Source organism: Lampetra planeri, chromosome 64, assembly GCF_965212315.1.
Source record: "Lampetra planeri chromosome 64, kcLamPlan1.2.h2, whole genome shotgun sequence".
NCBI lineage: Eukaryota > Metazoa > Chordata > Hyperoartia > Petromyzontiformes > Petromyzontidae > Lampetra > Lampetra planeri.
Window position 1 is genome coordinate 3,446,339 of NC_136170.1, and position 69,332 is coordinate 3,515,670.

The following is a 69,332-nucleotide window of genomic DNA, read 5'->3' on the forward strand; positions in this document are numbered from 1 at the left end:
ACAGGAGTAGGGGCTGTAAGGGGTTCACACACAGGGGTAGGGGCTGTAGGGGTACACAGACGAGGGTAGGGGTACACAGGAGTAGGGGCTGTAAGGGGTTCACACACAGGGGTAGGGGCTGTAGGGGTACACAGACGGGGGTAGGGGTACACAGGGGTAGGGGCTGTAAGGGGTTCACACACAGGGGTAGGGGCTGTAGGGGTACACAGACGGGGGTAGGGGTACACAGGGGTAGGGGCTGTAAGGGGTTCACACACAGGGGTAGGGGCTGTAAGGGGTACACAGACGGGGGTAGGGGTACACAGGGGTAGGGGCTGGTAGGGGTTCACAGACAGGGGTAGGGGCTGTAGGGGTTCACAGACGGGGGTAGGGGTACACAGGGTAGGGGCTGTAAGGGGTTCACACACAGGGGTAGGGGCTGTAAGGGGTACACAGACGGGGGTAGGGGTACACAGGAGTAGGGGCTGGTAGGGGTTCACAGACAGGGGTAGGGGCTGTAGGGGTTCACAGACGGGGGTAGGGGCTGTAGGGGTACACACACAGGGGTAGGGGTTGTAGGGGTTCACACACAGGGGTAGGGGTTCACACACACACAGGGGTTCACACAGACAGGGGTAGGGGTGTAGGGGTACACAGACAGGGGTAGGGGCTGTAGGGGTACACGGACGGGGGTAGGGGCTGGTGGGGGTTCACACACATAGGGGTAGGGGGGTAGGGGTTCACACACAGGGGTAGGGGCTGGTAGGGGTACACGGAAGGCATCGCCTGGGAACCGGTGACGCGCCGCTGCAAAGCGGCTCCCACCGCCGCTGCGCCTCAAAGCGGCGTGAATGTCACGCGGGCGCACCTCGCGCGCCATTGTTCACGATGTTGCTTCTCTTGTTGTGGATGCCGTTCACCGCTGAAATCCAAGCCGTGTTGTGTAAGCTCACGCGCAGTGGTTGACCTTTCGGCGGTGGGGGGTGGTGGTAGGGGTGGTGGGGGGGGGAGAGGTCAGCGCAAAAGGTCACCCGGATATTTTTTTCTTCCTCCAGTTTTATTGAAAACAAATTTTTGAAACGCAGAAAAATACAAAGACACAAATACAACGCCGGTACCAGTCATCGGCAAGTCCACTCAGCTCCACGTCCTCCTGTACCACGTCACTCCATCTCTTTTCTAGCACGTGCCGCGCCCATTAAGCCCCCTCGATCCGGCTGAACAAAAGCTGTTTAGGCATGCGGTGGCTGGGCATGCGGGCTACATGGCCCAGCCAACGCAGCCTTGCCTGCCGGAGGAGCTCACCGATGCGACTTTGTCCAGATCTTTCGAGGATTTGTGAGCTCCTCACACAATCCAGCCTGATTAAACCCAGGATGGATCATAGGCAGGCCAGCCTAAATGTTTCTAACCGACGAAGATGTTCCATTAGGGGCTCCACGTTTCGCAAGCGTAGAGAAGGGAGGGAATGACTATGGCCGAGAAGACCTGAAGCTTCGTGCGGAGCGACAGACCAGATAGCTTCCACACAGCGTTACGCAACCGATGAAAAGATAATGCCGCTCGACTGATTCGGAGTCCGACCTCTGCTGTTAAGCCGGAGCTGGTTATGAGCACATTGCCCAGGTATGGGAAACTCTCCACTCTCTCCACAACTGCCCCGTCACCAATTGGGAGTTGTGGTGATGGAGTGTCCGATGGTACAAAATACCCAGGCAGGTGCTTAGTTTTGGTGGGGCTGATAGTAAGGCCCCACCTCTTAGTGGCACGCTCCAGGCTCAGCAGCAGCGCCTCCAACGCTTCCTCTGAGTGAGCAGCAATTACCAGATCATCGGCATACAAACGTGGTTGACCAATAGGGAGCCATCCCTTGATCGCACCCGAGCATCCATCAGCCTCCCATTGTATCTGTACCAGATGGAAATTCCTCCGGTACAGATATTGAAGGCTTCACGAACTACGTGGTCAAAATAGATCTTAAATGATGTGGGAGCCAGAGAACATCCCTGTCGCACCCCAAGGTGTATAGGGAATGGCTCTGACTCCCGGTCACGTAGTCTTTCCCGGGCCCGCTCACCATCATGAAGGTCCTTAATGATCGTGAGCAGAGGGTCAGAGACTCCGAAAGCACGAAGAACAACCCAGAGCCCAGGCGTACTGATGGTATAATAGGCCTTGACCAGGTCAATAAAGCAGCGATGTAGGTCTTGTTGGAATTCCCTACACCTCTGCTGTAGCAGACAGACGGAAAATGTGGCATCTGTGCAGGACCGCCCTTTCCTGAAACCGCATTGGGGCTCCGCAAGCCTCTCCTCAGCGTGCCTGGCAAGGCGATGTTGAATAATCCTTGCCAGGACCTTTCCCGGCACACTGAGGAGTGAGTTGCCCATGGAGTTGTTACAGTCTGTGCGATCCCCCTTCTTAAAGAAGGGGACCATCAGGGCATCCTTCCAATCCTGCGGAACCCATCCAGTGGTCCAGACTGTTATTATGATGTCATGTAGGGCAGTCTGTGCACAAACGCCACCGTCCCTCAGCATTTCGCTTGGGAGATCATCTCTGCCCGGTGCCTTTCCTCGTCTCAGACTCTGGATCGCCTTCAGTACTTCCTCAACAGATGGCACCTCAGCCAGCCACTCACAGGGGGTGACTTCTTCCAATATTTGAGGCACCGCAGCCTCAGCAGGGTCATCCCCACTTTGTGCCATGATGTTTTCCATGCCAAGAGATTTCCCCTCCCCCAGGACCTCACAAAAATGCTCAGCAAATCTGCAAACCTGTTCCTGGGGGTCGGAGATTGGATTTCCGTTTTTCTCCCTAATGATGGTAATAGGTCTGGCGCTGCAGGTTACTTTTTTGATGGATTTAAATAGGGATTTGTGATCGCGGACCATTGAGGCAGACGCCATCTCCCCAGGAACCCGCGACCACCACCCATCCTTGCAGCGCCTCACGGCTCTCCGAAGGAAGGCTGCGGTAAGCCTCCTCATTCACTGACACACACACACAGATACACACACAAAGACAAAGATCCCCCATATAGCCTTAACAGACTGTAGGGGCAAGTGCTGTTAGCGAGCACCTATGAAGGCCGGAACGGCACACGAGGGGGTGGGTGGGCCAGCACCACGCCCGACCGCCTTTGTCTCTCTGCTTTGTGTGTCTGTCTGTGTGTCTCCGTGTCTGTTTGTCTCTCTCTCTCAAATGTAGCAATCTTTAGAAGAACGTAATCAACCAGGTAAAGTGTTAACTGTTGTGTTAGCCGACTCTGTGTGTTGCATTACATCACATTTTTAAGTGTACTAGCTTTGTTTTCTCATTCATTCACACCTGATGACGGTTGCTTGTGTTGCAATCGAAACGTCGTACTCTAGTGTTTATTTATTTATTTATTTTCTTTCTACGTCACTTTACCGAAAGAACCAAAGAGTAATTCCTGCAGTCGCGAAAGCTTCGAATGAAGTTTAAATACAATTACTTTACTATACAAGTTAAAAAAAATGTTTTCATATTTTAGTTTGTTTTCAGGGCCCCTTTATAACAACACGAGCTTTACTACCCGGCTTCGCCCGGGACTTGGATTCACCACGCCCGGCCGCCTTTGTCTCCCCAGTGTGCGATGTTCACACACCACCACCAGTTACTCGTTTAAGGCCGAGTCGACCTAGGGGAGACCCAGGACCGGTTCAAATTATCGTCACCGGTGGTGGCCGTGAGCGGGAATCGAACTCGGGTCGCCGGGTTCGTAGCGCGGCGTAGCGCTAACCACTACACCACAATGCGTGACGCTTCCACGTGCGCGGGTCACGTGACAGATGTGACGTCACAGCTCACTTGTGCAAACAATAAATGCATTATTGAGCTCCCCCCCCCCCCCAAAAAAACCACAAAAGTGTATTTTTATAATTTGTGCATGGTGTACAGTCTGGAAAGTACCCACATGGCAAATTTCAAGTTTGTTGCATGTCGGGAAGTACGCTAAACATTTTTAACAGACACACATAATACTCAATTGGTACCTCATTTGCAAGTAAAAAATATGATCATTGTTTTTTTACCCTTTTATCTGGCAACAAAACTGACACCTTTTTTACGAGGAGTCATGTTTGCATATACCACAATACCTGCAGTCATAATACAAACAAAAACATAACTCTGATGATGGATATGCACTGTCCTTGAAGTTGATTGGTCCACACCCGAGACAGTTTTCCTTAGAGCCTAGTCTCACGTGGCGTTGGACCAGATGACGCCAAAAGGCTGCATCTGTGACATTAAGTCACTCACCACCACCACCCCCACCACCACCACCACCACCCCCACCACCACCACCCCCACCACCACCACCCCCACCACCACCCCCACCACCACCACCCCCACCACCACCACCCCCACCACCACCCCCACCACCACCACCCCCACCACCACCACCACCACAGTGCACTGCGACTATTTAAGTGACTGCTCCATTGATTTTAGTCACTCACCACCACCACCATCATCATCATGGTCTATCGTAGTCACCACCACAGTGCACTGCGGATTTTTAAAGTTTTTATTTATTTACCAAATTCGAAACAAATTGCATCTTCTTGTTATTTTGGTGTGCAGACCCCTGCTGTAGATGACGCCTGCTGCTGTTTATTTGGAGTCGGCGTGTCTCTCTCCTCTGGCCATGATAAAATAAGTAATATTTGTAAAAAACTTTTTTTAAACACGCTTTTATGAAATGTACTGGCAATGGCAGAACTCCACGACTCCAGGAAGTGGCCCCGAAGCTTGCCATAACGAAAGGGACCGTGGCCAATTACAGCCAACGTCAGTTTACCGTGGACAATTAGACCCAAGCCGAAACGTAAGATTTAAAAAAATAATGTTTAAAAAACTATATATTTTTTTATGATAGAATATAGTATTGTCATCAGTATGACATAAGTATACCAAGTTTGCAGTCGATACCACATTGGGAAGTGGGTTAAAATTGAGTTACAAGATTTGAGGATACAACAACAGAGTGAGTTAAAAAACATTCCTGCGGAGGGAGCTGGTAGGAACGTCGGGTTGCTCGGTCAATGGCCTGCAGGGTCAACGGCGGCGTGGTGTATTCCGCAAATATGCCCGACTGTGAGGGTGGGCACAAGCCGGCGTGAGTAGGTCAAACGTTGAGTTTTATAAGGGCACCACGGGGTGACCAGCCCCTCCCCACCCAGCCCCCCCCCTCCCCACCCAGCCCTTCCCCACCCTCCCCACCCAGCCCCTCCCCACCCAGCCCCTCTCCACCCTCCCCACCCAGCCCCTCCCCACCCAGCCCCACCCAGCCCCTCTCCACCCTCCCCACCCAGCCCCTCCCCACCCAGCCCCACCCTCCCCACCCAGCCCCTCCCCACCCAGCCCCTCCCCACCCTCCCCTCCCCACCAAGCCCCTCCCTCCCCACCTAGCCCCTCCTTGCAGGACGGACGGACGGACACAATAATCCCCTGTGGGCTGGTGGAACCAGTGGGTTCCTACCAGTATGAGAGCGTGTAGTAGTAGTAGTACACAGTGGGAGGCGTGGACCGTCCTGCTCAACACGCTGGCGACGCGACCCCCGCCACGACAAGCGACTGAGAGAGCGAAGGAATCGACGCGCTTCAAGAGTTTATGGTTGCTGCTATGAATGTCCACGTGATGATGACGATGATGACGACGATGACGACGATGATGACGATGATCATGATGATGACGATGATCATGATGATGATGACGATGATGACGATGATCATGATGACGATGATCATGATGACGATGACGACGATGATCATGATGACGATGATCATGATGATGATGACGATGATGACGATGATCATGATGACGATGATCATGATGATGATGACGATGACGACGATGATCATGATGACGATGATCATGATGATGAAGACGACGACGATGACGACGATGATGATGACGAGGATGAGCCACTTCGTTGAGCTGCTGTCGTTCGTGATTGCCACGGTCGCTTCTGCAAGAGAGAGTTGAGTAGAAACTCAACGGGGCCCTTCCCTGGTCAAATAAAAAATTAACCCGTAAAAACAAAGTTTTTCACTATAAATCCTTTATATGCGTGGCGGCTAGAGTCCTCTCGTCCTCTGGCTTGAGATGGCTGCCACCTATGGGTCAGATGATTGCCTGCCACCATTAAGCAATTGGTAATTAAATATATATATATTTTCCTAAAAAGTGTAACATTTTGGAAAAAAAATTTCACGAAAATAAATTGTCACGCACAACGAGTCTGTGTGCAAAATGTCAGCTCGATTGGATCACGGGAAGTGGGTTAAAAAACGACCGAAAGATTTGCACGGTCGTAAGCGCGCAAGCAAGCAAGCAAGTGAACTTAATATAAAGGATTTAAAAATTTGATTCGTTACGACGGCTCAGATTTGAAACGCATTCACACACATCGGCACAATCAAGAATACCATAAACATTTTTATTCAACCACAAAGTCCTTTAAAAACTTGAACAACAAACCATAACACTGGGTGGGTTTATCACAGTCGTGCTGCATGACGCCGCAGCAACGCGTTTTAGAATGTGCACCGCTGTGCATTGCTCGACGCCTCAACGTGCACCTAGCCTGGCACAAGCGCTGCGGTGACGTCACCGCCACCACTTAATTCATTTCCCGGACGTCATCGCGCTGAACAGGCACGCAGCAGGTAGCAACCCGGACACACCACATTGGGAGACATTTAAAAAAAATACACGTGGCAATATTTTCGCATGTAAATACGACTCGATTTGATTGCAAGTCCCATGATGAGTCGACGTGCGTGTGTGTGGGAAGCGGCAGTTTGTGGCTAAAGCACAGCAAGTTGGCACAGTAGGGGGCACAGGTGGTGCATCAGCCACTCGTCTCAGTCATCGCAGTCAGTCGACCCGTGGCACCTGCTGGGTCTGCCCCGTGACCTCCTGCCTGCGGGCGTTCGACACTTCACGTGTCCTCAAGGTGCACATGGCCTGGCACAAGCGTCGTGGTGACGTCACCGCCACTTAGTGGCGAATGGCGGCTGTTTAGCGGTTAACTCGCTGAACCACGAGCCCAGAGGCCCGAGTTCGACTCCCGTTCACGTCTAACGCCAGCGACGCTTACATCTGAACCAGGTGCTGGGCCTCTCCTAGGTCGACTCGGCCGCAAATGAGTACCTGGTGCGGTGTGTAGTAAACATCGCCACTGGGGGGAGACAAAGGCGGCCGGGCGTGGTTGCTGGCCCACCCACCCCCTCGCGTGCCGCAGTGCCGGCAGCCTTCATAGGCGCTGCTGCTGCTGCTGCTACGAACAGCGGCCCTTGCCCCGGTGTTTTGTGCATGTGAGCGCGTGAGCGTTTTCCCTCGAACAAACAAAGAAGATGTCTACAATGTTAAAACGACTTTCAGCGGTCAGCACAAAGACACTTCACTCAATTTTCTTTCGCAAACTGCCAACGGAACCGCAGGTCTGCAACAGTCGGGAGAATAAGAGCGTGCGTGTGTGCGTGCTTGTGTGTGCGTGCGTGCGTGTGTGCGTGCGCATTCGATACAACTGTGGGGGGGGGGGGTCCACCCCCCTAAAGAAAAAAACTAAACGTTGTTTCAGAAATCAGTAATCTACGGGAACCCACATTGCCGCGATCGAGATGACGGAGAGGCTTTACCCTTTTAGGCAATACTACAGCAGCGCTGTTAAAACTGTCGTGACTGCAGGGATTCATCTTCTTGGTTCTTTTGGTAAAGTCATCCCATAGAAGAGAAATAATAAAAATAAAACATAATAAAATACAATTCTCAAATTCCTTTGTCAAGGCGCCCTTCCTCCCCTAACCCAGCTTAAATATACGCTGCCAAGCCTGGGGTGTTCATTCAGACGCTGTCTTTCCGACAGACCTGTTCTTCACCTGAGGACGGCTGCTTGCGTTGTGGCCGAAACGTCGTGAGAATTGTATTTTAAGTTTTATTTTTATTATTTTATTATTTCCCTTCTACGTGACTTTACCGAAAGAACCAAGAAGATACAGCAGCGCTGTTAAGATGTTTAAACACCAAGAGGCAGGAGAAGTCGGGATTTTCTCGGATGAACCAGAAATATAACAAATTTTTCAACGGATCTCCGTGCAAAAAAATAATGTTTAAGTGAAGCAAATTGAGTTTGTTAACTGAACAAGACACAAATGTGTCGTAAAGAATGCGCCGATCTTGTTTCATTACAAAAGTCCACACAAACGCACTCGCTCACAAAATATGCAGTTTCCGCTTCAAAGTTAAGCCCAACGACGACCGCGCGTGTGTTGCGATCGAAACATCGTCGTTTTTTGGTGATTTTCTCTCAACCTACCTCCGTGACTTTGCCGAAAGAGCCAATGAATATTAATTCCAGCAGTCGAGAAAGCTTTAAGTCAAGATTTGGCGTCATCTGGTCCAACACCATGTGAGAATGTGCTCTAAGAAAAGCTGTCTCGGGTGTGGGCCAATCAATTTCAAGGACAGTGCATACATTATCAGAGTTATGTTTTTTATTGCGTTCCGACCGCAGGTATTGTGGTCAATGCAAACATGACTCCTTGTAAAAAAGGTGTCAGTTTTGTTGCCAGATAAAAGGGTCAAAAAACAATTATGATATTTTGCTACTGGCAAATGAGGTTCCAATGGTGTAAATGCTTCACCCCGAGCTCTCATACTCTGATGGTGCATTGTCTTTAAGTTGTGCGCCTTTTGTCATCATCTGGTCCAACACCATGTGAGACTAGGCTCTAAGGAAAGCTGTCTCGGGTGTGGGCCAATCAACTTCAAGGACAGTGCACATTATCAGAGTTATGTTTTTTGTTTGCGTTCCGACCGCAGGTATTGTGGCCAATGCAAACATGACTCATTGTAACAAAGGTGTCAGTTTTGTTGCCAGATAAAAGGGTCAAAAAACAATTATCATATTTTGCTACTGGCAAAGGAGGTTCCAATGGGGTCAAGATTTGAAGCGTCAGCATTGTCCTTGAAACCGATTGGCCCTCCAACACCAACCCCAGGCTGAAGCCTTCTTCTTCACAGACTCGTTTCACCGCCGCTTGCCGCTGCTACGAGCGGAGAAGAACGGCAGGAGGGGAACAGCCGTTGACAGGCAGCCCTTGGGGGAGGCTGCAGGCCAACAAGTTTCAAGGACCACGCGTGTACACACCGTTACCAAAGCGCGTCTGGATCGCATGTTTTACCACAACGCACGATGTGCGCCGTGAACAGAGGTCGCAACCGGGTACCCAATACCCGTACCCTACCCGATACCTGGCTACCCGTACCCGGCCGGTTACGGGTAGCCGGGTAGCCGTTTGCGACCCTGGTGCGGCCGGGTACGGGTACGGGTAGGCCGTGAGTCACTGGTGAGTAACTGTTTGTCACTCATTTCCCAACGTCTTGTCTCTTCTCACAATTCAAGTTCCTAGAATCAACCCACCCGCGCCTGCAACATGGCTTCATCCCAGAGGTCGCAATCGGGTACCCGATACCCGTACCCTACCCGTACCCGGCCGGGTACGATAGGGTACGGGTACGGCCGGGTACGGGTACGAGTACCCGTTTGCGACCCTGGTGCGGCCGGGTACGGGTAAGGAATCAAAACCCGTTTGCGACCTCTGGCGGTGAATGCAGACCCGACGGTGCCTTGTGATAACAGGCGGGCATCGATTTGGTGTTTGCACATCTTTGATGTCGTACCCCCGCACCGCAGATTATCACGGCTTGATTTAACGTGTAGCAGGCTTGCGCGACCAATATTATTCACAATAAAAGGTTTTTGGGTCAGATCGCGTTATTTATAAATGTGTCGTAACCCTCCACCACCCGACACGGCGAAACAGTAAACAAATGTCACGTTTTTCAAAGGACAAAACAATTCACTTCTTTAGCCCACCGGTGTGTGTTGAAGAGAGAATCAACAGCATTGGAAAGTTTGAGTCGCGCGACGTTTCGCTGGTAATCACAATCAGCCTCATCGGGCAAGGCTGCTGAAGCCCTCCTGTTGCTTCCGGTCTTAAATATAGCAGCGGCAGCAGCAGCGGCAGCAGCGGCAGCGGCAGCAGCGGCAGCAGCGGCAGCAGCGGCAGCAGCAGCAGCAGCAGCAGCAGTAGCAGCAGCAGCGGCGGCAGCAGCAGCAGTAGCAGCAGCAGCGGCAGCAGCGGCAGCAGCAGCAGTAGCAGCAGCAGCGGCAGCAGCAGCAGCAGTAGCAGCAGCAGTAGCAGCAGCAGCAGCAGTAGCAGCAGCATCAGTAGCAGCAGCAGCGGCAGCAGCGGCAGCAGCAGCAGTAGCAGCAGCAGCGGCAGCAGCAGCAGCAGTAGCAGCAGCAGTAGCAGCAGCAGCAGCAGTAGCAGCAGCAGTAGCAGCAGCAGTGGCAGCAGCAGCAGCAGTGGCAGCAGCAGCAGCAGTGGCAGCAGCAGTAGCAGCAGCAGTGGCAGCAGCAGTGGCAGCAGCAGGGTTTACTACGTACGGTGCGGCGCGAACGAAGTTCAACCTACATGCATAAAGGCTAATATTCCACTGGTCAGCAAAAAAAATAATAATTCTGGCCTGGACTTTTGCAGCTGTTCTAGACTAATTTCAGGGTGCTGATTGTTATGCTATCGGCATACCACATTTTCATTGATTTTACCCGAAATTAACTCTGTCACTTATGATTGCAAGTTGTTGCGAGTCAGTGACTGCTTTAGTGTTAAAATACGGTGCTGTATTTATAGGATAGTGTGTTTATAATATCATTTTATGTAGATATCCACATTTATTAACATTTTTCTTCTGCGGTTTTTATTGAAAATGCAACATTTGATATCTCAAAAACCTGTGATAGACAAAAACTGATGCCAGATTTGGAATCAGCAGCCCAAAATTACCTTACAACCGTTGGAATACCTTATGCCAGAAAAAGCGTGTTGACCAGTGTTCTTTTCTTCACGAAATCGATGAATTGTCTCTCGTCCGCGGCTCAAACAACGGAACGGAGCGCGGAGCGTCGCTGACTTTTAACCTTCGCAGCAGCGTCACCACGCCCCGTGCAGGTGACAACGAAGAGCTTCACGGCTCATCGGATTCCTTCAAGTCTAAAAAAACGATTCTGATAAAAAAAACTACACGAACATTTATATCCCGTGACCATTGCATAGCGACGCTGCGGTTTCTCTCGCCCTCAAGGGTCACGAGTTCAAATCCTGCCCGGGGTGGATTGAGGCCCATCATCATCATCATGCCTCCCTCCGGGGTGTCAATAAAATTGAGTACCGTTTTGTACGGAAGTCAAAAGTGGTTGTCCAATGGGCCGGGATGTCCCCCCCGCTCCGCTCCCGCCACAGGAATGTGGAACTTCCCCCGCTGCCTCTGCAGGGCTACGGGGGTCAACCAGGAAGTGAATGCCGCTCCAATTCCCGTTCAAAAAAGGGAAATCGATTGCTCGGCAGGTCCAAGCCGGTGAGTCGCAAGCAACATAACCGGACACACGTCGGCCAATCGGAACGCGGCGTGTTTGGATTGGACGCGACTCCAACGGCCAATCAAGGAGTGCAGCACGGCGCATTCTAATTCGACGCGATCGGCCAATGGCAACGCGGCACGGCGCGTTGCCATTGGCTGCGTCGAGTCGACGCGAACGGCCAATCGCAACGCGGGGTTTCCTGTTGCAGCTCAGAGCTCCTCGTGCCGGCGGTTGAGATCGTCGCCGTAGTTGGTGGCCTGGCTGCCCAGGAAGACGCTCCACTTGGCCAGCACCTCCTCCTTGGACAACTTGCCGTCCTTGCGACCCGGCAAACCACAGACAGGAATCGACAGCGACGACATTCAATCTTGACGTGAGGCTTTCGTGACTGCAGGAAGCCACGCCCTGTGGTTCTTTCGGTAAAGTCCACGTGGGTAGAAGATCTACAGATCACGACGGTTGCTTGCGTTGTGATCGAAACGTCGTCGTCTTTCGATTTATAGCTTTCGTGACTGCAGGGATTCATCTTCTCAGTTCTTTCGGGTAAAGTCACGTAGAAGGAAAATAATAAAAATAAAACATTATAAAATACAATTCTCACGACGAACAGGTCTGTCTGAAGACACTGTCTTTCCGACAGACCTGTTCTTCACCTGAGGACGGCTGCTTGCGTTGTGGCCGTAACGTCGTGAGAATTGTATTTTAATATGTTAAATTTTTATTATTTTATTATTTCCCTTCTACGTGACTTTACCGAAAGAACCAAGAAGAAGTCGTCATCTATGAAGTTTTCTACCTCCGTGGACTTTACCGAAATAACCTAAAAGGGTAACGACATTCGAGGCAAAGATCCCCCGTGTAGCCTTCGCAGACTGTTGTGGCAAGTGCTCTTGTGGCACACGAGGGGGGGTGGGTGACCAGCAACACCGCTGCTGCCTTTGTCTCCCCAGCGACGATGTTGGCTACACACCGCACCAGGTACTCATTTGAGGCCAAGTCGACCTAGGGGAGGAGGCCCATGACCGCTTCAGATGATCACCGCTGGTGGTGGCCGTGAGCGGGAAAGATAAAAAAAGACAAAGATCCCCCGTGTAGCCTTAACAGACTGTAGGGGCAAGTGCTGTTAGCGAGCACCTATGGTGGCACACGAGGGGGTGGGTGGGTGGCCAGCACCACGCCCGGCCGCCTTTGTCTCCCCCCCAGTGCCGATGTTGACTACACACCGCACCGAGGTGCTAGTTCGAGGCCGAGTCGACCTAGGGGAGGCTCACAAACTGCTAAACCCGAGCTTTTAATTCGGTGGCGTTTGCGTTGTCCTTGTGCTCTCTCCCCGCGGGGGTCGCGAGGATTTTTCTCCGAGTACCTTCGGTTAATTCCCCCCCTCTACGATTAGCATCAACGTGGCGCGTTTTAGAGTACAGTAAAACCTTGGAATGCGAGTAACGTGGTCGGCGAGTGTTTTGCAAGACGAGCAATTTTTTAAAATAAATATTAATTTGATAAACGAGCGAGGTCTTGCAATACGAGTAGTGCGTGTATACGCTGTGTCTGCCGGGCGTCACGTGATCACAACTGATATACGAGTGCTTTGATATACGAGTGCTTTGGATTACAAACACGTTTCCGGAACGAATTATGCTCGCAATCCAAGGTTTTACTGTATTTGGCTGCTGTGAAACTTCCCACGATGATGAGGACGACGACGACGACGACGAAGATGATGACGACGACGACGATGATGACGATGATGACGACGATGATAACGACGACGACGAAGACGATGATGACGATGACGACGATGACGACGATGACGACGATGACGACGATGACGACGATGATGACGATGATGACGATGACGACGATGATGACGACGATGATGACGATGACGACGATGATGACGATGACGACGATGATGACGATGACGACGATGACGACGATGATGACGATGACGACGATGATGACGATGACGACGATGACGACGACGATGATGACGATAACGACGATGACGACGAGCCACTTCGTTGAGCTATAATAGCCAGGGTCGCTCCTGAAAAAAAAGCGCTACACGGCTCGGGGGGGGGGCCTGACCTGGTAAAATAAAAAGTTTAACAGTTGAACTTCACGCACAAGTTTGCGGGCACCTCCCATGACGTACATGTACGTACACGTGTACGTACGTACATGCGTGCGTGCATGTACACGTACGTACATGTGTACGTCACCTGTTTTTTCTCACGTCATGATGTGCACACGCGTGTGTACATCATCAATTTTTTTTTTCCCCAATTCTTATCTTTTTTTTCTCCACCATTTTGATACTGGCATCAAACAAAGAAAGGTCCCGTAGTTAAGAGCTTTATAGCTCATCGGATTAAGGTGGGGGGCATGGGGGTGGGGGGGTGGGGGCAAGGGGGGGTGCGTGGGGGAGTGGGGGCGTGGGGGGGTGGGGTGCGTGGGGGGGTGGTGTGCGTGGGGGGGTGGGGGGGTGCATGGGGGGGTGGGGGCAAGGGGGGGTGCGTGGGGGAGTGGGGGCGTGGGGGGGTGGGGTGCGTGGGGTGCATGGGGGGATGGGGGTGCATGGGGGGGTGGGGGTGCGTGGGGGGGTGGGGACTTGGGGGCGTGGGGGGTGCGTGGGGGGTGCGTGGGGGTCGCGTGGGGGGTGCGTGGGGGGTGCGTGGGGGGTGCGTGGGGGGTGCGTGGGGGTCGCGTGGGGGGTGCGTGGGGGGTGCGTGGGGGGTGCGTGGGGGGTGCGTGGGGGTCGCGTGGGTCCCCACCTCGTCGCCCCCGTCGGCCTCCCCCACGAGGTGGCGTGCCTCTGCATGTGCGTGCTCGTAGCCGACGGGCAGCAGCCAGGAGCGCACCTCCTCGCGCCCCATCCGCCCGTCGCCGTCAGAGTCGCGGAACCGCCGGAACTGCTGCCGCTCCGTCTCCACCCAGTCCGGCTCCGTCTCCGCGGGCCCCGCCGGGTGGTACATGTCGGCTGGGCGGCGGTCGGGGTCACATTTCGACTTTACGAACTCTCGGAGAGACGGGGTCAAAAGCTGTCCGTTTCACACCGTGGGCTGCTTTCGCGACCAAATATTATCCATTCTAGATGTGAAGCTTTCGTGACTGCAAGGATTCGTATTCTTGGGTTTTTTCGGTAAAGTCACGTAGGTAAAAAATTTAAATTAATAAAAGTAAAATAAAAATCACGACGTTTCGGAGGCAACACAAGCTTCCGTCTTCAGGTGGAACCGTCACAGCTCACGATAGCTGTATCAAGTGAGAGAAATTCCAAGAACACAGTATTTGTATATATACTGGTTGAGGGTGGGAGGAGCCAAGGTAGGCCCTGAATACGAGGTGTGGATGATGTAATATTATATTACATCACCCGCACCTCGTTTACACAACAAAGGCTCATTCCTAACAGCGTGCTTCAGCCGCACCGAACCTCACAAAAATAATATCCAGGGCCTACCTTGGCTCCTCCCACCCTCAACCAGTATATATATACAAATACTGTGTTCTTGGAATTTCTGTCACTTGATACAGCAGTCGTGCTGTGAGGGTTCCACCTGAAGACGGAAGCTTGTGTTGACTCCGAAACGTCGTGATTTTTATTTTATTTTAATTTTACTTTTATTAATTTTAAATATTATCCACCGGAGGGCTTCACGTTAATGTGCAGGCTGCTTCAAAAGAATGTGAACACTTCTAGATTTTAAGTTGTCGTGACTGCAAGGATCCATACTTTTTGGGGGTTTTCGGTAAAGTCACGTCGGTGAAAAGTAAAATAAATGAAAATTAAAACAACTGAATTCAATCACGACGTTTCGGAAGCAACACAAGCCTCCGTCATCAGGTGGAACTGCTACATTCTGTAGTGAAATGAAATCATTCACCACCTGAAGAGGGAGGCTTGAGTTGCTTGCAAAACGTCGTCATTTAATTTAGTTGGTTTCATTTTTAAATAATTTACTTTTTACCTACGTGACTTTACCGAAAAAAAAAAAAGAATGTGAACGCTGACATGGGACTAACGTTTTTAATGGACAAAGAACGGAAAATGTTAATAGCTTCAAAAAGTCAGAGATTCTCCGCTTGTTCGCCATCGTTGTCAACGCGTGCCTGGAATCTTCTCCAGGTGGTCTCCAGAGCATGGAAGCACATTTCTCGTGGTGTTGTTGCAAATTCTCAGAAGGGTTCACATTTGTTTTTTTAAGTACCCTGTATTTACGCGACATGAACCAAAAAAACCTCGATTAGAAACCAGCCTCACCACCTACACCACCTACACCACCAGCACCTACACCACCAGCACCACCTACACCACCAGCACCACCTACACCACCAGCACCTACACCACCAGCACCTACACCACCAGCACCACCTACACCACCACCACCTACACCACCAGCACCACCTACACCACCAGCACCACCTACACCACCACCACCTACACCACCAGCACCACCTACACCACCACCACCTACACCACCAGCACCACCTACACCAGCACCACCTACACCACCAGCACCTACACCACCAGCACCTACACCACCAGCCCCACCTACACCACCAGCACCTACACCAGCCCCACCTACACCACCAGCACCACCTACACCACCAGCACCTACACCACCATCACCTACACCACCAGCACCTACACCACCAGCACCACCTACACCACCAGCACCTACACCAGCCCCACCTACACCACCAGCACCTACACCACCAGCACCTACACCACCACCACCACTTACACCACCAGCACCTACACCACCAGCACCTACACCACCAGCACCTACACCACCAGCACCTACACCACCAGCACCACCTACACCACCAGCACCTACACCACCAGCACCTACACCACCAGCACCACCTACGCCACCAGCACCTACACCACCACCACCTACACCACCACCACCTACACCACCAGCACCTACACCACCACCACCTACACCACCAGCACCTACACCACCTACACCACCAGCACCTACACCACCAGCACCACCTACACCACCACCACCTACACCACCACCACCTACACCACCAGCACCACCTACACCACCAGCACCACCTACACCACCACCACCTACACCACCACCACCTACACCACCAGCACCACCTACACCACCAGCACCTACACCACCAGCACCTACACCACCAGCACCACCTACACCACCAGCACCACCTACACCACCAGCACCTACACCACCAGCACCACCACCACCTACACCACCACCACCTACACCACCAGCCCCACCTACACCACCACCACCACCTACACCACCAGCACCTACACCACCACCAGCACCTACACCACCACCACCTACACCACCAGCACCTACACCACCACCAGCACCTACACCACCACCACCTACACCACCAGCACCTACACCACCACCACCTACACCACCACCACCTACACCACCAGCACCACCTACACCAGCCCCACCTACACCACCACCACCACCTACACCACCAGCACCTACACCACCAGCACCTACACCACCACCACCTACACCACCACCACCACCTACACCACCACCACCTACACCACCACCACCTACACCACCACCACCTACACCACCAGCACCACCTACACCACCAGCACCTACAACACCACCACCTACACCACCAGCACCTACACCACCAGCACCACCTACACCACCACCACCTAAACCACCACCAGCACCTACACCACCACCACCTACACCACCAGCACCTACACCACCAGCACCTACACCACCAGCCCCACCTACACCACCACCACCTACACCACCACCACCTACACCACCAGCACCACCTACACCAGCACCACCTACACCACCAGCACCTACACCACCACCACCTACACCACCAGCACCTACACCACCAGCACCTACACCACCACCACCTACACCAGCACCACCTACACCACCACCACCTACACCACCAGCACCACCTACACCAGCACCACCTACACCACCAGCACCTACACCACCACCACCTACACCACCACCACCTACACCACCAGCACCACCTACACCAGCACCACCTACACCACCACCACCTACACCACCAGCACCTACACCACCACCACCTACACCACCAGCACCTACACCACCACCACCACCTACACCACCACCACCTACACCACCACCACCTACACCACCAGCACCACCTACACCAACAGCACCTACACCACCACCACCTACACCACCACCACCTACACCACCACCACCACCTACACCACCACCACCACCTACACCACCACCACCTACACCACCATCTTCAAGTGCAAGTCTGGCCGAAGGCCGTGAGGGAGCTCACCGATGTATTCCTCCAGATCGATGAATCCGTCTCCGTCCTTATCCACGTCCTCGATTGTCTCCTGCAATCACATTCACCGCCATCGTCATCATCGTCGTCATCGTCGTCATCGTCGTCATCGTCGTCATCGTCGTCATCGTCGTCGTCATCATCGTCATCGTCGTCATCGTCATCGTCATCGTCGAGGATCAATCCGCTGCAGGATGAACGACAAAACCGCAACGGGGCAACGGGCAGGAATCTAAAACTGGATCTAAAAGCAACTCACGATGGTCGCTGAGCGTTCCACTCGGTTTGCTGCATTGCCGTCGCCTCCAGATAATATGAAGACGCGCTTTGTGCGTTACCCTCCCCGGACGCGCGCCAACGGACGTGCAGTCGGACACGCGGTCGGGATGCACGAGCAATGGGACGCGCAATCGGACACGCGATGGACCGAGAGAGCGATCGGACGAACGATGGAACTAACGCGAACGGACGAGCGACGGATCGACGGAGGGAGCGAGGGCGATGGAGGGCGACTCACGGTGACGACGATGTCGCTCATGTGCCCGAAGGAGGAGGGGTGCAGGAAGGCGGCAAACTCCCCGCGGCTCAGCTCGCCGCCCCCCGCGGCGGCGCCGCCGCTCACCCCGCCGGCAGCGGCCGCGTCAAAGCGCCGCTTGTCCCTTGCCAGCAGCCGGGAGTAGGAGTCGGCCGTCTCGACTGGGTCGAGGCACGCGGCACGCACGGCACACGGCACGCACGCACAGCACGCAGGACGCACACACACGGCACAAGTGCAGCATGCACACGTTAACATCTCCTAACCACCGTGATGATGAGAGAGTGAAACACGCAAACTACAAATATACAGCAGCAGCAGCAGCAGGCGCCGTCAGGGTCGTGATCGAACCCACGACCTCCCGCATACCAGGCGAGGTAGTCAACATATTCCTAGCCACCGTGATGATGAAGATGAGAGAGTGAAACACGCAAACTCCAAATATACAGCAGCAGCAGGCGCCGTCAGGGTCGGGATTGAACCCACGACCTCCCGCACACCAGGCAAGGCAGTCAACATCCCCTAGCCACCACCGCGAGAGAGACAGAGAGAGACAGAGAGAGACAGAGAGAGACAGAGAGAGACAGAGAGAGACAGAGAGAGACAGAGAGAGAGACACGCAAGAGGTGAGGAGCCGTCGTCCGGGAGGCGTACAGGAGAGGCCGCCGTAGGTGGCGTTGCGGTACTCGTCCCAGGAGAGGCGCCCGTCCCCGTTGGGGTCCCTCCAGCGCTGCTCCGCGTCCTCGTGCAGCCAGCGCCGCTGCGTCACGCGGATCCACGCCGCCAGCTCCTCCTCGCTCACCAGCCCGTCGCCGTCGGCGTCCATGCGGTCCACGAGCTTGCTGCGCGCGGACGGGGGCGGCACGCACGCACAGAGCAGCGACAGACAGAGATGGAGGGAGAGAGACGGAGGGAGACAGAGGGAGACAGAGACAGACAGACAGAGACAGAGAGACGGACAGAGACAAACAGAGACAGACAGAGACAGACAGAGACAGAGAGACGGAGAGAGACAGAGAGAGACAGAAAGAGACAGAGACGGAGACAGAGAGAGGCGGACAGAGACGGAGACAGAGACAGACAGAGACAAAGAGACAGAGACAGAGGGAGAGAGACGGGGACGGCACGCACGCACGGAGCAGAGACAGACAGAGACGGAGACAGATAAAGACGGACAGAGACGGAGAGAGAGACGGGGAACGCAGAGAGAGAAGGACACGGACAGAGACGGAGAGACAGAGGCAGACATTACGCACGGGCTCAGCACTTGCGTTGAGCGATCGTTCCGCCACGAATGTGAGTATTGGGCGCCACGGTGGCTAGGAGATGTTCTTAGGTTTTTTCCGGTAAAGTCACGTAGGTAAAAAATTTAAATTAATAAAAGTAAAATAAAATAAAAATCACGACGTTTAGGATATGTTAACTACCTCCCCGCCTGGCCAGCGTGGTTTGATTTACTGCGTCTCGTTTTTATGCTCAAGTTGTACCTCCAGGCCAAATGAACACAAACTATGTAAATAGTCTCCTCGAGGTGCTGCGATTGCCACAGCCGAGGGTGGTGCAGCAAACGGAGAAAAATCCACGACCTCCTGCACACCAGGCGAGGTAGTCAACATCTCCTAGCCACCGTGATGAGGAGTGAGACACGCAAACTCCAAATATACAGGAGGCGTTCATCAAGGTCAGGGATCGAACCCACAACCTCCTCCATACCAGGCGAGGTAGTCGACATCTCCTACCCACCGTGATGATGATGAGACACACACACACGCAAACTCCAAATATACAGCAGCAGCAGGCGTCAGTGGTCTGGATCGAACCCACAACCTCCTGCATACCAGGCGAGGTAGTTAACATCTCGTAGCCACCGTGATGATGAGAGAGAGAGAGAGACACGCAAACTCCAAATATACAGCAGCAGGCGACATCAAAGTCAGGAATCGAACCCACGACCTCCCGCGCACCAGGCGAGGTAGTCAACATCTCCCTAGCCACCGTGATGATGATGAGAGAGACACACAAACTCCAAATATACAGCAGCAGCAGGCGTCAGGGTCGGGATCGAACCCACGACCTCGCGCGCACCAGGCGAGGTAGTCAACATCTCCTAGCCACCGCCGCGGCCCGTCCATCCGCTCTCACCCGAGCCGCTCCTTGCTCTCTTGCGGGCTCAGGCTGTGGAGCTCGCGCGCCGCGTACGACCCCAGCACGGCCTCGGGGTCGGAGCCCAAGGCCCGCGGCGTGTCGTCGTCGCCGCCGCCGCCGCGCGTCCCGGCGTGCCGCTGCTTCTCGTCCGCCGTGGGTTTGGCCGCCGCGAGGTTCGCCGTGGCCAGGAGCAGTGCGAGCAGCAGCAGCGCCGTCGTCATCGCTGTCATCGCCGCTGTGCCTGATGGAAGAGATGAGGACAACGAGTGAGTGGTAGGGAGTGGAAGCAGGAGAGAGGGAGGGGAGAGGAGGGGAGGGAGAGAGGGGAGGGAGCGAGCGAGAGAGCGAGCGAGAGGTGGGGCTATACATAAAGCAGAGTTTAAAAATGTAAATTTAATTTAAAAAAAAAATACGAAATGATGAACGAAGCAAAGTGCCGAATACACCGAGCATCTTCTTGTTTCCACTGATCGTAAAAATAAAAAAAGAGGGGAGGGAGGGGAGGGAGAGAGGGGAGAGGAGGGGAGAGAGGGAGGGGAAGGAGGGAGACTTCAAGGGGCTGGTTTCTGCCAAAATTTGGCTGGAATTTCTTCACGCTCATTTGACGGGTGGGGGGAGGGTGTCGCGTCCTTTTTGACACGTGGGGCGACAGAGGGTGCTGTGCCACGTGACTGAAGGAGGGGATCCAGCAATGGGGTTTTTGAGGAAGCTTCTTTTTGTGTTTGCGTCCTGTGAACACAGCAGCACACTGTGGGATGTTTTATACATGGCGAGACCGTGTCGTATGTTGAATCTATGGGCCTCTGTGCGAGTCTATGGCTCTGTATGAGGTTATGGGTCTCTGTGTGAGTCTATGTGTCTCTGTGTGAGTATATGGGTCTCTGTGTGAGTCTATGGGTCTCTGTGTGAGTCTATGTGTCTCTGTGTGAGTCTGTGTCTCTGTGTGAGTCTATGGGTCTCTGTGTGAGTCTATGGGTCTCTGTGTGAGTCTATGTGTCTCTGTGTGAGTCTACGGGTCTCTGTGTGGGCCTATGTGTCTCTGTAAAAGTCTATGGGTCTATGTGTGAGTCTATGTGTCTCTGTGTGAGTCTATGGGTCTCTGTGTGAGTCTATGGGCCTCTGTGTGAGTCTATGTGTCTCTGTGCGAGTCTATGGGTCTCTGTGTGAGTCTATGGGTCTCTGTGTGAGTCTATGGGTCTCTGTGTGAGTCTATGGGTCTCTGTGTGAGTCTATGTGTCTCTGTGTGAGTCTATGTGTCTGTGTGAGTCTATGTGTCTCTGTGTGAGTCTATGGGTCTCTGTGTGAGTATGTGTCTCTGTGTGAGTCTATGGGTCTCTGTGTAAGTCTATGGGTCTCTGTGTGAGTCTATGGGTCTCTGTGTGAGTCTATGGGTCTCTGTGTGAGTCTATCGTCTCTGTGTGAGTCTATGGGTCTCTGTGTGAGTCTATGGGTCTCTGTGTGAGGCTATGGGTCTCTGTGTGAGTCTATGGGTCTCTGTGTGAGTCTAAGGCTCTCTGTGTGAGTCTATGGGTCTCTGTGTGAGTCTAAGGCTCTCTGTGTGAGTCTATGGGTCTCTGTGTGAGTCTGTGTCTCTGTGTGAGTCTATGAGTCTCTGTGTGAGTCTATGGGTCTCTGTGTGAGTCTATGTGTCTCTGTGTGAGTCTATGAGTCTCTGTGTGAGTCTATAGGTCTCTGTGTGAGTCTGTGTCTCTGTGTGAGTCTATGGGTCTCTGTGTGAGTCTATGGGTCTCTGTGTGAGTCTAAGGCTCTCTGTGTGAGTCTATGGGTCTCTGTGTGAGTCTAAGGCTCTCTGTGTGAGTCTATGAGACTCTGTGTGAGTCTATGGGTCTCTGTGTGAGTCTGTGTCTCTGTGGGAGTCTATGGGTCTCTGTGTGAGTCTATGGGTCTCTGTGTGAGTCTATGGGTCTCTGTGTGAGTCTAAAGCTCTCTGTGTGAGTCTATGGGTCTCTGTGTGAGTCTAAGGCTCTCTGTGTGAGTATATGGGTCTCTGTGTGAGTCTATGGGTTTCTGTGTGAGTCTATGGGTTCTGTGTGAGTATGTGGGTCTATGTGTGAGTCTATGGGTCTCTGTGTGAGTCTGTGGGTCTCTGTGTGAGTCTATGGGTCTCTGTGAGTCTGTGGGTCTATGTGTGAGTCTATGGGTCTCTGTGTGAGTCTATGGGTCTCTGTGTGAGTCTATGTGTCTCTGTGTGAGTCTGTGGGTCTCTGTGTGAGTCTACGGGTCTCTGTGTGAGTCTGTGGGTCTATGTGTGAGTCTATGCGTATCTGTGTGAGTCTGTGGGTCTCTGTGTGAGTCTATGGGTCTCTGTGTGAGTCTGTGGGTCTATGTGTGAGTCTGTGGGTCTATGTGTGAGTCTATGGGTCTCTGTGTGAGTCTATGGGTCTCTGTGTGAGTCTATGGGTCTCTGTGTGAGTCTATGGGTCTCTGTGTGAGTCTATGGGTCGCTGTGTGAGTCTATGTGTCTCTGTGTGAGTCTATGGGTCTATGTGTGAGTCTATGGGTCTCTGTGTAAGTCTATGGGTCTCTGTGTGAGTCTATGGGTCTCTCTGTGTGAGTCTATGGGTCTCTGTGTGAGTCTATCGGTCTCTGTGTGAGTCTATGGGTCTCTGTGTGAGTCTATGGGTCTCTGTGTGAGGCTATGGGTCTCTGTGTGAGTCTATGGGTCTCTGTGTGAGTCTAAGGCTCTCTGTGTGAGTCTATGGGTCTCTGTGTGAGTCTAAGGCTCTCTGTGTGAGTCTATGGGTCTCTGTGTGAGTCTGTGTCTCTGTGTGAGTCTATGAGTCTCTGTGTGAGTCTATGGGTCTCTGTGTGAGTCTATGTGTCTCTGTGTGAGTCTATGAGTCTCTGTGTGAGTCTATGGGTCTCTGTGTGAGTCTGTGTCTCTGTGTGAGTCTATGGGTCTCTGTGTGAGTCTATGGGTCTCTGTGTGAGTCTAAGGCTCTCTGTGTGAGTCTATGGGTCTCTGTGTGAGTCTGTGTCTCTGTGTGAGTCTATGAGTCTCTGTGTGAGTCTATGGGTCTCTGTGTGAGTCTATGTGTCTCTGTGTGAGTCTATGAGTCTCTGTGTGAGTCTATGGGTCTCTGTGTGAGTCTATGGGTCTCTGTGTGAGTCTATGGGTCTCTGTGTGAGTCTATGGGTCTCTGTGTGAGTCTATGGGTCTCTGTGTGAGTCTAAAGCTCTCTGTGTGAGTCTATGGGTCTCTGTGTGAGTCTAAGGCTCTCTGTGTGAGTCTATGGGTCTCTGTGTGAGTCTGTGTCTCTGTGTGAGTCTATGAGTCTCTGTGTGAGTCTATGGGTCTCTGTGTGAGTCTATGTGTCTCTGTGTGAGTCTATGTGTCTCTGTGTGAGTCTATGGGTCTCTGTGTGAGTCTGTGGGTCTCTGTGTGAGTCTATTTGGAGTCTATGGGTCTCTGTGTGAGTCTATGGGTCTCTGTGTGAGTCTATGGGTCTCTGTGTGAGTCTATGGGTCTATGTGTGAGTCTGTGGGTCTATGTGTGAGTCTATGGGTCTCTGTGTGAGTCTATGGGTCTCTGTGTGAGTCTATGGGTCTCTGTGGTGAGTCTGTGGGTCTATGTGTGAGTCTGTGGGTCTATGTGTGAGTCTATGGGTCTCTGTGTGAGTCTATGGGTCTCTGTGTGAGTCTATGGGTCTCTGTGGTGAGTCTGTGGGTCTATGTGTGAGTCTGTGGGTCTATGTGTGAGTCTATGGGTCTCTGTGTGAGTCTATGTGTCTCTGTGTGAGTCTATGGGTCTCTGTGTAAGTCTATGGGTCTCTGTGTGAGTCTATGGGTCTCTGTGTGAGTCTATGGGTTATGTGTGAGTCTGTGGGTCTATGTGTGAGTCTATGGGTCTCTGTGTGAGTCTATGGGTCTCTGTGTGAGTCTATGTGTCTCTGTGTGAGTCTGTGGGTCTCTGTGTGAGTCTACGGGTCTCTGTGTGAGTCTGTGGGTCTATGTGTGAGTCTATGCGTATCTGTGTGAGTCTGTGGGTCTCTGTGTGAGTCTATGGGTCTCTGTGTGAGTCTGTGGGTCTATGTGTGAGTCTGTGGGTCTATGTGTGAGTCTATGGGTCTCTGTGTGAGTCTATGGGTCTCTGTGTGAGTCTATGGGTCTCTGTGTGAGTCTATGGGTCTCTGTGTGAGTCTATGGGTCTCTGTGTGAGTCTATGGGTCGCTGTGTGAGTCTATGTTTCTCTGTGTGAGTCTATGGGTCTCTGTGTGAGTCTATGGGTCTCTGTGTGAGTCTATGGGTCTCTGTGTGAGTCTGTGGGTCTCTGTGTGAGTCTATGGGTCTCTGTGTGAGTCTGTGGGTCTATGTGTGAGTCTGTGGGTCTATGTGTGAGTCTATGGGTCTCTGTGTGAGTCTATGGGTCTCTGTGTGAGTCTATGGGTCTCTGTGGTGAGTCTGTGGGTCTATGTGTGAGTCTGTGGGTCTATGTGTGAGTCTATGGGTCTCTGTGTGAGTCTATGTGTCTCTGTGTGAGTCTATGGGTCTCTGTGTAAGTCTATGGGTCTCTGTGTGAGTCTATGGGTCTCTGTGTGAGTCTATGGGTCTCTGTGTGAGTCTATGGGTCTCTGTGTGAGTCTATGTGTCTCTGTGTGAGTCTGTGGGTCAATGTGTGAGTCTATGGGTCTCTGTGTGAGTCTATGGGCCTCTGTGTGAGTCTATGTGTCTCTGTGCGAGTCTATGGGTCTCTGTGTGAGTCTATGGGTCTCTGTGTGAGTCTATGGGTCTCTGTGTGAGTCTATGGGTCTCTGTGTGAGTCTATGTGTCTCTGTGTGAGTCTATGTGTCTCTGTGTGAGTCTATGTGTCTCTGTGTGAGTCTATGGGTCTCTGTGTGAGTATGTGTCTCTGTGTGAGTCTATGGGTCTCTGTGTAAGTCTATGGGTCTCTGTGTGAGTCTATGGGTCTCTGTGTGAGTCTATGGGTCTCTGTGTGAGTCTATCGTCTCTGTGTGAGTCTATGGGTCTCTTTGTGAGTCTATGGGTCTCTGTGTGAGGTTATGGGTCTCTGTGTGAATCTATGGGTCTCTGTGTGAGTCTAAGACTCTCTGTGTGAGTCTATGGGTCTCTGTGTGAGTCTGTGTCTCTGTGTGAGTCTATGAGTCTCTGTGTGAGTCTATGGGTCTCTGTGTGAGTCTATGTGTCTCTGTGTGAGTCTATGAGTCTCTGTGTGAGTCTATGGGTCTCTGTGTGAGTCTGTGTCTCTGTGTGAGTATATGGGTCTCTGTGTGAGTCTATGGGTCTCTGTGTGAGTCTAAGGCTCTCTGTGTGAGTCTAAGGCTCTCTGTGTGAGTCTATGGGTCTCTGTGTGAGTCTAAGGCTCTCTGTGTGAGTCTATGGGTCTCTGTGTGAATCTGTGTCTCTGTGTGAGTCTATGAGTCTCTGTGTGAGTCTATGGGTCTCTGTGTGAGTCTATGTGTCTCTGTGTGAGTCTATGAGTCTCTGTGTGAGTCTATGGGTCTCTGTGTGAGTCTGTGTCTCTGTGGGAGTCTATGGGTCTCTGTGTGAGTCTATGGGTCTCTGTGTGAGTCTATGGGTCTCTGTGTGAGTCTAAAGCTCTCTGCGTGAGTCTATGGGTCTCTGTGTGAGTCTAAGGCTCTCTGTGTGAGTCTATGGGTCTCTGTGTGAGTCTGTGTCTCTGTGTGAGTCTATGAGTCTCTGTGTGAGTCTATGGGTCTCTGTGTGAGTCTATGTGTCTCTGTGTGAGTCTATGTGTCTCTGTGTGAGTCTATGGGTCTCTGTGTGAGTCTGTGGGTCTCTGTGTGAGTCTATGTGTCTATGTGTGAGTCTGTGGGTCTATGTGTGAGTCTGTGGGTCTCTGTGTGAGTCTATGGGTCTCTGTGTGAGTCTGTGGGTCTATGTGTGAGTCTATGGGTCTCTGTGTGAGTCTATGGGTCTCTGTGTGAGTCTATGGGTCTCTGTGTGAGTCTATGGGTTATGTGTGAGTCTGTGGGTCTATGTGTGAGTCTATGGGTCTCTGTGTGAGTCTGTGGGTCTCTGTGTGAGTCTATGGGTCTCTGTGTGAGTCTGTGGGTCTATGTGTGAGTCTATGGGTCTCTGTGTGAGTCTATGGGTCTCTGTGTGAGTCTATGTGTCTCTGTGCGAGTCTGTGGGTCTCTGTGTGAGTCTACGGGTCTCTGTGTGAGTCTGTGGGTCTATGTGTGAGTCTATGCGTATCTGTGTGAGTCTGTGGGTCTCTGTGTGAGTCTATGGGTCTCTGTGTGAGTCTGTGGGTCTATGTGTGAGTCTGTGGGTCTATGTGTGAGTCTATGGGTCTCTGTGTGAGTCTATGGGTCTCTGTGTGAGTCTATGGGTCTCTGTGTGAGTCTATGGGTCGCTGTGTGAGTCTATGTGTCTCTGTGTGAGTCTATGGGTCTCTGTGTGAGTCTATGGGTCTCTGTGTGAGTCTATGGGTCTCTGTGTGAGTCTATGGGTCTCTGTGTGAGTCTCTGTGTGAGACTATGGGTCTCTGTGTGAGTCTGTGGGTCTCTGTGTGAGTCTATGGGTCTCTGTGTGAGTCTGTGGGTCTATGTGTGAGTCTATGGGTCTCTGTGTGAGTCTATGGGTCTCTGTGTAAGTCTATGGGTCTCTGTGTGAGTCTATGGGTCTCTGTGTGAGTCTATGGGTCTCTGTGTGAGTCTATCGTCTCTGTGTGAGTCTATGGGTCTCTTTGTGAGTCTATGGGTCTCTGTGTGAGGTTATGGGTCTCTGTGTGAATCTATGGGTCTCTGTGTGAGTCTAAGGCTCTCTGTGTGAGTCTATGGGTCTCTGTGTGAGTCTAAGACTCTCTGTGTGAGTCTATGGGTCTCTGTGTGAGTCTGTGTCTCTGTGTGAGTCTATGAGTCTCTGTGTGAGTCTATGGGTCTCTGTGTGAGTCTATGTGTCTCTGTGTGAGTCTATGAGTCTCTGTGTGAGTCTATGGGTCTCTGTGTGAGTCTGTGTCTCTGTGTGAGTATATGGGTCTCTGTGTGAGTCTATGGGTCTCTGTGTGAGTCTAAGGCTCTCGGTGTGAGTCTAAGGCTCTCTGTGTGAGTCTATGGGTCTCTGTGTGAGTCTAAGGCTCTCTGTGTGAGTCTATGGGTCTCTGTGTGAATCTGTGTCTCTGTGTGAGTCTATGAGTCTCTGTGTGAGTCTATGGGTCTCTGTGTGAGTCTATGTGTCTCTGTGTGAGTCTATGAGTCTCTGTGTGAGTCTATGGGTCTCTGTGTGAGTCTGTGTCTCTGTGGGAGTCTATGGGTCTCTGTGTGAGTCTATGGGTCTCTGTGTGAGTCTATGGGTCTCTGTGTGAGTCTAAAGCTCTCTGCGTGAGTCTATGGGTCTCTGTGTGAGTCTAAGGCTCTCTGTGTGAGTCTATGGGTCTCTGTGTGAGTCTGTGTCTCTGTGTGAGTCTATGAGTCTCTGTGTGAGTCTATGGGTCTCTGTGTGAGTCTATGTGTCTCTGTGTGAGTCTATGTGTCTCTGTGTGAGTCTATGGGTCTCTGTGTGAGTCTATGGGTCTCTGTGTGAGTCTGTGGGTCTCTGTGTGAGTCTATGTGTCTATGTGTGAGTCTGTGGGTCTATGTGTGAGTCTGTGGGTCTCTGTGTGAGTCTATGGGTCTCTGTGTGAGTCTGTGGGTCTATGTGTGAGTCTATGGGTCTCTGTGTGAGTCTATGGGTCTCTGTGTGAGTCTATGGGTCTCTGTGTGAGTCTATGGGTTATGTGTGAGTCTGTGGGTCTATGTGTGAGTCTATGGGTCTCTGTGTGAGTCTGTGGGTCTCTGTGTGAGTCTATGGGTCTCTGTGTGAGTCTGTGGGTCTATGTGTGAGTCTATGGGTCTCTGTGTGAGTCTATGGGTCTCTGTGTGAGTCTATGTGTCTCTGTGCGAGTCTGTGGGTCTCTGTGTGAGTCTACGGGTCTCTGTGTGAGTCTGTGGGTCTATGTGTGAGTCTATGCGTATCTGTGTGAGTCTGTGGGTCTCTGTGTGAGTCTATGGGTCTCTGTGTGAGTCTGTGGGTCTATGTGTGAGTCTGTGGGTCTATGTGTGAGTCTATGGGTCTCTGTGTGAGTCTATGGGTCTCTGTGTGAGTCTATGGGTCTCTGTGTGAGTCTATGGGTCGCTGTGTGAGTCTATGTGTCTCTGTGTGAGTCTATGGGTCTCTGTGTGAGTCTATGGGTCTCTGTGTGAGTCTATGGGTCTCTGTGTGAGTCTATGGGTCTCTGTGTGAGTCTCTGTGTGAGACTATGGGTCTCTGTGTGAGTCTGTGGGTCTCTGTGTGAGTCTATGGGTCTCTGTGTGAGTCTGTGGGTCTATGTGTGAGTCTATGGGTCTCTGTGTGAGTCTATGGGTCTCTGTGTGAGTCTATGTGTCTCTGTGTGAGTCTGTGGGTCTCTGTGTGAGTCTACGGGTCTCTGTGTGAGTCTGTGGGTCTATGTGTGAGTCTATGCGTATCTGTGTGAGTCTGTGGGTCTCTGTGTGAGTCTATGGGTCTCTGTGTGAGTCTGTGGGTCTATGTGTGAGTCTGTGGGTCTATGTGTGAGTCTATGGGTCTCTGTGTGAGTCTATGGGTCTCTGTGTGAGTCTATGGGTCTCTGTGTGAGTCTATGGGTCTCTGTGTGAGTCTATGGGTCTCTGTGTGAGTCTATGGGTCGCTGTGTGAGTCTATGTTTCTCTGTGTGAGTCTATGGGTCTCTGTGTGAGTCTATGGGTCTCTGTGTGAGTCTATGGGTCTCTGTGTGAGTCTATGGGTCTCTGTGTGAGTCTGTGGGTCTCTGTGTGAGTCTATGGGTCTCTGTGTGAGTCTGTGGGTCTATGTGTGAGTCTGTGGGTCTATGTGTGAGTCTATGGGTCTCTGTGTGAGTCTATGGGTCTCTGTGTGAGTCTATGGGTCTCTGTGTAAGTCTATGGGTCTCTGTGTGAGTCTATGGGTCTCTGTGTGAGTCTATGGGTCTCTGTGTGAGTCTATGGGTCTCTGTGTGAGTCTATGTGTCTCTGTGTGAGTCTGTGGGTCAATGTGTGAGTCTATGGGTCTCTGTGTGAGTCTATGGGCCTCTGTGTGAGTCTATGTGTCTCTGTGCGAGTCTATGGGTCTCTGTGTGAGTCTATGGGTCTCTGTGTGAGTCTATGGGTCTCTGTGTGAGTCTATGGGTCTCTGTGTGAGTCTATGTGTCTCTGTGTGAGTCTATGTGTCTCTGTGTGAGTCTATGTGTCTCTGTGTGAGTCTATGGGTCTCTGTGTGAGTATGTGTCTCTGTGTGAGTCTATGGGTCTCTGTGTAAGTCTATGGGTCTCTCTGTGAGTCTATGGGTCTCTGTGTGAGTCTATGGGTCTCTGTGTGAGTCTATCGTCTCTGTGTGAGTCTATGGGTCTCTGTGTGAGTCTATGGGTCTCTGTGTGAGGCTATGGGTCTCTGTGTGAGTCTATGGGTCTCTGTGTGAGTCTAAGGCTCTCTGTGTGAGTCTATGGGTCTCTGTGTGAGTCTAAGGCTCTCTGTGTGAGTCTATGGGTCTCTGTGTGAGTCTGTGTCTCTGTGTGAGTCTATGAGTCTCTGTGTGAGTCTATGGGTCTCTGTGTGAGTCTATGTGTCTCTGTGTGAGTCTATGAGTCTCTGTGTGAGTCTATGGGTCTCTGTGTGAGTCTGTGTCTCTGTGTGAGTCTATGGGTCTCTGTGTGAGTCTATGGGTCTCTGTGTGAGTCTAAGGCTCTCTGTGTGAGTCTATGGGTCTCTGTGTGAGTCTAAGGCTCTCTGTGTGAGTCTATGGGTCTCTGTGTGAATCTGTGTCTCTGTGTGAGTCTATGAGTCTCTGTGTGAGTCTATGGGTCTCTGTGTGAGTCTATGTGTCTCTGTGTGAGTCTATGAGTCTCTGTGTGAGTCTATGGGTCTCTGTGTGAGTCTGTGTCTCTGTGGGAGTCTATGGGTCTCTGTGTGAGTCTATGGGTCTCTGTGTGAGTCTATGGGTCTCTGTGTGAGTCTAAAGCTCTCTGTGTGAGTCTATGGGTCTCTGTGTGAGTCTGTGTCTCTGTGTGAGTCTATGAGTCTCTGTGTGAGTCTATGGGTCTCTGTGTGAGTCTATGTGTCTCTGTGTGAGTCTATGTGTCTCTGTGTGAGTCTATGGGTCTCTGTGTGAGTCTATGTGTCTCTGTGTGAGTCTATGTGTCTCTGTGTGAGTCTATGGGTCTCTGTGTGAGTATGTGTCTCTGTGTGAGTCTATGGGTCTCTGTGTAAGTCTATGGGTCTCTCTGTGAGTCTATGGGTCTCTGTGTGAGTCTATGGGTCTCTGTGTGAGTCTATCGTCTCTGTGTGAGTCTATGGGTCTCTGTGTGAGTCTATGGGTCTCTGTGTGAGGCTATGGGTCTCTGTGTGAGTCTATGGGTCTCTGTGTGAGTCTAAGGCTCTATGTGTGAGTCTATGGGTCTCTGTGTGAGTCTAAGGCTCTCTGTGTGAGTCTATGGGTCTCTGTGTGAGTCTGTGTCTCTGTGTGAGTCTATGAGTCTCTGTGTGAGTCTATGGGTCTCTGTGTGAGTCTATGTGTCTCTGTGTGAGTCTATGAGTCTCTGTGTGAGTCTATGGGTCTCTGTGTGAGTCTGTGTCTCTGTGTGAGTCTAAGGCTCTCTGTGTGAGTCTATGGGTCTATGTGTGAGTCTAAGGCTCTCTGTGTGAGTCTATGGGTCTCTGTGTGAATCTGTGTCTCTGTGTGAGTCTATGAGTCTCTGTGTGAGTCTATGGGTCTCTGTGTGAGTCTATGTGTCTCTGTGTGAGTCTATGAGTCTCTGTGTGAGTCTATGGGTCTCTGTGTGAGTCTGTGTCTCTGTGGGAGTCTATGGGTCTCTGTGTGAGTCTATGGGTCTCTGTGTGAGTCTATGGGTCTCTGTGTGAGTCTAAAGCTCTATGTGTGAGTCTATGGGTCTCTGTGTGAGTCTAAGGCTCTCTGTGTGAGTCTATGGGTCTCTGTGTGAGTCTGTGTCTCTGTGTGAGTCTATGAGTCTCTGTGTGAGTCTATGGGTCTCTGTGTGAGTCTATGTGTCTCTGTGTGAGTCTATGTGTCTCTGTGTGAGTCTATGGGTCTCTGTGTGAGTCTATGTGTCTCTGTGCGAGTCTATGTGTCTCTGTGTGAGTCTATGGGTCTCTGTGTGAGTCTGTGGGACTATGTGTGAGTCTATGGGTCTCTGTGTGAGTCTATGGGTCTCTGTGTGAGTCTATGGGTCTCTGTGTGAGTCTATGGGTTATGTGTGAGTCTGTGGGTCTATGTGTGAGTCTATGGGTCTCTGCGTGAGTCTGTGGGTCTCTGTGTGAGTCTATGGGTCTCTGTGTGAGTCTGTGGGTCTATGTGTGAGTCTATGGGTCTCTGTGTGAGTCTATGGGTCTCTGTGTGAGTCTATGTGTCTCTGTGTGAGTCTGTGGGTCTCTGTGTGAGTCTACGGGTCTCTGTGTGAGTCTGTGGGTCTATGTGTGAGTCTATGCGTATCTGTGTGAGTCTATGGGTCTCTGTGTGAGTCTATGGGTCTCTGTGTGAGTCTGTGGGTCTATGTGTGAGTCTGTGGGTCTATGTGTGAGTCTATGGGTCTCTGTGTGAGTCTATGGGTCTCTGTGTGAGTCTATGGGTCTCTGTGTGAGTCTATGGGTCTCTGTGTGAGTCTATGGGTCGCTGTGTGAGTCTATGTGTCTCTGTGTGAGTCTATGGGTCTCTGTGTGAGTCTATGGGTCTCTGTGTGAGTCTATGGGTCTCTGTGTGAGTCTATGGGTCTCTGTGTGAGTCTCTGTGAGTCTATGGGTCTCTGTGTGAGTCTGTGGGTCTATGTGTGAGTCTGTGGGTCTATGTGTGAGTCTATGGGTCTCTGTGTGAGTCTATGGGTCTCTGTGTGAGTCTATGGGTCTCTGTGTGAGTCTGTGGGTCTATGTGTGAGTCTGTGGGTCTATGTGTGAGTCTATGGGTCTCTGTGTGAGTCTATGGGTCTCTGTGTGAGTCTATGTGTCTCTGTGTGAGTCTATGGGTCTCTGTGTGAGTCTATGGGTCTCTGTGTGAGTCTATGGGTCTCTGTGTGAGTCTATGGGTCTCTGTGTGAGTCTATGGGTCTCTGTGTGAGTCTATGGGTCGCTGTGTGAGTCTATGTGTCTCTGTGTGAGTCTGTGGGTCTCTGTGTGAGTCTATGGGTCTCTGTGTGAGTCTGTGGGTCTATGTGTGAGTATGTGGGTCTATGTGTGAGTCTATGGGTCTCTGTGTGAGTCTATGGGTCTCTGTGTGAGTCTATGGGTCTCTGTGTGAGTCTGTGGGTCTATGTGTGAGTCTGTGGGTCTATGTGTGAGTCTATGGGTCTCTGTGTGAGTATATGGGTCTCTGTGTGAGTCTATGGGTCTCTGTGTGAGTCTATGGGTCTCTGTGTGAGTCTATGGGTCTCTGTGTGAGTCTATGGGTCTCTGTGTGAGTCTATGGGTCTCTGTGTGAGTCTATGGGTCTCTGTGTGAGTCTATGGGTCTCTGTGTGAGTCTATGGGTCTCTGTGTGAGTCTATGGGTCTCTGTGTGAGTCTATGGGTCTCTGTGTGAGTCTATGGGTCTCTGTGTGAGTCTATGTGTCTCTGTGTGAGTCTGTGGGTCTCTGTGTGAGTCTACGGGTCTCTGTGTGAGTCTGTGGGTCTATGTGTGAGTCTATGCGTATCTGTGTGAGTCTGTGGGTCTCTGTGTGAGTCTATGGGTCTCTGTGTGAGTCTATGGGTCTCTGTGTGAGTCTATGGGTCGCTGTGTGAGTCTATGTGTCTCTGTGTGAGTCTATGGGTCTCTGTGTGAGTCTATAGGTCTCTGTGTGAGTCTATGGGTCTCTGTGTGAGTCTATGGGTCTCTGTGTGAGTCTATGGGTCTCTGTGTGAGTCTATGGGTCTCTGTGTGAGTCTATGGGTCTCTGTGTGAGTCTATGGGTCTCTGTGTGAGTCTATGGGTCTCTGTGTGAGTCTATGTATAAAGTGCGTTGAACTTCTTTCGCGCCGTACGTAGCCAACTGTGGCAAATTGGAGGTGCGTGGAGTCGCGCGCTAACCTTGTCCGCACGTTTCAAACAATCAATCGCATTTGGAAGTTTCATTCATCACCCCCACGGTGCCGGTAATTCCACGTTCCAGTGCCGGGACCCGTACACTCTAACGTATCTTTCCAAGCAACTCCCAATTGTCTCAACCATTCGGCCGTGCACGCGATAGGCGACGTTTCGGGCGACGACCCTCCCCTTGCGTTAAGGCGTTCTGTGATTTAAAAACCAAAAAATATTAATATAGCAAATAAATACAATTAGATCGTCGTAACCGTGTTGCTTTAAAGTCGTAACAACGCTCGCGTCTGCGTTCCCAGTTCGTACAACAACAACAACAAACAAAGTAGTAAATAAAACTCACGGTAATTCCTCCCAAGTCGTCGGATTACGTGAAGTTTAGTTTGTTTAGCGCTCGCTCCGGTAACCCCGTTACCTTGAGCAGCGTGATGGACACACCGGTCCCCTATTCAACACACGGGGCACGAACCCACCAATAGGAGCGCTCCTTGCTAAGGTTACACGGTGGGAGGGGGGAGGTGCCGAATGAAATCGGCTCTGCGATTGGTCAGAATTATAAGCGGGTGGGGAGGGGGCGGGCCTATCCGCGTCGCTGATTGGCTGAGCGGTGTCGACGTGGGTTATGCGAGACGCTTTCTGCTCCTTCTGGCAGACATCTTCTTCTTCTGGAAATTCTTCTGGAAGAGGAATTTATCTTCTGGAAGATATAATTTTAATCTGGAATACTTATTTGATCTTCCGGAAGATATAACTTTATCTTCGGGAAGATATAATTTTAATTCGGAATACTTATTTGATCTTCTGGAAGACGTATTTTATTTTCTGGAAGATATAACTTTAATCTGGAATATGTATTTTATCTTCTGTTTTTTTACTTTCTTCCGAAAGATATGTTTTATATTTTGGGAAACATATTTTATCTTCATCTTCCGGAAGATATCTACCACTCTTCCTCTTCCGGAAGATGAGCCAACCCACACGGGATTCCTGCCCTCCCCCCCCCCCAAAAAAAACGGGGGGCAGAGCTTTCATCTTCCTCTTCTGGAAGATGTCGACCCGTATCTCGGTGGGAGGGGTGTGGGGCACGCCCAGTGCAGTTGACCGTCTTCCGGAAGACGGAAGATGCACCCCAAAAAAACCCGAAGCTTGCTTCCCAGCAGCAGCAGCAGCAACGTGTCTTACAGCCTCCACGTGTGAGCAGATGTTGGTCAGATCGGTGGCGGCGATTAAAGTCTGAGCTGGTCTGGCACTGATCAGGGGTTGACAGGTGAGTGTGGTGGTGAGTGTGGTGGTGAGTGTGGTGGTGAGTGTACTAGTGGTGAGTGTACTAGTGGTGAGTGTGGTGGTGAGTGTACTAGTGTAGTTAAAGTCTGACTTGGTCTGGCACTGATCAGGGGTTGACAGGTATGTGGTGGTGAGTGTGGTGGTGAGTGTGGTGGTGAGTGTGGTGGTGAGTGTAGTAGTGGTGAGTGTACTAGTGTAGTTAAAGTCTGACTTGGTCTGGCACTGATCAGCGGTTGACAGGTGAGTGTGGTGGTGAGTGTGGTGGTGAGTGTGGTGGTGAGTGTGGTGGTGAGTGTAGTAGTGGTGAGTGTGGTGGTGAGTGTACTAGTGTAGTTAAAGTCTGACTTGGTCTGGCACTGATCAGCGGTTGACAGGTGAGTGTGGTGGTGAGTGTGGTGGTGAGTGTGGTGGTGAGTGTGGTGGTGAGTGTAGTAGTGGTGAGTGTGGTGGTGAGTGTACTAGTGTAGTTAAAGTCTGACTTGGTCTGGCACTGATCAGGGGTTGACAGGTGAGTGTGGTGGTGAGTGTGGTGGTGAGTGTGGTGGTGAGTGTGGTGGTGAGTGTGGTGGTGAGTGTACTAGTGTAGTTAAAGTCTGACTTGGTCTGGCACTGATCAGCGGTTGACAGGTGAGTGTGGTGGTGAATGTGGTGGTGAGTGTGGTGGTGAGTGTAGTAGTGGTGAGTGTGGTGGTGAGTGTACTAGTGTAGTTAAAGTCTGACTTGGTCTGGCACTGATCAGGGGTTGACAGGTGAGTGTGGTGGTGAGTGTGGTGGTGAGTGTGGTGGTGAGTGTACTAGTGTAGTGACAGAGAAAGGTCACTACTGTGTCGGCCCGTACGAAGGCTGGGGGCCCCAAGGGGGTGCCTGGGGGGTCGCGTGGTGGAGGGATCCGGACCCTCCCAGAGGTGGGGGAAGTGAGGCGTGTCCTGGGAAGGGAGGCGTGGCCTGAAGAGAGCCAGCCACGCCGGGGCGGAGCCAGCCACGCGAAACCAAATATAAGCGTGGTGTGAACGCAGAGCGGGGCTGCTGTTGTACTGTACTCCAAGGTGAAGACATCTTCGGTCGTCAAGTCCCGAGTCGTCGTCCTGGGCCAGGCAGGCCGTTGCCTGCCTGGTCCAGTCTGTGTCGTGTTCCAGAGTGTTAGTGAGTTGAGGAAGGTGGTCACCACCTCATGTAGAGTGTTATATTATTTACCGTTTAATAAATAGTGTTGCCTCCAAGTTGCGTGTGTGTGCACCTAATTTGAACCTACTACATTTGGCGTCAGAAGTTGTGGAAATATAAATATTGCTAGGTGTTATCCTAGGGAAGTAAAATGGGCACACGAAAAACAAAGACAAAACTCATCTGGACGCCTTCGTACGACGGGGATGGTGTGACGACCATCCTTCGGACAGCCCCGGGGATGGCAGCCCCGGTGACAGAGGGAGAGAGATGGCGCTGCACGCGGAGCGGCGGGACTGTCATCGCACCGCTGCTTCGCCGCCATCGGGAACGGAGCGATGGAGCCGCGGGGAGAGGACACCGTCGTCTCTGCGGGGGCTGGCGGGGGGAGGCCCAGGCATGCGGGCCACGCGGTGGGGCCGCCAACTCGGTGGCTGATCGTGGCGCGGTTCCCGCCAAAACGCCGCTCCCGCCAACTCGAGGGCTGGTCGGGGCGCGGTTCCCGCCAAAACGCCGCTCCCGCCAACTCGAGGGCTGGTCGGGGCGCGGTTCCCGCCAACTCGAGGGCTGGTCGGGGCGCGGTTCCCGCCAACTCGAGGGCTGGTCGGGGCGCGGTTCCCGCCAACTCGAGGGCTGGTCGGGGCGCGGTTCCCGCCAACTCGAGGGCTGGTCGGGGCGCGGTTCCCGCCAAAACGCCGCTCCTGCTGCCGAAATGCCGCTCCCGCCGACATCAACGCCTGCAGAGGGGGAGTTCCAGCCTTCTGCTCGAGCGCGAGAGGTGGATGGGTTCGCAAGAGCAGGCCGTGTTCACCATGAAAGATTCTTCGGGCCGTTCCAGTGCTCCACCTTGCCGCCCTCCGCTATTCACAGTTTGCCAGGCGAGTCGTGACATGACAAGCACCCGGCCCCAAGAAAAATAATAATAATCTTCACCCATCTTACGTGCGCCGGGTTGCGATCGCGTGTGTTTTTTTTTTAACTCGCTGGTTTGCGGAGCGTGTTCGTCCGGTTGTGTGCGTGATAAAGTGACGCGGCGACCATGCGGGTTTCTGCTTGTAACAAGTGTTGTTGTTAAATACGGCGTCGAGATCGGTATCTTCTGGGTGTAGTTAATGATTAATTCGTGTTGGTGTCCCGAGCTCCGTTGATATCCTGTATGTTGCAGTGTTAATGACTCGTGTTGTTACATCGTTTTGTTGCGAAATCGCCGTTGTTATTGTGTATACTGTATGGAGTTTCGCTCGTGATTGCCACGTGTAACTGTAAGAAACTTTGATCGTCATTGTTGCCAAGGTACAGACCGTATGGAGCTTTGCTTGGAATTGTTAACAGTGTATGGAATGTTGGGTACTTGCTTGTCATTATTTACTATGTACGGATTGTCTGGAGTATTGATTGTGTGTGTTGCCATGTGGGGACTGGATGGAGCATTGCGCCAAATGATTCACTGTACGAATTTCATATACTGCATATACTGTATTAATCAATTTGGCGATTCTTGGGGTTTGTGTATAGTTTTTTTGCTCTCAAAATTCGAATGCCCTGAGTCCCATGGTTAATGTTGAAGGAGATTTTGAAATGACAGGTTCGATTCGTTTCAAACTCACTGGTTGGTTCCTGTCCGTTGTTGCACAGATGATGTCTTTTGTGCGAGAATGCTCCTTGTGTTCTACATGGATCGGGGGTCCGTTTCCGTTAATTGCCGTCAAACTGCGTTGCTCTCTCCACTCGGTTGGTACAGCTGCACGCTGCAATGCGAGTCTCGGAGATGTGTACGGATACGGGATGTGAGGTGTATTGTTGTGACCATTGAATATTCGGGATCGTCACAAATTGTGCGTACCTGTTCGGCATTGGATCAGTTCTGTGGGGGATCATAATTCAAATTGTATGTGTTGTGATGGTGTTAAATTGTGATGGTGACATGCGGCCAGGGATTTGGAATTGTGCTGCTGGCTATCACCTATCTTGGGGCGCAGGTCCTGACCAGGATGGCCCAGTGAGTGTTGCGTGTCTAACATGAACGTTGTGGTCCCGTCATGCAATGGCTGACGGCTTCACCTGACAGCCCGGAGATTGAAACACTCCGTGGCTTGTCTAGCCTAGTGGGCTGTGCGCTCACATGGCTCAGAGAGTGTGGTCCCGTCATGCTGTCTGACAGCTTGACCTGACAGCCCGGAGATCGAGACACTCCGTGGCTTGTCTAGCCTAGTGGGCTATGCGCTCACATGGCTCAGAGAGTGTGGTCCCGTCATGCTGTCTGACAGCTTGACCTGACAGCCCGGAGATCGAGACACTCCGTGGCTTGTCTAGCCAAGTGGGCTGTGCGCTCACATGGCTCAGAGAGTGTGGTCCCATCATGCTGTGTCTGATGGCTTGACCTGACGGCCCGGAGAGTGAGACACTCCGAGGTGCGTTGAAACAGTGGGCTGGAGATTCGTAAGGTTCAGGTGGAGTTGTCCTGTTACGTTGAGACTGTATCCCTCAGTTGTTATGGTGCATGTTGTGCAGTGAGTGAACGATGGGTCGTCTCGGCTTGGTCGGTACAGCTATATGCTGCGATGCGAGTCTTGGAGAGAGACTGGGTTAAAATCCCACCGATATGGCCGACGCGTGCTGCTGGTTGTGACGCCGCGTCGGAAAGGCGGTGGGGTGGTAACATGGAAATTCCCCCCCCGATATGGCCGACGCGTGCTACTGGTTGTGACGCCACGTCGGAAAGGCGGGGGGGGTGCTAATGGGTGACTGTCATTGCATGCGTGATTCTAACGGGTGGGGGGAGCTGTGCTGGAGCGTAAGTGGGTTAGCCAGTTTTCATGTATAATTGTTGTTAATTCCCCGTTTTCTATGCGGTTCCCTTTTACCCTCGTCGATTCTGTATATATTACGAGATTGTATTTCTTATCGGTCGCCGGTCATTTATTGATGTTGTTGGTTCGGAGGCACACCTTTTCGATGTTTCACAGTTGTGTTACAGCCGGGGACGGCTGTGTGTTTATACAGGAGGGGGTGATGTAGTGACAGAGAAAGGTCACTACTGTGTCGGCCCGTACGAAGGCTGGGGGCCCCAAGGGGGTGCCTGGGGGGTCGCGTGGTGGAGGGATCCGGACCCTCCCAGAGGTGGGGGAAGTGAGGCGTGTCCTGGGAAGGGAGGCGTGGCCTGAAGAGAGCCAGCCACGCCGGGGCGGAGCCAGCCACGCGAAACCAAATATAAGCGTGGTGTGAACGCAGAGCGGGGCTGCTGTTGTACTGTACTCCAAGGTGAAGACATCTTCGGTCGTCAAGTCCCGAGTCGTCGTCCTGGGCCAGGCAGGCCGTTGCCTGCCTGGTCCAGTCTGTGTCGTGTTCCAGAGTGTTAGTGAGTTGAGGAAGGTGGTCACCACCTCATGTAGAGTGTTATATTATTTACCGTTTAATAAATAGTGTTGCCTCCAAGTTGCGTGTGTGTGCACCTAATTTGAACCTACTACACTAGTGTAGTTAAAGTCTGACTTGGTCTGGCACTGATCAGCGGTTGACAGGTGAGTGTGGTGGTGAGTGTGGTGGTGAGTGTGGTGGTGAGTGTGGTGGTGAGTGTAGTAGTGGTGAGTGTGGTGGTGAGTGTACTAGTGTAGTTAAAGTCTGACTTGGTCTGGCACTGATCAGGGGTTGACAGGTATGTGGTGGTGAGTGTAGTGGTGAGTGTGGTGGTGAGTGTGGTGGTGAGTGTGGTGGTGAGTGTGGTGGTGAGTGTACTAGTGGTGAGTGTGGTGGTGAGTGTGGTGGTGAGTGTGGTGGTGGTAAGTGTACTAGTGGTGAGTGTAGTGGTGAGTGTACTAGTGGTGAGTGTAGTGGTGGTGAGTGTACTAGTGGTGAGTGTACTGGTGGTGAGTGTACTAGTGGTGAGTGTAGTGGTGAGTGTAGTGGTGAGTGTAGTGGTGAGTGTAGTGGTGAGTGTAGTGGTGAGTGTAGTAGTGGTGAGTGTACTAGTGGTGAGTGTACTAGTGGCGAGTGTGGTGGTGAGTGTAGTGGTGAGTGTACTAGTGGTGAGTGTAGTGGTGGTGAGTGTACTAGTGGTGAGTGTAGTGGTGGTGAGTGTGGTGGTGAGTGTACTAGTGGTGAGTGTAGTGGTGAGTGTGCTACAGATAAGGGGTTAACATGTAGTGGTGAGTGTAGTGGTGAGTGTACTAGTGGTGAGTGTAGTGGTGAGTGTAGTGGTGGTGAGTGTAGTAGTGGTGAGTGTACTAGTGGTGAGTGTACTAGTGGTGAGTGTAGTGGTGTGTGTAGTGATGAGTGTACTAGTGGTGAGTGTAGTAGTGGTGAGTGTAGTGGTGGTGAGTGTACTAGTGGTGAGTGTAGTGGTGTGTATAGTGATGAGTGTACTAGTGGTGAGTGTAGTAGTGGTGAGTGTAGTGGTGGTGAGTGTAGTGGTGGTGAGTGTAGTGGTGGTGAGTGTAGTAGTGGTGAGTGTAGTGGTGAGTGTGGTGGTGAGTGTAGTGGTGGTGAGTGTACTAGTGGTGAGTGTAGTGGTGGTGAGTGTAGTAGTGGTGAGTGTAGTGGTGTGTGTAGTGATGAGTGTACTAGTGGTGAGTGTAGTGGTGGTGAGTGTAGTGGTGGTGAGTGTAGTAGTGGTGAGTGTAGTGGTGTGTGTAGTGATGAGTGTAGTAGTGGTGAGTGTAGTGGTGGTGAGTGTAGTAGTGGTGAGTGTACTAGTGATGAGTGTAGTGGTGAGTGTACTAGTGATGAGTGTAGTGGTGAGTGTACTAGTGGTGAGTGTAGTGGTGGTGAGTGTGCTACAGATAAGGGGTTAACATCTATGTAATATACAAGTCGTGATACAAACGCAACTCGCTGCTTAACCTTCAATTGTAGACACATTTCGTAAGTTGCTCAAAGTTTTTTTTGCATCCGACCCACATTTTTATTTAAACATTTTTTTAGTTTAATCTTCATATAAACCGGTGATGATGATGATGATGCTGAACCAGTGGAGGCAGCAGGTTCTGCTCCACAGCGTGTGGAAGAGTAGACCAAGTCCCCTCCCGGCTCGAGGGGAGCCCCGCCGCCTTCCGCCACAGCAGTGGCTCGAGCCAGGGCAGTTGCAGCTCTGCGCCTTTATCGTGGAGAGTTCAATTCTCACTTTGTATGCGATGTTGTTGTTGTTGAGTGGGGCTGTTGTTGTTGTTGTCTTGTTGTGGTCTGTGGTTGTTGTTGTCTTGTGGTCTGGGGCTGTTGTTGTTGTTGTTGTCTTGGTGTGGTCTGGGACTGTTGTTGTTGTCTTGGTGTGGTCTGGGACTGTTGTTGTTGTCTTGCTGTGATCTGGGACTGTTGTTGTTGTTGTCTTGTTGTGGTCTGTGGTTGTTGTTGTTGTCTTGGTGTGGTCTGGAGCTGTTGTTGTTGTCTTGCTGTGATCTGGGACTGTTGTTGTTGTTGTTGTCTTGTTGTGGTCTGGAGCTGTTGTTGTTGTCTTGTTGTGGTCTGGGGCTGTTGTTGTTGTCTTGCTGTGATCTGGGACTGTTGTTGTTGTCTTGCTGTGGTCTGGAGCTGTTGTTGTTGTTGTCTTGCTGTGGTCTGGAGCTGTTGTTGTTGTTGTCTTGGTGTGGTCTGGAGCTGTTGTTGTTGTTGTCTTGTTGTGGTCTGGAGCTGTTGTTGTTGTTGTCTTGGTGTGGTCTGGAGCTGTTGTTGTTGTTGTCTTGGTGTGGTCTGGGGCTGTTGTTGTTGTTGTCTTGGTGTGGTCTGGAGCTGTTGTTGTTGTTGTCTTGTTGTGGTCTGGGGCTGTTGTTGTTGTTGTTGTCTTGTTGTGGTCTGGAGCTGTTGTTGTCTTGTTGTGGTCTGGGGCTGTTGTTGTTGTTGTCTTGGTGTGGTCTGGAGCTGTTGTTGTTGTTGTCTTGTTGTGGTCTGGGGCTGTTGTTGTTGTTGTCTTGGTGTGGTCTGGAGCTGTTGTTGTTGTCTTGCTGTGATCTGGGACTGTTGTTGTTGTTGTTGTTGTCTTGTTGTGGTCTGGAGCTGTTGTTGTTGTTGTCTTGTTGTGGTCTGGGGCTGTTGTTGTTGTTGTCTTGGTGTGGTCTGGGGCTGTTGTTGTCTTGCTGTGATCTGGGACTGTTGTTGTTGTTGTTGTCTTGCTGTGATCTGGGGCTGTTGTTGTTGTTGTCTTGGTGTGGTCTGGGGCTGTTGTTGTCTTGGTGTGGTCTGGAGCTGTTGTTGTTGTTGTCTTGGTGTGGTCTGGGGCTGTTGTTGTTGTCTTGGTGTGGTCTGGAGCTGTTGTTGTTGTTGTCTTGGTGTGGTCTGGGGCTGTTGTTGTTGTCTTGGTGTGGTCTGGGACTGTTGTTGTTGTTGTCTTGGTGTGGTCTGGAGCTGTTGTTGTTGTTGTCTTGGTGTGGTCTGGAGCTGTTGTTGTTGTCTTGGTGTGGTCTGGGGCTGTTGTTGTTGTCTTGGTGTGGTCTGGAGCTGTTGTTGTTGTTGTCTTGGTGTGGTCTGGGACTGTTGTTGTTGTTGTCTTGGTGTGGTCTGGGACTGTTGTTGTTGTTGTCTTGGTGTGGTCTGGGACTGTTGTTGTTGTTGTCTTGGTGTGGTCTGGGGCTGTTGTTGTTGTCTTGGTGTGGTCTGGGACTGTTGTTGTTGTTGTCTTGGTGTGGTCTGGAGCTGTTGTTGTTGTTGTCTTGGTGTGGTCTGGAGCTGTTGTTGTTGTTGTCTTGGTGTGGTCTGGGGCTGTTGTTGTTGTCTTGGTGTGGTCTGGAGCTGTTGTTGTTGTTGTCTTGGTGCGGTCTGGAGCTGTTGTTGTTGTTGTCTTGTTGTGGTCTGGGGCTGTTGTTGTTGTTGTTGTTGTCTTGTTGTGGTCTGGAGCTGTTGTTGTCTTGTTGTGGTCTGGGGCTGTTGTTGTTGTTGTCTTGGTGTGGTCTGGAGCTGTTGTTGTTGTTGTCTTGTTGTGGTCTGGGGCTGTTGTTGTTGTTGTCTTGGTGTGGTCTGGAGCTGTTGTTGTTGTCTTGCTGTGATCTGGGACTGTTGTTGTTGTTGTTGTCTTGTTGTGGTCTGGAGCTGTTGTTGTTGTTGTCTTGTTGTGGTCTGGGGCTGTTGTTGTTGTCTTGGTGTGGTCTGGGGCTGTTGTTGTCTTGCTGTGATCTGGGACTGTTGTTGTTGTTGTCTTGCTGTGATCTGGGGCTGTTGTTGTTGTTGTCTTGGTGTGGTCTGGGGCTGTTGTTGTCTTGGTGTGGTCTGGAGCTGTTGTTGTTGTTGTCTTGGTGTGGTCTGGGGCTGTTGTTGTTGTCTTGGTGTGGTCTGGAGCTGTTGTTGTTGTTGTCTTGGTGTGGTCTGGGGCTGTTGTTGTTGTCTTGGTGTGGTCTGGGACTGTTGTTGTTGTTGTCTTGGTGTGGTCTGGAGCTGTTGTTGTTGTTGTCTTGGTGTGGTCTGGAGCTGTTGTTGTTGTTGTCTTGGTGTGGTCTGGGGCTGTTGTTGTTGTCTTGGTGTGGTCTGGAGCTGTTGTTGTTGTTGTCTTGGTGTGGTCTGGGACTGTTGTTGTTGTTGTCTTGGTGTGGTCTGGGACTGTTGTTGTTGTTGTCTTGGTGTGGTCTGGGACTGTTGTTGTTGTTGTCTTGGTGTGGTCTGGGACTGTTGTTGTTGTCTTGGTGTGGTCTGGGACTGTTGTTGTTGTTGTCTTGGTGTGGTCTGGGACTGTTGTTGTTGTTGTTGTCTTGGTGTGGTCTGGCACTGTTGTTGTTTTGCTGCCTTGCCCGAAAGCTTCCATTTAGTGTTGAAACAATCGGCAGGAATTGATTTACTTTTGCAACTTGTGCTCCCACGTTATTTATTTCTCGTGACCTGCGTTTACCCTTCCTCGACTTGGCTACTCCCATCGTGTTTTTGCATCGTGCGCTGTAGCTTTGTTCGCGTTCCAACTCCCCTGTGAATGAAGCGCTTCATAGCCCATCGGATTCCTCTTGCTGCAACTCTCATTAATAAATATTCGGATCTAATGTGCATTCCAGTTTAGGCAATTGTGACCGTAGATGCCACTGGTTCTTCACGTTCTGCAGATGTAGATGCCACTGGTTCTTCACGTTCTGCAGATGTAGATGCCACTGGTTCTTCACGTTCTGCAGATGTAGATGCCACTGGTTCTTCACGTTCTGCAGATGTAGATGCCACTGGTTCTTCACGTTCTGCAGATGTATATGCCACTGGTTCTTCACGTTCTGCAGATGTAGATGCCACTGATTCTTCACGTTCTGCAGATGTAGATGCCACTGGTTCTTCACGTTCTGCAGATGTAGATGCCACTGGTTCTTCACGTTCTGCAGATGTAGATGCCACTGGTTCTTCATGTTCTGCAGATGTAGATGCCACTGATTCTTCACGTTCTGCAGATGTAGATGCCACTGGTTCCTCACGTTCTGCAGATGTAGATGCCACTGGTTCTTCACGTTCTGCAGATGTAGATGCCACTGGTTCCTCACGTTCTGTAGATGTAGATGTCACTGGTTCTTCACGTTCTGCAGATGTAGATGCCACTGGTTCCTCACGTTCTGTAGATGTAGATGCCACTGGTTCTTCACGTTCTGCAGATGTAGATGCCACTGGTTCTTCACGTTCTGCAGATGTAGATGCCACTGGTTCTTCACGTTCTGCAGATGTAGATGCCACTGGTTCCTCACGTTCTGTAGATGTAGATGCCACTGGTTCTTCATGTTCTGTAGATGTAGATGCCACTGGTTCCTCACGTTCTGTAGATGTAGATGTCACTGGTTCTTCACGTTCTGCAGATGTAGATGCCACTGGTTCTTCACATTCTGCAGATGTAGATGCCACTGGTTCTTCATGTTCTGCAGATGTAGATGCCACTGGTTCTTCATGTTCTGTAGATGTAGATGCCACTGGTTCCTCACGTTCTGTAGATGTAGATGCCACTGGTTCTTCATGTTCTGCAGATGTAGATGCCACTGGTTCTTCACATTCTGCAGATGTAGATGCCACCACCGCCATCTATTGCGTGCCGGTTTAACTTACGACTCTCGGTCCGAACGCGCAACTGGACGTACGGACCAGGTTTGTATCTCTGAAAGTTCGTAAGTGGAGGAGTCCCCGTATTGCAAAGTTGTTTGATGTAACCAGCTGAGAGCCATTTGAGACGGATAGTTTTTTGTGACGGACGTCGTTTATTTATTGGAACAAAACTCGTTTAGTATCAGTAGCTTCTGCTCGAGTGCGCTGAAGCAGTGTCGTGTCCCGCCTCCCACTTGTGCGTTTTTCACGTCTTCAGGAAACCCGACAACAACAACAACAAACAACAACAACAACAACCAACAACCAACAACAACAATGCTGCATCCTGGAGTCTGCGTTCAGCAGAAAATCCCCTGCGTCTTCACCGTCTCCGTGTCTCCGTGCCCCGCGTCAAAGCGACGCGACCAGGCGAGCGGCACGCTCCCACACGCACACAAAGACAAAGATCCCCCGTGTAGCCTTAACAGACTGTTGGGGAAAGTGCTGTTAGCGAGCACCTATGAAGGGCAGAACGGCACACGAGGGGGTGGGTGGCCAACACCACCCCCAGCCGCCTTTGTCTCCCCAGTGGCGATATTTTTACGTGCCGTACCAGGTACTCATTTGAGGCTGAGTCACCCTAGGGGAGGCCCAGGACCGGCTGAGATTATCGTCGCTGATGTTGGCCGTGAGCGGGAATCAAACTCGGGTCGCCGGGTTCGGGGGGCGGGGTGGGGCGAACTTTTATCTTTTGTTTTGTTGCGTGTGCGTGCGCGTGTGTGTGCGTGTGTGCGCGTGTGTGCGTGTGTGTATGTATGTGTGTGTGTGCGTGTGTGAGTGCGTGTGTGTGTGCGCGGGTGTGTGTGTATGCGTGCGTGTGTGTGTGTGTGCGCGTTTGTGCGTATGCGTGCGCGTGTGTGCGTATGCGTGTGTGCGTGCGTGTGTGTGTGCGCGTGTGTGCGTGTGCGTGTGTGTGTGTGTGCGTGTGTGTGCGTGCGTGTGTGTGTGCGTGTGTGCGTGTGTGTGTGCGCGTGTGTGTGCGTGTGTGCGTGCGTGTGTGTGTGTGCGCGTGTGTGTGTGCGCGTGTGTGTGCGTGTGTGTGTGCGTGTGTGTGCGTGCGTGCGTGTGTGCTTGTGTGCGTGCGTGTGTGTGTGCGCGTGTGTGCGCGTGTGTGCGCGTGTGCGCGTGTGTGCGTGTGTGTGCGTATGTGTGCGTGTGTGTGCGTTCAGCCGTTTAAAGTCTTGGCTACTGAGGAGTTGAACCCGGACGCCGTCGGGTCTGGGGTGGCAGCCGCGGTGGCCACCGAGAAGGTGGACGGCACGTGCTGCTACGTGAACCAGCGCGCAGGTAAAGGACGCGCCGATGCTGCTGCAGCTGCTGCCGCTGCTGCTGCTGCAGCTGCTGCAGCTGCTGCCGCTGCTGCTGCTGCTGTTGCTGCTGCCGCTGCTGCTACAGCTGCTGCCGCTGCTGCTGCTGCCGCTGCTGCCGCTGTTGCTGCTGCTGCTGCCGCTCCTGCTACAGCTGCTGCCGCTGCTGCTGCTGCCGCTGCTACAGCTGCTGTGAGGATGACGAGTGGAGGAGTTGCGCGTGACGAGGGTTCACTGCTCTTTGCTGACGAGATCAGCGGCGAGGTGTCGCGTGCGTCATTCGTGGCCAAGCCACTTCGTGTGTGTGTCAGTGTGTGTGTGTCTGTTTGTGTGTCAGTGTGTGTCAGTGTGTGTGTGTGTCAGTGTGTGTGTGTCTGTGTGTGTGTGTGTCAGTGTGTGTGTGTGTCAGTGTGTGTGTGTCAGTGTGTGTGTGTGTCAGTGTGTGTGTCAGTGTGTGTGTCTGTGTGTGTGTGTCAGTGTGTGTGTGTCAGTGTGTGTGTCAGTGTGTGTGTGTCAGTGTGTGTGTGTCTGTGTGTGTGTGTCTGTGTGTGTGTCAGTGTGTGTGTGTGTCAGTGTGTGTGTGTGTCAGTGTGTGTGTGTGTCAGTGTGTGTGTGTCAGTGTGTGTGTGTCAGTGTGTGTGTGTCAGTGTGTGTGTCAGTGTGTGTGTGTCTCTGTGTGTGTCAGTGTGTGTGTGTGTGTCAGTGTGTGTCAGTGTGTGTGTCAGTGTGTGTCAGTGTGTGTGTGTCAGTGTGTGTGTGTCAGTGTGTGTGTGTGTGTGTCAGTGTGTGTTTGTGTCAGTGTGTGTTTGTGTCAGTGTGTGTGTGTCAGTGTGTGTCAGTGTGTGTGTGGTGTGTGTGTGTGTCAGTGTGTGTGTGTGTCAGTGTGTGTGTGTGTCAGTGTGTGTTTGTGTCAGTGTGTGTTTGTGTCAGTGTGTGTGTGTCAGTGTGTGTCAGTGTGTGTGTGGTGTGTGTGTGTCAGTGTGTGTGTGTCAGTGTGTGGGTGTGTCAGTGTGTGTGTGTGTCAGTGTGTGTGTGGTGTTGAGTGCGACGACCTCACGACGAAGTCGTTTGGCAAGTGGTAGCCAACGCAGCTCAGCGAGCACCGCACAGGACACAGAGTCGGAGCTCACAGTGCCCCCCCCACGTCACGTGGCCCCAGGATGGTGTCCACACGCTGCAAGCATGGGGACGTTTTAGCGGCGCTCGCTAATTAGCACTTGCCCCCACAGTGTGCCGAGGCTACACGGGGGACCTTTGTCTGTGTGTGTGTGCGTGGCAGGGCTGGCGTGCCTGTGGGCTCACCACTTGCCCCACCGTGTGCCGAGGCTACACGGGTGACCTTTGTCTGTGTCTGTGTGTGTGTGTGGCAGGGCTGGCGTGCCTGTGGGCTCACCACTTGCCCCACAGTGTGCCGAGGCTACACGGGGGACCTTTGTCTGTGTGTGTCTGTGTGTGTGTGGCAGGGCTGGCGTGCCTGTGGGCTCGCCACTTACCCCACAGTGTGCCGAGGCTACACGGGGGACCTTTGTCTGTGTCTGTGTGGCAGGGCTGGCGTGCCTGTGGGCCCGGCTGGACAGGAAGCCCAACCGCGGAGCCGCCCGGCGCTTCGCTGCCCACCGAGCGGCCAAGAAGGAGGCGGGTCAGAGTCAGTGTCAGTGTCAGACTCAGACTCACAGACTCACAGTCTCACAGACTCACAGACTCACAGACTCACAGACTCAGACTCACAGACTCACAGACTCAGACTCACAGACTCACAGACTCACAGACTCACAGTCTCACAGACTCACAGACTCAGACTCACAGACTCACAGTCTCACAGACTCACAGACTCACAGTCTCACAGACTCACAGACTCAGACTCACAGTCTCACAGTCTCACAGACTCACAGACTCAGACTCACAGACTCACAGACTCACAGTCTCACAGACTCACAGACTCAGACTCACAGTCTCACAGACTCACATACTCAGACTCACAGACTCACAGTCTCACAGACTCACAGACTCACAGTCTCACAGACTCACAGACTCAGACTCACAGACTCACAGTCTCACAGTCTCACAGACTCACAGTCTCACAGACTCACAGACTCAGACTCACAGACTCACAGTCTCACAGACTCACAGACTCAGACTCACAGACTCACAGTCTCACAGACTCACAGACTCACAGTCTCACAGACTCACAGACTCAGACTCACAGTCTCACAGACTCACAGTCTCACAGACTCACAGACTCACAGTCTCACAGACTCACAGACTCAGACTCACAGACTCACAGTCTCACAGACTCACAGACTCACAGTCTCACAGACTCACATACTCAGACTCACAGACTCACAGTCTCACAGTCTCACAGTCTCACAGACTCACAGACTCAGACTCACAGTCTCACAGACTCACAGACTCACAGTCTCACAGACTCACAGACTCACAGTCTCACAGACTCACAGTCTCACAGACTCACAGACTCAGACTCACAGACTCACAGTCTCACAGACTCACAGACTCAGACTCACAGACTCACAGTCTCACAGACTCACAGACTCACAGTCTCACAGACTCACAGACTCACAGACTCAGACTCACAGACTCACAGTCTCACAGACTCACAGTCTCACAGACTCACAGACTCACAGACTCACAGTCTCACAGACTCACAGTCTCACAGACTCACAGACTCAGACTCACAGACTCAGACTCACAGACTCACAGTCTCACAGACTCACAGACTCACAGTCTCACAGACTCACAGACTCAGACTCACAGACTCAGACTCAGTCCCAGACTCAGACTCACAGTCTCAGACTCACAGTCCCAGACTTACAGTCTCAGACTCAGACTCACAGTCTCAGACTCAGACTCACAGACTCACAGTCTCACAGTCTCAGACTCACAGACTCAGACTCACAGACTCAGACTCAGTCCCAGACTCAGACTCACAGTCTCAGACTCAGTCTCACAGACTCACAGTCTCACAGTCTCACAGACTCAGACTCACAGTCTCAGACTCAGACTCACAGTCCCAGACTCACAGTCTCAGACTTACAGTCTCAGACTCGCAGTCCCATTCACTCGCGTCAGACTCACTCCACACTACAGCGGCCTCGCCCGGGACTTGGAGTCTCGCCTTGGATTGACACACGGCCTGTGCGGAGGGTGGGGGGGGGATGCGTGACGTCAGCAGACTCACCGCGTGACGTCACCAGACTCACCGCGTGACGTCAGCAGACTCACCGCGTGACGTCATCAGACACACCGAGTGACGTCACCAGACTCACCGCGTGACGTCACCAGACGCACCGCGTGACGTCAGCAGACTCACCGCGTGACGTCATCAGACACTGCGTGATGTCACCAGACGCACCACGTGACGTCATCAGACGCTGCGTGACGTCACCAGGCGCACCGCGTGACGTCATCAGACACTGCGTGACGTCATCAGACTCACCGCGTGACGTCATCAGACACTGCGTGACGTCACCGCTCACTTGCCGTGCAAAATAGATCCATTATTGCGCCCCCCCCCCCCCCAAAATACAAAATTCTATTTTTATACTTTGTGCATGGTGTACAGTCTTGAACAGACACACACATATTCACAAATTTCCCTTTTATATATGTAATAAAGGACTCGATCACTGGGTCTGTCTTCGTTGTCCATTATTTGGGTTCTTACACTCTCCCACAGGGCCCTCGCTCAGAGCCCCTCCGCTTGGCAACTCCACAGCTGCCTTCGCTCCCGTAGCCTCCCCGCTCCTGCAGCTCCGCTGCAGATCCCCTGTGCAGTCCCCCGGCTGCCCTCACTGCAGCTCCACCGCTGCTCCGCGTTCCCCCTTGCGCGGTCACCGCTGGCCGACGGTGCCGAGTCTTACTCCGCGTGTGTGGCGATCTCGCCACTCCTCAACCTCCGCCCTGCGTGGCCTCACTGTAACTCCATCTCCCACACTCTCTCGTCTCTTCCGGTATCACTCCCTGAAGACCTCACCCCTCTCTCCCACGTGACCTAACTCCTCCCCCCCATGACGTCATATCCGCGAAGCCGTTTACGCCCGCATTACATATATATAGATAAACTAATGAAGTACGTGTAGATAAATGGTTATTTTTAAAAGCTTTTATTTCGATATATAAAAAAGCACGTTTCTTATGTAATGTTATCTCCCCTTGCTTCCCACTCCCTGCTCACTTTCCACGCTTCCCCCACGCTTCCTCACGGCTCCCCCCGTGCTTCCCCCATGCTTCTCGATTGCTCCACCACTGCTTCCTGATTGCTCCCCCACTGCTTCCTCACGCTCCCCCCGTGCTTCCTCCTTGCCCCCCCCCCCCCCCCCGCTGGCAGCATTCCGCTGGTGCGTGGAGCGAGACCTGCGGGCGGTGCCCGACTCGTGGGTGCCGGGCGCCACCGACTCGCAGGGGACAGCAACACCCAACGGGAACGGGCACCTGCTGGGTAGGGCTGGGTGAGGGTGTGGGCTGGGTAGGGCTGGGTGAGGGCTGGGTGAAGGTGAGGGCTGGGTGTGGGCTGGGGGAGGGTTGGGCTGGGTGAGGGCTGGGTTGGGGCTGGGTGAGGGTGTGGGCTGGGTGAGAGTGAGGGCTGGGTGTGGGCTGGGGGAGGGTTGGACTGGGTGAGGGTGAGGGCTGGGTTGGGGCTGGGTGAGGGTGTGGGCTGGGTGAGAGTGAGGGCTGGGTGTGGGTTGGGGGAGGGTGAGGGCTGGGTTGGGGCTGGGTGAGGGTGTGGGCTGGGTGAGGGTGTGGGCTGGGTGAGAGTGAGGGCTGGGTGAGGGTGTGGGCTGGGTGAGGGCTGGGTGAGAGTGAGGGCTGGATGAGGGTGAGGGCTGGGTGTGGGCTGGGTGAGGGTGTGGGCTGGGTGAGGGTGTGGGCTGGGTGAGGGCTGGGTGTGGGCTGGGTGAGGGTGAGGGCTGAGGTTGGGGGGGGGGGTCGCCTTTGTTGAGTGGTCGTAGGTGCGGGGGTCGTCTGTCCTGGCACGTGACCCCCCCTCCCCCCACCCCTGTGCCGTCCTGCAGGGTGGGTGCCGGTGGACGTGACGAGCTCCCAGCACCGCTGGCACAACGCGGCGCTCTGCCAGCGGTGCCAACGCGCCCTCGTGCTGCACGGAGCGCCGCCTCGCCGGCAGCAGCAGCAGCCGTCGGCCAATCAGGAGCAGCAGCAGCAGCAGCAGGAGTCGGCCAATCAGGAGCAGCGGCAGCAGCAGCAGTCAGCCAATCAGGAGCAGCAGCAGTCGGCCAATCAGGAGCAGCAGCAGTCGGCCAATGAGGAGCAGCTGGTCCTCGCGGCGCTGCCCCTCTCCGAGCTCGCCGGCCAATCGCTGGAGCTCATCGGCACGCACGTCAACGGCAACCCCTATGGTGAGAGAGACTCTGACGGTGGTGGTGGTGGTGGTGATGGTAGTGGTGATGGTGGTAGTGGTGGTGGTGATGGTGGTGGTGGTGATGGTGGTGGTGATGGTGGTGGTGATGGTAGTGGTGGTGGTGGTGGAGGTGATGGTGATGGTGGTGATGGTGATGGTGGTGATGGTGATGGTGGTGGTGGTGGTGGTGATGGTGGTGGTGATGGTGGTGGTGGTGATGATGGTGGTGGTGGTGGTGATGGTGGTGGTGGTGGAGGTGATGGTGGTGGAGGTGATGGTGGTGGTGGTGGTGGAGGTGATGATGGTGTTGATCGTGGTGGTGATGGTGGTGATCGTCGTGGTTGTAATAGTGATCGTGGTGGTGATGGTGGTGATCGTCGTGGTTGTAATAGTGGTCGTGGTGGTGATGGTGGTGATCGTCGTGGTTGTAATAGTGGTGGTTGTGGTGATGGTGGTAATAGTGGTGGTTGTGGTGATGATCGTCGTGGTGATAGTGGTGGTGGTGTTGGTAGTGATAATAGTGCTGATAGTGGTGGTCGTGGTGGTGATGGTGGTGGTAATAGTGGTGGTTATGGTGGTGGTGGTGATGATCGTCGCGGTGATGGTGGTGGTGATGGTGGTGATGGTGGTGATGGTGATCATCATCGTGGTGATGGTGGTGATGGTGTGGGGAGTGGTGGTGCAGCGGTTAGCGCCACGCTGCACTTTGAACCCAGCGACCCAAGTTTGATTCCCGCTCACGGCCAACAACACCGGTGACGAATTTCTGAACCGGTCCTGGGCCTCCCCTAGGTCGACTGAACCCCAAATTAGTACTTAGTGCGGTGTGTAGTAGTAAACATCGCCACTGGGGAGACAAAGGCGGCCGGGCGTGGTGCTGGCCACCCACCCCCTCGTGTGCCACAGCGCCGGCCTTCATTGCTGCGGCTACTCGCTAACGGCACTTGCCCCAACAGTCCGTTGAGGCTACACCAGGGGGGATCTTTGTCTTTGTGCAGGATACCCCGCCGCCGTAGCGTCGTGTCATCACGACGTCCGACGTTTCACCCCCCCCCCCCCCCCGCAGGTCTGGGCAGCTCCCGGCACCCCCTGCACCTGCTGGTGCCGCACGGCGGCCTGCCGCTGAGGCGGCCACCACCCGCCGTGACGCTGGCGGACGTCGCACGCTGGCTCGGCGGGGCCACGGACGGAGCGGCCCCAGATGGAGCGGCCCCAGATGGAGCGGCCCCAGATGGAGCGGCCCCAGATGGAGCGGCCCCAGATGGAGCGGCCCCAGATGGAGCGGCCCCAAATGGAGCGGCCCCAGATGGAGCGGCCCCAGATGGAGCGGCCCCAGATGGAGCGGCTCCAGATGGAGCGGCCCCAAATGTAGCGGCCCCAGATGGAGCGGCCCCAGATGGAGCGGCCCCAGATGGAGCGGCCCCAGATGGAGCGGCCCCAGATGGAGCGGCCCCAGATGGAGCGGCCCCAGATGGAGCGGCTCCAGATGGAGCGGCCCCAAATGTAGCGGCCCCAGATGGAGCGGCCCCAGATGGAGAGGCCCCAAATGTAGCGGCCCCAAACGGAGCGGCCCCAAACGGAGCGGCCCCAAATGTAGCAGCCCCAAACGGAGCGGCCCCAAACGGAGCGGCCCCAAATGTAGCAGCCCCAAATGGAGAGGCCCCAAATGTAGAGACCCCAGATGTAGTGGCCTCAAATGGAGAGGCCCCAAATGTAGTGGCCCCAAATGTAGTGGCCCCAAATGTAGTGGCCCCAAATGTAGTGGCCCCAAATGGAGCGGCCCCAAACGGAGAGGCCCCAAATTGGGAGGCCCCAAATGGAGCGGCCCCCGACGGAGTGGCCCCAGATGGAGAGGCCCCAAATGGAGCGGCCCCCGACGGAGCGGTGGAGGGCGTCGTGTGGATCACTCCAGACGGCCGACTCTTCAAGGTGAGCGGCTGAGCGTTAGTGGACGTTCACTGGCACATCCTCACCTACAAGCTACAAACGAGTTTTATGTCATATTCTTGGTTCTTTCGGTAAAGTCACGTAGAAGGGAAATAATAAAAATATAAAACGTGACTTTACCGAAAGAACCAAGAATATGAATCCCTGCAGTCACGAAAGCTTTAAATCAAAATCTAGTTGTATGTTGTTAGCAGGTAAGGCCCTGCCGGGCTACGTGGCTCTGTGAGACGGGACCTGGATATCACGAGTTACATCTCAAATGACGTTGCCGCTGATCATCGTCAACATGGTGTGGAAACCTGCAGCAGCAGCCACGTACTCTAAACGCGTCGGCGATTGTCGATTCGAATTGTGTGGGGGAAGTTGTGGAGGACCCGGAGAAAAATCCACGCGACCACGGAGAGAGAAACACGTAAACTCCAAATATACAGCAGCAGCAGGCATCGTCAGGGTCGAACCCACGATCTCCTGCGTACCTGGTGAGGTAGTTAACATCTAGCCACCGTGATGGTGATGATGAGAGAGAAAGACACGCAAACTCCAAAATATATAGCAGGGTCGGGATCGAACCCACGACCTGCGTCACATGGACGTGTAATGGACGTCACATGGACGTCGCATGGACGTCGCACGGACATAGGAGGGCGGTTTATCTTTTCTACATCGCGCCAAACCCGAGCCCGCAACCGCCTCTGCTGCCATCACGTCAAGCAAGCTCCGTCTCTGTGTCGTCACTCTGTCGCTGTGTCGTCTTTGTTGCTGTGTTGTCTCCCTGTCTCCGTGTCTCCGTGTCTCCGTGTGTCTGTGTCTCTGGGTCTCTGTGTCTCTGTCTCCGTGTCGCCGTGTCTCCACCGCGTCGTCGCTGTATTGCCGCCCCCCGCCCGAGCGTCCGACTCCCGCTGTGTCTCCGTGTCCCCGTGTCTCCCCCGTGTCTCACTGTCCCCGTGTCTCGTGCAGGTCCACCGGCACCACCTGGGCCTGCGCTGGCCGCTGGAGTCGCCGCTCCTCTGCGCCCGCCCGGTGCTCGTCCACGTCCAGGCGTGCCGCCCCGAGACCAGCGGCGGCGGTGGTGGTGGTGGTGGCGGTGGTGGTGGCGGCAGTGGTGGTGGTGGTGGCGATGATGGTGGTGGCGGGTGGCGGTAGTGGTGGCGGTGGCGGTGGTGGTGGTGGCAGTGGTGGTGGCGGGGAGGGGGGGCGGCGGGGGGGTGAGGGGGGAGGAGGGGAACCGCTGCCAGTTCTGGGAGATTGCTCGGCACAGCGGCGTCACGCTGCCCAGCCTGAGGCACCTGCTGCCCACAGACCTACCCACAGAACTACCCACAGAGCTGCCCAGATCTCGGAGGTAGCTCTTCCGCGGGCCGCCCGTTGACACGTGGAGGTGGAGGGGGGGGGGAGGGAGGAGGAGGAGGTGGAGGGGGGGGGCGCTGCTACGACTCCTCTCCGTGCGAGCGCCGTGCACTTGGCGAGGGAGTTCAGTCGCCGGAATTGAAGAGTCGTCGCTGCTGCTGCTGCTTGTTGTGTTTGTTGTTGCGTTTGTTGTTGTTGTTGCGTTTGTTGTCCTTCCCTCCCCCACACCGCACCTCCGATTAGCTCAGTCGGGCTACGTACGATCCCAACGAAGTTCAACATACGTACATGTGAGCGTGGGTCTCTGTGGGTCTCTGTGGGTCTCTGTGGGTCTCTGTGGGTCTCTATATTCCAATACCAGGAAGCCCACACGGGGAGCTTTGCTGCACTTTTAAATCATCGTCTAGATTCACGAACTGGTTGTTGTTGTGTTTAGTTTGTTGTTGTTGATGTGTTGAGTTTTTTGTCCCCCCACCCCACACACCTCCGATTAGCGCGGTCGGGCTACGAACGGTGGCTTCGAAAGAAGTTCGACGCAGGATCAACATCCACGTGAAACATTTCCCGTGACATTGTCTCAATCTGGATTTGCGCCTCCGGCGTTGGTCGTCGTCGCCACCGCCGCCGCACCCCGTGAATGGGATTCGTCGCGGCGATGAATCGTCGAAGTGAAATGCAAGAGTGCTTCATAAAGAAGTTGTCAACACTTCTGAGGATTTGCAACAAAGCCACGAGCAAAACCTGCCGCCTCCTGGCTCTGTAGACCACCTGGAGAAGATTCCAGGCACGCGTTGACAACGATGGCGGACTAGTGGAGATGTAGATGCCACTGGTTCTTAACGTTCTGCAGATGTAGATGCCACTGGTTCTTCATGTTATGCAGATGTAGATGCCACTGGTTCTTCATGTTCTGCAGATGTAGATGCCACTGGTTCTTCACCTTGTGCAGATGTAGATGCCACTGGTTCTTAACGTTCTGCAGATGTAGATGCCACTGGTTCTTCACCTTGTGCAGATGTAGATGCCACTGGTTCTTCATGTTCTGTAGATGTAGATGACACTGGGTCTTCACGTTCTGCAGATGTAGATGACACTGGTTCTTCATGTTCTGTAGATGCCACTGGTTCTTCACGTTCTGCAGATGTAGATACCACTGGTTCTTCACGTTCTGCAGATGTAGATGCCACTGGTTCTTCGCGTTCTGTAGATGTAGATGCCACTGGGTCTTCACGTTCTGCAGATGTAGATGCCACTGGTTCTTCATGTTCTGCAGATGTAGATGGCACTGGGTCTTCACGTTCTGCAGATGTAGATGCCACTGGTTCTTCGCGTTCTGTAGATGTAGATGCCACTGGGTCTTCACGTTCTGCAGATGCAGATGCCACTGGTTCTTCACGTTCTGCAGATGTAGATGGCACTGGGTCTTCACGTTCTGCAGATGTAGATGACACTGGTTCTTCATGTTCTGCAGATGTAGATGCCACTGGTTCTTCACGTTCTGCAGATGTAGATGCCACTGGTTCTTCGCGTTCTGTAGATGTAGATGCCACTGGTTCTTCATGTTCTGTAGATGTAGATGCCACTGGTTCTTCACGTTCTGTAGATGTAGATGCCACTGGTTCTTCACGTTCTGCAGATGTAGATGCCACTGGTTCTTCATGTTCTGCAGATGTAGATGCCACTGGTTCTTCACGTTCTGCAGATGTAGATGCCACTGGTTCTTCACGTTCTGCAGATGTAGATGCCACCACCGCCATCTATTGCGCAGCAGTTGAAGCTACGACTCTCGTTCCGAACAAGCAACTGGACATAACGGACAGGTTTGTTCGTATCTCTAAAAGTTCGTAATTCGAATGTAAGTGGAGGAGTCCCTGTCGAGGATTTTTGGGTTAGAGATCCCGTAAATATGAATGTGTCGTTAAACCCGCCGCCACCACCACCCGCCACAGCCAATCAGTAAGGGGTTGTCACAGCAACAAAACGTGGCCAATTCGTGACTCGTTCAGCACTAACCGATTGTGTGCTTGGAGCGCAAATCCACTGCAACATTTACAATTATAGTGTATTGTATAGTAGTGTATTGTAGTGTATAGTTTAGTTATAATAGTATAGTAGTGTAGTTATAGTAGTGTACAGTGTAGTTATAGTGTAGTGTACAGTAGTGTATAGTGTAGCTCTTTATTCAGACGCGACCCTGGCTATCACAATTGAGAGTTCAAACGTCATCATCGTCGTGTGGGGAAATTCATCGCAGCAGTCAAATAACTATGAAAGCGTTGACGTCGATTCTAAATGTGGATAAGAAAAAAAAACCCAGAGACGACCTGGAGACAAATCCACGCGACCACGGGGAGAGAGACACGCAAACTCCAAATAAACAGCAGCAGGTGTCAGGGTTGAGATCGAGCCCACGACCTCCTGTATACCAGGCGAGGGAGATAACATCTCGTAATCACCGTGTATGTTGTATGTATGTTGAACTTCTCTCGCACCTTACGTAGCCAGCCGTGCTAATAGGTGTTGTCTTGGTGTGGTCTGGGACTGTTGTTGTCTTGGTGTGGTCTGGGACTGTTGTTGTTGTCTTGGTGTGGTCTGGGACTGTTGTTGTCTTGGTGTGGTCTAGGACTGTTGTTGTCTTGGTGTGGAGACCCACAGAGTGACTTACAGTGAGACTGAGTTACGGACAGTAATCGGCTTACAAACCGAAGTCGTTCCTGAAACCCGTTCCTGTAAGTCGAAGCGTTCGTAAGTCGAAGCGTTCGTGAGTCGAATCGTTCGTGAGTCGAAGCGTTCGTAAGTCGAATCGTTCGTAAGTCGAATCGTTCGTAAGTCGAATCGTTCGTGAGTCGAATCGTTCGTAAGTCGAATCGTTCGTAAGTCGAATCGTTCGTGAGTCGAACCGTTCGTAAGTCGAGCGTGTCGTAAGTCGGATGACAACAATGCACTGTATTTAAATGCCCATGTGGTGAGTGTGATGGAATGTGCTACGGTTCAACAAAGAGGGAAGCATTGTTACACTCATAACTGACAAAAAATGTTGTACATGTGGATGTAACACTATAAAGCAAATACTCTTTGGTTCTTTCGGTAAAGTCACGTAGAAAGAAATTAAATTAAATAATAGAATACGACGTTTCGATTGCAACACAAGCAATCGTCACCAGGTAGAACTAAATTTTAGAGTGAGACAAAACACAGACACGGAACCCGTCCAGTGGTCCAGACTGTTGTTATGATGTCATGTAGGGCAGTCTGTGCACAAACGCCACCCTCCCTCAGCATTTCGCTTGGGAGATCATCTCTGCCCGGTGCCTTTCCTGGTCTCAGACTCTGGATTGCCTTCAGTACTTCATCAACAGATGGCACCTCAGCCAACCACTCACAGGGGGTGACTTCCTCCTCCAATATTTGAGGCACCGCAGCCTCAGCAGGGTCATCCCCACTTTGTGCCACGTTTTCCTGGCTGAGGGACTTCCCCTCCCCCAGGACCTCACAGAAATGCTCAGCAAATCTGCAAACCTGTACCTGGGGGTCGGAGATTGGATCACCGTTCTTTCCTCTAATGATGGTAAAAGGTGTGGCGCTGCAGGTTACTTTTTTGGTGGAGTTAAAGAGCGATTTTTGATCGCGGGCCACTGAGGCAGACTCCATCTCCTCAGCAACCCGTGACCACCACCCATCCTTGCAGCGCCTCACGGCTCTCCGAACCTCCGAGCGAAGGCTGCGGTAAGCCTCCTCATTCTCCGACGTGGGATGCTGTAGCCGATGAGAGTGGGCCTGTCGCTTTTTCTCAGCCAGCTTGAACACCTCCTCTGTCAGCCAGGGTTTCTGGGGAGGTCTGGACCGTGTACCCAAAGCAACCATTGCAGCTGCATGAGCCACAGTCCTAAACCTCGCCCATTTCCCCTCGACATCAGGAGGAGTGGGGGACGATGCCAACCCCAGCTGCAAGCGATGATGAAATTCTCGCTTGCAACTTTCATCAGCTAGCTGACACCATGCCACTAAGGGTTTGAATGGGGTCCTGGGTGTACACGCACCACCGGAGTGGAAGAATGGCAGGCGCATATTACAGATGACAAGTTGATGGTCAGTGGGCAGACCAACTCCAGGGTAGGTCCTGGTGTCAAGGACATGGGCCCGAATCCGCTGTTCCGTCACTAAATAGTCCAGCAGATGTTATTGCTTGTACCCGGCATGCATCCATGATGTGGTGTGGATGCGCCGATGCCGGAACAGCGTGTTGGTAATTACAAGCCCATTAGCTGCACAAAAATCTAGCAGCCTCCTGCCGTTGTTATTGAGCTGATCTGGCCCATGCCTTCCAATTACTCCAGACCAGGTGCCAGCATCAAGACCAACTCGGGCATTGAAGTCACCCAACAAGATGACTCCATCCCGATGGGCCACTTTAGCTAGCACCTGTGACAGGAGGTAATAGAAGACATCTGACTCATCGGCCTTGTCTGCATCCATTCACGGATGTTCATCTTCAGTGGGGGCATAAGTAACCACGACCACCACTCGCCCCATTCATTATTTTATTCAGTAGAAGAGCAACACCCTGTTGTTTGGCAGTCTCCAGCCCCGAGTAGAGGACTGTCCACCCCTCGTGGTGGCAGGAGCCAGAGCCGGTCCACCGGACCTCCTGAATACCACAGAGATCCAGGCGGTACCAGTCCAGCTCCCGACAGAGGAGTGGCAGCCTCTCCTCCGCAGTGAGCGTTCGAACATTCCACGTGGTCACACGTAGTGGTTTTTTGTTGTTTCTGGAGGAACCCCGATGGTAAAGGATTCAGTCTCCTGGCTCCGCCAAATGGGGTTTGGCCAGGAGACGTCATAGACGCCTGTCCCCCCGGGGCCTCCGGCACAAGCTTATTTATAAAATGCTGTAGTCGTGGTTTGGTGGTAATTAATTGAAGGTGGAGGGGTTACCAGCCCCTCGCACCCGTCCAGAGCCCCCATTTAGCCGCTGTGGTGATTATAAAGGCCATGAGGGGAAAGGCCAATCGGAATTGGCCCTCTCCCCACAGCACTACCCACGACAGCGTTGCCCGTCCGGCACCACAAGGAGGTAGGGGGTTGTTTTGCCGGCACGTACACACACACACACTCCCAGCGCGAGGCCGACTCACCACACCTTGCTCATCTGAACAAATAGTTCCGCGGTCCAGTTTGCAATCGCGAGTTCACGTTTTAAGTCAATGTTATTACGTTTTATACTTCATGGAAGCTGTTTCGTAAGTCTGGTGTTCGGTATTACGGGCGTTCGTAAGTGGAATGTTCATATGTGGAATGTTCGTATGTCGGGCGTTTGTAAGTCGGTGACTGCGTGTACATAAAGATCTACCAACAATTGCCCAAGCTCAGCGGTCCTCTATGTATCTTGGTGTTATCGGGCCTAGAGGGAGGGGTGGGTTGGAGGGAAACGCGGAGGTGGGGTTGGGGGGGTGAGGAATTCGCGGTGGGTTGTGGTGCGGAACTGGCAGCTTCTTGGTGAACTGCACCAGGGGGTGGACATGCAGCGTGACCACCTCCATCAGTCGCAGGAAGTTGTCTCTGCCGCGTCCACCCTCACCGCCTCCACCCTAACCTCCACCCTCACCGCGTCCACCACCTCCACCTCCACCCTCATCATCACGGTGGCTAGGAGATGTTGACTACCTCGCCTGGTGTGCAGGAGGTTGTGCAGTCCAAGCCAGACCCCGACGCCTGCTGCTGCTGTGTATTTCGAGTTTGCGTGTCTCTCTCTCATCATCATCATGTGGCTAGGAGATGTTAACTACCACGCCTGGTGTACAGGAGATCGTGGGTTCGATCCAGACCCTGATGCCTGCTGCTGCTGTATATTTGGAGTTTGCGTGCCTCTCATCTCTCCGTGGATTTTCCTCCGGGTCCTCCGGCTTTTTCCCCCCATCCACATTTAGAATCAACATCACGCGTCAAGCGTATTTGGCTACTGCTATAAAGTGTCACATGACGATAATGATGATGCTGATTAGTCCACTTCGTTGAGCTATCATTTGAGAAAGCCAGGTCGCTTTTGCAAAAGAGCTGTGTAGCTCAGTGGAGCCTTACTTGGTAAAAAAAATCGTTTTTAAATTGTGGATCATAAGAACTCCACTCACTGTAGAACAGGGGGAGATCATACAAACTCCACTCATTCTGTAGAACAGGGGGAGATCATACAAACTCCACTCACTCTGTAGAACAGGGGGAGATCATACAAACTCCACTCACTCTGTAGAACAGGGGGAGATCATACAAACTCCACTCACTCTGTAGAACAGGGGGAGATCATACAAACTCCACTCACTCTGTAGAACAGGGGGAGATCATACAAACTCCACTCACTCCGTAGAACAGGGGGAGATCATACAAACTCCACTCACTCCGTAGAACAGGGGGAGATCATACAAACTCCACTCACTCTGTAGAACAGGGGGAGATCATACAAACTCCACTCACTCTGTAGAACAGGGGGAGATCATACAAACTCCACTCACTCTGTAGAACAGGGGAAGATCACACAAACTCCACTCTCTCACTCTGTAGAACAGGGGGAGATCATACAAACTCCACTCACTCTGTAGAACAGGGGAAGATCACACAAACTCCACTCACTCTGTAGAACAGGGGAAGATCACACAAACTCCACTCTCTCACTCTGTAGAACAGGGGGAGATCATACAAACTCCACTCACTCTGTAGAACAGGGGGAGATCATACAAACTCCACTCACTCTGTAGAACAGGGGGAGATCATACAAACTCCACTCACTCTGTAGAACAGGGGGAGATCATACAAACTCCACTCACTCTGTAGAACAGGGGGAGATCATACAAACTCCACTCACTCCGTAGAACAGGGGGAGATCATACAAACTCCACTCACTCTGTAGAACAGGGGGAGATCATACAAACTCCACTCACTCTGTAGAACAGGGGGAGATCATACAAACTCCACTCACTCTGTAGAACAGGGGGAGATCATACAAACTCCACTCTCTCACTCTGTAGAACAGGGGGAGATCATACAAACTCCACTCACTCTGTAGAACAGGGGGAGATCATACAAACTCCACTCACTCTGTAGAACAGGGGAAGATCACACAAACTCCACTCACTCGCTCTGTAGAAAAGGGGTGATCATACAAACTCCACGCAGAAAGTGAGCCCTGGTCAGGGTATCGAACCCTGGCTAGAAATGATGGACGCACATTACATTTTAAATGGAGCAAAATACTTTTTTTTATTATTACATCATTAGTATTAGAACTTTTTTCTCTCTCACCATGTATACACGACACAAAATAAGTTTTGCCAGAGATAAACAAAAACAACAGCGCTCTCCGTTACAATGGCAGCGTCTGTCCGTCCCTGGCAATCCAGACGCCATCCCAGTCGTGACCTGCGTCCGTGAACAAGACAATCCTCACTTGGGCACCAAGAAATCCAAACGCGTCGCTTCGGAGCTCGACACTTCATCATCAACATCACCAGCAAACAATCGTGGACAGTAACAACGACCGACGTTCGCCAACCAGTGGCGGTGACGTCACCACGGCGCTTGTGCCAGGCTAGGTGGACGTCGAGGCCACGTGAAGTGTTGAACGCCCGCTGGCAGGTCACCGGGCAGACCCAGCAGGTGCCACGGGTCGACTTACTGAGACGACTGGCCCGATGCACCACCTGTGCCTCCCTACGGTGACAACTCGCTGTGCTTTAGCCACGCGGACAATAACACGCGCGCACACACGCACACACACATTGATAATATACACCCGAGCACGTGCGGAATCACGAATGTCCACGTGCAGAACTGAACACACCACACACGGTGACAAAACCTTCTCCCCCCTCCACGTAGCCACCACAGCCACTGTTGGGGCCAAGTTTCCGTGAGCGAGCACCCTTCACCCATTGCAGGCACTCGCAGGAGACAAAGATCCCGCGTACGGCCTCCACACACCGCTGGGGGCAAGTGCTGTTGGCGAGCAGCGCCCATCAACGCCAGATCCGCTCGCTCGTGCCGGGGCACGGCGACCACCACCACCACCACACCTGGTCTCGCCGGTGAAGAGGTTTTATCCACGCTGCAGCCGGGGGGAGGGGGAAATTATTTTACAGCCGAGCCGACCTAGGGGAAGGCCAGACCTGGGAATGGTTTTCCTTCTACCGGTTGGCAGTGCCATGCCCGGGGGCAAAAAATAATTAGACTTTGTGTGTCAACCAGGTAAGGCCCCACGGAGCGATGCAGCCTCTTTTTCAGAAGCAACCACCTGACATCACAAATGAAGCGGGATCATCATCATCATCACGTGGAAATTAATAGGAGCAGCCAAATATTCTTAAACGCGTGTTGATGTTGATGCCAACTGTGGGAGGGGAAAAAAATCGGAGAGCCCCAAGGGGGAAAAAATTAATCCACGTGACCAAGGGGAGGACACGCAAACTCCAAATATACACAGCGGGTGTGTCAGGCTCGGGATCGAACCCACGACCTCCTGTGTGTCACGCGAGGTAGTCAACCGTGATGACACCCCCCCCCCCACACACACAGAGCCCTACCACCTTCTGTTGAAACTTACAGCCCCCCCCACCCCCCGTAAGGGAAAGTCCAGCGATTGTGAACTTGAATAACGGAGGCAGCAGCGACTGGTGGTGCTGTGCACACGTCAAAGACAAAGATCCCCCGTGTAGCCTTAACAAGGGCGGGGGCAAGTGCTTGTTATCGTGCGTAGCGGCACCGACGAAGGCCGGCGCTGTGGCACACGAGGAGGGGGGGGTGGGTGGCCAGCACCACACCCGGCCGCCTTTGTCTCCCCAGTGGCGATGTTTACACGTCACGCCAGGTACTCATTTGAGGCAGAGTCGACCTAGGGGAGACCCAGGACCGGTTCAGATAATCGTCACCGGTGTTGGCTGGAAGTGGGAATCGAACTCGGGCCGCCGGCTTCGTAGCGCAGCGGCACTAACCGCGACGACACCTCCACCGTCACACACTTCACCACAACAACAACAACAACCACCGCCATTCGCCACTAAGTGGCACCGACATCACCAAGGCGTCCGTGCCAGGCTGCGCACGTTAAGGCCACGTGAAATGTCGAACGCAGACGAGACAGACCCAGGTGCCATGGGCTGGACTCGTCAGAGATGACTGGCCGATGCGCCACAATGTGCTCCCTACGATGCCAACCACCCCACACACCTCACCCTCGCACAACACAACACACAACGTAGACCTCAAACGCGACTTAAGCACACCAGTGACAACCAAAATCTCATCCCACCAGCAGAGACGGTGGGGGGTGGGGGGGCACCACGACCTCCCCGATCATCATCATCATTATTATTATTTGTTGATGAGAAGAGGGGTCCGCTCATCACCACCACCACCACCACCACCTGCTCCCGGCCCAGCCGCCCGTCGTAGTCATCCCCCGCCCCGCAGTCACCACCACCACCACCACCACAACAACCACCACCACCACCACCTTCGTCGTCGTCCCGCCGCTTGCCGGGCCGGCGCAGCGCGGTGCAGGCGGCCGCCAGCGCCAGGCAGGCTCGCTCGCGGGCGCCGGGCCGGTGGTGGCTGGGGTCCAGCACGTTGGTGGCACGCCGCTCCGTGTGGTAGAGCCACTCCTCGTAGGGGCACGGCGGGAAGGTGGGCAGGCCCCAGCCGCGGTGCGCCTGGAACAGCGCGCCGGCCAAGGCCAGGGCGGTCCACACGCACGCCAGCACGTAGTCTGGGGGCGGGGGGGGGGCGGCAAGCACGTAGTCTGGGGGGGGGGCAAGCACGTAGTCTGGGGGGGGGGCAAGCACGTAGTCTGGGGGGGGGCGGCAAGCACGTAGTCTGGGGGGGGGCGGCAAGCACGTAGTCTGGGGGGGGGGCAAGCACGTAGTCTGGGGGGGGCGGCAGGCACGTAGTCTGGGGGGGGGGCAAGCACGTAGTCTGGGGGGGCGGCAGGCACGTAGTCTGGGGGGGCGGCAAGCACGTAGTCTGGGGGGGGGGCAAGCACGTAGTCTGGGGGGGGGGGCAAGCACGTAGTCTGGGGGGGGGGCAAGCACGTAGTCTGGGGGGGGGGGCAAGCACGTAGTCTGGGGGGGGCGGCAAGCACGTAGTCTGGGGGGGGGGGCAAGCACGTAGTCTGGGGGGGGCGGCAGGCACGTAGTCTGGGGGGGGGCAAGCACGTAGTCTGGGGGGGCGGCAGGCACGTAGTCTGGGGGGGGGGCAAGCACGTAGTCTGGGGGGGCGGCAGGCACGTAGTCTGGGGGGGGGCAAGCACATAGTCTGGGGGGGGGGCAAGCACGTAGTCTGGGGGGGGGCAAGCACGTAGTCTGGGGGGGGGGGGCAAGCACGTAGTCTGGGGGGGGGGCAAGCACGTAGTCTGGGGGGGGGGCAAGCACGTAGTCTGGGGGGGGCGGCAAGCACGTAGTCTGGGGGGGGGCAAGCACGTAGTCTGGGGGGGGGCAAGCACGTAGTCTGGGGGGGGCAAGCACGTAGTCTGGGGGGGGGCAAGCACGTAGTCTGGGGGGGCGGCAAGCACGTAGTCTGGGGGGGGGGCAAGCACGTAGTCTGGGGGGGGCGGCAAGCACGTAGTCTGGGGGGGGGCGGCAAGCACGTAGTCTGGGGGGGGGCAAGCACGTAGTCTGGGGGGGGCGGCAAGCACGTAGTCTGGGGGGGCGGCAAGCACGTAGTCTGGGGGGGGGCGGCAGGCACGTAGTCTGGGGGGGGGGCAAGCACGTAGTCTGGGGGGGCGGCAAGCACGTAGTCTGGGGGGGGCGGCAAGCACGTAGTCTGGGGGGGGCGGCAGGCACGTAGTCTGGGGGGGGGGGCAAGCACGTAGTCTGGGGGGGGGGCAAGCACGTAGTCTGGGGGGGGCGGCAAGCACGTAGTCTGGGGGGGGCGGCAAGCACGTAGTCTGGGGGGGGGGGCAAGCACGTAGTCTGGGGGGGCGGCAAGCACGTAGTCTGGGGGGGGCGGCAGGCACGTAGTCTGGGGGGGGGCGGCAAGCACGTAGTCTGGGGGGGCGGCAAGCACGTAGTCTGGGGGGGGCGGCAGGCACGTAGTCTGGGGGGGGGGGGGCAAGCACATAGTCTGGGGGGGGGGGCAGGCACGTAGTCTGGGGGGGGGGCAAGCACGTAGTCTGGGGGGGGCAGGCACGTAGTCTGGGGGGGGCAAGCACATAGTCTGGGGGGGGGGGCAGGCACGTAGTCTGGGGGGGGGCAAGCACGTAGTCTGGGGGGGGCAAGCACATAGTCTGGGGGGGGGGGCAGGCACATAGTCTGGGGGGGGGGCAAGCACGTAGTCTGGGGGGGGCAGGCACGTAGTCTGGGGGGGGGGCAAGCACGTAGTCTGGGGGGGGGGCAAGCACGTAGTCTGGGGGGGGCAGGCACGTAGTCTGGGGGGGGGGCAAGCACGTAGTCTGGGGGGGGGCAGGCACGTAGTCTGGGGGGGGGGCAGGCACGTAGTCTGGGGGGGGCAAGCACGTAGTCTGGGGGGGGGCAAGCACGTAGTCTGGGGGGGCGGCAAGCACGTAGTCTGGGGGGGCGGCAAGCACGTAGTCTGGGGGGGCGGCAAGCACGTAGTCTGGGGGGGCGGCAAGCACGTAGTCTGGGGGGGGGGCAAGCACGTAGTCTGGGGGGGGCGGCAGGCACGTAGTCTGGGGGGGGCGGCAAGCACGTAGTCTGGGGGGGGGCGGCAGGCACGTAGTCTGGGGGGGGGGCAAGCACGTAGTCTGGGGGGGGCGGCAGGCACGTAGTCTGGGGGGGGGGCAAGCACGTAGTCTGGGGGGGGCAAGCACGTAGTCTGGGGGGGGCAGGCACGTAGTCTGGGGGGGGGGGCAAGCACGTAGTCTGGGGGGGGGGCAAGCACGTAGTCTGGGGGGGGGGGGGCGGCAAGCACGTAGTCTGGGGGGGGGCAAGCACGTAGTCTGGGGGGGGGGGGGGGCAAGCACGTAGTCTGGGGGGGGGGGGGGGGCAAGCACGTAGTCTGGGGGGGGGCAAGCACGTAGTCTGGGGGGGGGGGGGGGCAAGCACGTAGTCTGGGGGGGGCAAGCACGTAGTCTGGGGGGGGGGGGGGGCAAGCACGTAGTCTGGGGGGGCGGCAAGCACGTAGTCTGGGGGGGCGGCAAGCACGTAGTCTGGGGGGGGGGCAAGCACGTAGTCTGGGGGGGGGGGCAAGCACGTAGTCTGGGGGGGGGGGGGGCGGCAAGCACGTAGTCTGGGGGGGCGGCAAGCACGTAGTCTGGGGGGGGGGGCAAGCACGTAGTCTGGGGGGGGGGGGGGGGGGGCAAGCACGTAGTCTGGGGGGGGGCAAGCACGTAGTCTGGGGGGGCGGCAAGCACGTAGTCTGGGGGGGGGCAAGCACGTAGTCTGGGGGGGGGGGGGGGGCAAGCACGTAGTCTGGGGGGGCGGCAAGCACGTAGTCTGGGGGGGCGGCAAGCACGTAGTCTGGGGGGGGGGGGGGGGCAAGCACGTAGTCTGGGGGGGGCGGCAAGCACGTAGTCTGGGGGGGGGGGGGGGGGCAAGCACGTAGTCTGGGGGGGGCGGCAAGCACGTAGTCTGGGGGGGGGCGGCAAGCACGTAGTCTGGGGGGGGCGGCAAGCACGTAGTCTGGGGGGGGGGGCAAGCACGTAGTCTGGGGGGGGGGGGGGGGCAAGCACGTAGTCTGGGGGGGGGGGGGCAAGCACGTAGTCTGGGGGGGGGGCAAGCACGTAGTCTGGGGGGGGGGGGGCAAGCACGTAGTCTGGGGGGGGGGGGGGCAAGCACGTAGTCTGGGGGGGGGCAAGCACGTAGTCTGGGGGGGGGGGGGCGGCAAGCACGTAGTCTGGGGGGGGGCAAGCACGTAGTCTGGGGGGGGGGGGGGGGCGGCAAGCACGTAGTCTGGGGGGGGCAAGCACGTAGTCTGGGGGGGGGCAAGCACGTAGTCTGGGGGGGGGGGGGGGCGGCAAGCACGTAGTCTGGGGGCGGCAAGCACGTAGTCTGGGGGGGGGCAAGCACGTAGTCTGGGGGGGGGGGGGGGCAAGCACGTAGTCTGGGGGGGGGCAAGCACGTAGTCTGGGGGGGGGGGGGGGCGGCAAGCACGTAGTCTGGGGGGGGCAAGCACGTAGTCTGGGGGGGGGGGGGGGGGCGGCAAGCACGTAGTCTGGGGGGGGGGCAAGCACGTAGTCTGGGGGGGGCAAGCACGTAGTCTGGGGGGGGCAAGCACGTAGTCTGGGGGGGGGGCAAGCACGTAGTCTGGGGGGGGGGCAAGCACGTAGTCTGGGGGGGGGGGGGGGGGCAAGCACGTAGTCTGGGGGGGGGGGGGGGGGGGCAAGCACGTAGTCTGGGGGGGGGCAAGCACGTAGTCTGGGGGGGGGGGGCGGCAAGCACGTAGTCTGGGGGGGGGGCAAGCACGTAGTCTGGGGGGGGGGCAAGCACGTAGTCTGGGGGGGGGGGGGGCAAGCACGTAGTCTGGGGGGGGAGGCAAGCACGTAGTCTGGGGGGGGGGCAAGCACGTAGTCTGGGGGGGGGGGGGGCGGCAAGCACGTAGTCTGGGGGGGGGGGCAAGCACGTAGTCTGGGGGGGGGGGGGGGGCGGCAAGCACGTAGTCTGGGGGGGCGGCAAGCACGTAGTCTGGGGGGGGGGCAAGCACGTAGTCTGGGGGGGGGGCAAGCACGTAGTCTGGGGGGGGGCAAGCACGTAGTCTGGGGTGGGGGGGCAAGCACGTAGTCTGGGGGGGGGGCAAGCACGTAGTCTGGGGGGGGGGGGGCGGCAAGCACGTAGTCTGGGGGGGGGGCAAGCACGTAGTCTGGGGGGGGGGGGGGGCAAGCACGTAGTCTGGGGGGGGGGCAAGCACGTAGTCTGGGGGGGGCAAGCACTTAGTCTGGGGGGGGGCAAGCACGTAGTCTGGGGGGGGGCAAGCACTTAGTCTGGGGGGGCGGCAAGCACGTAGTCTGGGGGGGGCAAGCACGTAGTCTGGGGGGGGGCAAGCACGTAGTCTGGGGGGGGGGGCAAGCACTTAGTCTGGGGGGGGCGGCAAGCACGTAGTCTGGGGGGGGCGGCAGGCACGTAGTCTGGGGGGGCGGCAAGCACTTAGTCTGGGGGGGGGGGCAAGCACTTAGTCTGGGGGGGGCGGCAAGCACGTAGTCTGGGGGGGGCGGCAGGCACGTAGTCTGGGGGGGCGGCAAGCACGTAGTCTGGGGGGGGGCAAGCACTTAGTCTGGGGGGGGCGGCAGGCACGTAGTCTGGGGGGGGGCGGCAAGCACGTAGTCTGGGGGGGGGGCAAGCACTTAGTCTGGGGGGGGGGGCAAGCACTTAGTCTGGGGGGGGCGGCAAGCACGTAGTCTGGGGGGGGCGGCAGGCACGTAGTCTGGGGGGGGCGGCAAGCACGTAGTCTGGGGGGGGCAAGCACTTAGTCTGGGGGGGGGCGGCAGGCA

General features: G+C 54.2%; 3 protein-coding genes across 3 annotated transcripts in view; 1 reads left to right on the forward strand and 2 right to left on the reverse strand.

Moving 5' to 3' along the window:
* Positions 1–6,435: 6,435 nt before the first annotated feature.
* On the reverse strand, positions 6,436–33,951 carry LOC144737107 (calumenin-B-like). Its single transcript, XM_078619782.1, has 7 exons — positions 33,813–33,951; positions 20,431–20,674; positions 18,943–19,130; positions 18,271–18,449; positions 17,745–17,805; positions 14,216–14,421; positions 6,436–11,758 (listed from the first exon to the last, which is right to left on the reverse strand). The coding sequence occupies exons 2-7, from the start codon at positions 20,661–20,663 to the stop codon at positions 11,651–11,653; spliced, it is 975 nt and encodes a 324-aa protein (XP_078475908.1). The 5' UTR covers positions 20,664–20,674; positions 33,813–33,951; the 3' UTR covers positions 6,436–11,650.
* A 610-nt stretch (positions 33,952–34,561) lies between these two features.
* Positions 34,562–54,703, forward strand: RLIG1 (RNA 5'-phosphate and 3'-OH ligase 1). Its single transcript, XM_078619709.1, has 8 exons — positions 34,562–34,736; positions 45,150–45,301; positions 46,102–46,219; positions 47,786–47,878; positions 50,585–50,695; positions 51,270–51,611; positions 52,680–53,542; positions 54,518–54,703. Exons 2-8 carry the CDS (start codon positions 45,209–45,211, stop codon positions 54,701–54,703), a joined length of 1,806 nt encoding a protein of 601 aa, XP_078475835.1. The 5' UTR covers positions 34,562–34,736; positions 45,150–45,208.
* A 7,429-nt stretch (positions 54,704–62,132) lies between these two features.
* The window catches only part of TM7SF3 (transmembrane 7 superfamily member 3), a 44,432-nt gene continuing 37,232 nt past the window's right edge, over positions 62,133–69,332 (reverse strand). Inside the window, 2 exon segments of the mRNA XM_078619775.1 lie at positions 62,133–64,306; positions 64,309–64,658. Of these exon segments, the coding sequence (XP_078475901.1) occupies positions 64,265–64,306; positions 64,309–64,658 (392 nt within the window). The 3' untranslated portion in view covers positions 62,133–64,264.

Excerpts from the sequence above, each read along its gene's own strand:
- LOC144737107 (XM_078619782.1), bottom strand. The coding sequence starts at position 20,663 with ATGACAGCGATGACGACGGCGCTGCTGCTGCTCGCACTGCTCCTGGCC. Across the intron at positions 18,450-18,942 it reads CACCTACGGCGGCCTCTCCT|TCGAGACGGCCGACTCCTAC; the intron begins GTACGCCTCCCG and ends GCCTCGACCCAG. Across the intron at positions 17,806-18,270 it reads TGAGCGACATCGTCGTCACC|GAGACAATCGAGGACGTGGA; the intron begins GTGAGTCGCCCT and ends ATGTGATTGCAG.
- RLIG1 (XM_078619709.1), top strand. The coding sequence starts at position 45,209 with ATGCTGCATCCTGGAGTCTGCGTTCAGCAGAAAATCCCCTGCGTCTTC. Across the intron at positions 46,220-47,785 it reads CTACGTGAACCAGCGCGCAG|GGCTGGCGTGCCTGTGGGCC; the intron begins GTAAAGGACGCG and ends TCTGTGTGGCAG. Across the intron at positions 51,612-52,679 it reads CGTCAACGGCAACCCCTATG|GTCTGGGCAGCTCCCGGCAC; the intron begins GTGAGAGAGACT and ends CCCCCCCCGCAG.